Genomic DNA, 72089 nt, shown 5'->3' with positions numbered 1-72089 from the left:
TTCTGCTTCAATTTTGCACCACTTCCGGATCCAAAAAGAACATTTTCATTACTTTTTTGGCGACGCTTTTTTTGCTGGGCAGTGATAAGAGAGAAGTTCATCAATGTGGTATCACAATGGACTGAGTAGTCTAAGTGAGCCTAATACCTCGGGCTGCCACCTAACTTAACCTAACCTAACACTACAAATGATCTGAAAGTTGAAGCCCTGATTTGATCGAAATCCACGTCGCAGTGATAGAAAACTTACTGACCCTATCGCTAGAACGGCTGAACCACATATTAAAAAATGTGCTTGGACTTGAGCCCTTGAAGTACCAAAATTGCCAGAGCTCACCGATAAACAAAAAAGTTTGACTGGAAAGATCCTAGGAGTTGCTTCACTTGGACGAAAGTGGTAAATTAACGAATTTGGTTTTTTACGATGAGAAGCCATTCCAAATTGAGGAGTTTGTGAACGATAAAAATAATCGAATTTACTTGCCCAAGAGGTCAGCTGAAAATGTGCACCAGAACTCAAGCTGGTAATGCTGTGGGCCGCCGTAAAAGCTGATGGAAGCTCCCCACTCGTAATCAAACAAAATTCTGAATATTATCGGGAAAATCTCCCAAAGACATCATTGAGACTCTTGGCTGTCAAATATATCGATTTCAGAGTATTGACATACCAACAGCACTCAACATTATCTCCCTCAGCACGTGTCAACCAGGAATGGCTGAAAAGGGAGGTTCCTCGCCTAATTTCTACCGCACAATGCCACGAAAATCTCTGGATCTGGATTCGTTAAACTTTTGTGCCAGGGGCCTTTTGGAGAGGAAGGTTTGCCCCTAAAACTCATCTCACGGCGCTTTGCCGGGAATGCATTCAAATCTGAAACGATTTGGATGATATTTTGCACATAGAGTCAGTCTTTTAGAAGATTCGAGTAGGCAAGTTTGAGTAGGATCGATTGATAAATAAGGGGTTTATGGCCAAATTTGTGAAAATCGGGCGATACATATATAAGGCAGCTATAGCTAAATCTGAACCGATTTCGATGTTTTTTTGCACATATAGTAAGTGCTATAGAAAACTAGATTTGGCCAACTTGAAGTCAGATCGGTTGATAAATAAGGGACATATGGCCAAATTTGTGAAAATCGGGTGATACATATATATGGGAGCTATATCTAAATTTGAACCGATTTCGATGAAATTTGGCACACTTAACGGGTGGTCAATTGGATTATTTTTTGGCAAATTTGACGCCGATCGGTTAGTAAATAAACGCAATCTGACACCATTTATCGAAATCGGATGATACATATATATGGAAGCTATATCTACATCGGAACCGATTTCGATGAAATTTTGTACATACCGTTAGTACTATAGAGGACTGAATCTAGCCAACTTTGAGTAAGATCGGATAATAAATAAGGGTTTTATGGCCAAATTTGGGAAAATCGGGCTATACATATATATGGGAGCTATATCTCAACCTGGACCGATTTCGATGATTTGTTGCACATATAGTTAGTGCTATAGAAGATTACATTTATCCAACTTTGAGTAAGATCGGTTGATAATTAAGGGTTTTATGGTCAAATTTGGGAAAATCGGGTTATACATATACATGGGAGCTATATCTAAATTTGAACCGATTTTGATGAAATTTTGCAGACTTAAAGGGTGATGCAGGAGATTATTTTGTGCTTAATTTAACGACGATCGCACCCTCACAAAAAATCGCTTCTGTAACATATACTCCCAAACATATTTTGCTTCAAGCATATACATTTTTGGGTATTGCCCAAACATTTATATGTTTGATCTCTTCCAATATATAATATGTTTGAAAGCATATTGGTCTAAACAATATATGTTTGGGTAGTCTAAGTTCCAAACATTTTGTATTTTTGCATCCAAATTCAATAATGTTGTCTTCTAAAAAACAATATGCTATTATGTGAACATATAATATGTTTGGAAGCATTTTGCACCCAAAAATATTATATGCTTAAAAAAAATTCTCCCAAACAATATTGTGCTCAAAATTTTATATATTTATTTATATATTTACAATCATATTGAATTATGAAAATAAACAGGTAATATAGGTGCTAACATGATAGGATTTCGACCTGAATGCTCAAAATTTTGTTTCTGCCTAATTGTATATTCCCCCACATCTTTCTCACTTCCACGAGATTTTTTAGTTCTTAGCACCTTTTTCTGTAATACAAACATTGTAGAAGAATTTATTCAATTTTATAATTTTCATTTTATTTTAATTTTACCTTTTGCCGGACGGGGATTCGAACAGAGGACCACACAGTTTGTAAGGATCAAAGAAGGTTAGGTTAGGTTGTCAAAGAAGTAGCTGATCCATTGCCCAAAGAAAAATAAAATGTTAATTTTGTAATAACAAGCAACCACCAACTTAATTCAATATCGCTCCAAGCTACTAAACACATATATGTTTATAGGCTATTTCTAAATTAATATATGTTTGCATCCAAGCATATTATATTTACAAACATTTTATGTCCCAAACATAATATGTTCTAACATATTAACATATATGTCCCAAACATGTTATGCTAGTTTATGAACATTATATGCTTGCACTCAAAAATATTGTGTTTAAAAATTTGTGTTCCAAACATATAATGTTTATAGCCAAACATATGAAAAACAGTCTTTTTCATCCGTGCGGTTAGTAAAAAAGTGCAACGTGACCCCATTTAGCGAAATCGGATGATACATATATATATGGGAGCTATATCTAAATTTGATCCGATTTTTGATCCAAATTCAATAGCGTTCGTCTCTGTACCAAAAAACCGCCACATACCAAATTTCATCCAAATCGGTTAATAATTGCGACCGGAATCCTGCGAACAACAAATACATGGACGGACGGACGGACACCAAGCGCTAGATCGACTCAGGAAGTGATTCTGTGTCGATCGGTATATATTTTATGGGGTCTAAAATCAATATTTCTGGTAGGCACATTTTTTGGCAGATAAAAGTTATACTATGCGGTTTAGGCTATAAAAATTGGTAAAAAAAAATGTTAGTGGTGCCATATAGAGGAGGGTTTGAGTTCGACCAATCAACTTTTGACTTTTTAGGAAACTCGACTAATCGATTTGTAACGAAAAAAATCAACAAACGAAGATCAATAAGATTATATTCCGTTTTAATTCATAAGAACATTTTGTAATCTTAATCTGTCGACACCTGAATTTTTCGGTTTTCCATAGTAACCAAAATCGACTAATCTATTGACATTAACGCAAAAGTAGAAAAAGTGAAAATAAACCAGAATGTTGACAATCGCGACGACAAAGGTCAGTTTTCAATAAAAAGTTGAAAATAAACTTTTGAAGAGTTCAACTTATTTGTTTCAATTTGCAATTATATTTTACTAATTGCAAATTTAAATTTAAAAATTAAACCAACTTTTTCTTTCATTGTACAGTGAAAAACAAGCATGCTCGGCCCCATAGATTTTGTATTTAATTCCGGGCCAAAGAAGCGGAGTATTCCATTAAGGATATTTTTAAGACACAATTCTCTTTTAACTTTGTGTTTTGCGTACTTTAAGGACATAAAATGCTTGGCCTCACGACAATATTCTTTTCAATGTGGGTTCAGTTTTTCTAAGTGTAAAACCTCGAAAAATCATTTTTCGAATTTTGGCAAAAGTCCAAAAATCTTAATAGTCCTTTTAAATTTTGAATACATATCCTAAAGCGTTTTTTTGACAAAAAATAATATTATGCTCCTTATAACCATAAATTAGTTCATGAGTATGGTAGTTAATATCCCTCAAACATAAAGCAAAAACTAATTCCCACCTTCTTTAGATTTCAAAGAAGAAATTTAGTTTTAAAACTTTTTAAAGCCTAAGGATACTCTTTTGACCGTTTTCTTCGTATTTTACATTGGCTATTACAATTTATCATCTAAATTGAGTGCAATTTTGCAAAAAACCACAGCCATATTTTCTGTTCTCTGGCCTGGTAGATTTTTAAAAGGCCATCCTAGAACGAAATAAATTAATATGGGTGATAAGTGGCCAAGGCACCTGCCGTGTTTGAAATCTGAATAAACAAAAAAACTAAAACAAAAAATAAATATTGTGCCAACTAACTTCAATGATGCCGCGCTGCCATGAAACGAGCCAGAAAGAAAAATATTTTCATTGAGATTATTCACGGCTATTTCCTGGTTTTCATCCAAATTTGTGTTAATGGCACTTATTTATGGCAACTAAGCGAATTTATTCGAAAGCAAAAACAAAAACAACAAACAAAAATCCCAAGGCTGCTGGCTAGTCATCCACCCAGCTTTTCAGATAGCTTCAACATCCAAAAAGACATAGTTTAAGTCCTCACATATACACACACCCACATACAGACTCTCACTCACTACACTCTCTCATGCTCGGTCATATGCCATAGAGCATGAGACGATTTATCACACCCCACACTACACTGAGCTGGTATGCACGCGCCCCATTTCAGCTAACCATCCAGCTCAATCATCCAATCATCCATGTTCCCCTAATGGTCCCCCATGGAGTTTAAGTTTAAAGCGTGTCGTGTGTGTTTGTATGTTCGTATGTAAGAGAAACAAGATGTTCTTGTTCTTATTCTGAAGTGTCGTTGTTGTTTCTTTACTCTTCTTTTTACGCTCTTGTTTGCCGCATCTCCTTTATGAATGGACAATTGGATGGATGGATTTTAAGTTCGTTTTATTTTTTCGCAACAAAAACGTCCTTGCACAATGTAACTTCATTTTTTTCATGCTCTTTGCCAAAAAGTTTATCTTAACTGACAGTTGCTTTAAAATGAAATTTATTTTCTCTCATTTCTTATTACAGTTGACACAAGTAACTGTCTCGCTATTGTCTTTAATGAGAATAAATGGAATATGCACTGAAAAAAGCATGCCCGGTTCCAAAGATTTTGTCTTCACTTTAAAAATTTTGGTATTGATTCCGAGCCAAAGAAGCGAAGAATACAAGCAAAGCACCTTTACAAATTAAGCTAACGATATATAATTTTTTAATATAAATAATCGGATATTTATTTTATAATTATGCGCTAATAATGAATTCCAGTATCAACCAAATGGAAACACTGACTAAAGATTTTGTCTTTACTTTAACAATTTTGGTATTGATTCCGAGCCAAAGAAGCGGAGAATACAAGTAAAGATACTTTTAAGACACAATCCTCTTTTAAATCTGGGTTTTGTGTACTTGCTTCTAGGAAGTAAATTTTAATTTTTCGCTTTCTCAGCTTTTTTCTTCATATTCTATCAAAGTCCTTTAAAAACGAGTTAACGACAACTTTATTTTCCAAATTAAGACTGTACTTCCAGCAGAAATTATGCTATGTTTCAAGTAAAAAACGTCTTTAAAATAAAGTTTTGAAAAACATGTCCTATATTTGAACTATTTTTTGCTTTGTAATCAAGATGCAAAAAGACAACAAATTTAAAGACAATTTCATTAAATTTAAAGAACTTTTCTGAATTATTAAAGTCAAGTTGACCTTAGCCCAAAAATGTTTTCTTTCATGTTATGGTACCCATTTTTAAGTGAAATCACCTAATTATAAGGACCAAACGACTTCATTGAAAAGTTTATCGACTTTTGGACAAGGAAAAAACTTTATATTAGAGAAATGCGTCTTCTATTCTAAGCAAAATTTGCATTCGTATTTTAAAGACATGAAATCTTTGACCTCACGACAATAATTTTTTCAGTATGGTATTAGGAAAGGAATGCTTGTATCTCAATCCATCTCAAATGATATGGCCTCGAGAATCCTTAATACAGTCAACAGAAGTACCTATTTCTAAATTACTTTTAATAAAAATAGATGGAATACAGTATAAAGATCATCTGCTGATTCTCCTTGAACCTATAATTGAGAGAGAGAGAGATAAATCTATACATTTCTCCAATACCATAGGAATACCCGAATTCTTTGTACCATCATGATGGCCTTCACCGACAAAATCCTGAAACCCTCACTTTAGAATTGAAAATTGTCGTCTAAATTTTTAATTAATTTAAGAGGGAGTGTTGAAGGATATTATGTTTATTTATGTATACAAAAGTAGACTCGAACATAGCAGTAAGGCTCATAAAGGTTCCAAATAAAATCCATGAATTATGATTATGTAAGGAAGGCCGTTAAATGGACCATATACATTACGTTCACGTCGTAGGATTTTTCAAAGGGACAAAATGGAAGTGCCTCTACATTCATTGCGTTTCAATCAACGTTTCCAGAATTTTATCGAGCAAATCCCAAAAAAATGAGGAATGATGTTACTTCACACTCATTCCGATATAAGCGATCGACCTATTATTTTTGATCATTCCCCATCTGAATAGCCCTCTCAATCACTATAAGTTTGCAAATAATTAGATACATAAATTCTAGTTCCGCACTGAAAAAAGGCATGCGCGTTTCCAAAGATTTTGTTTTTACACTAACGATTTTGGTATTGATTCCGAGCCAAAGAAGCGAAGAATTGAAGTAAGGTTACATTTAAGAAACAATTTTCCTTTAAATTTGAGTTTTACGTAATTGATTCCAGGCAACAAATATCTAAACTCTGACTTCATGTATGCTTTGTTTCAAGTAAGAAACGTCTTTAAAATAAATTATTGAAAAGCATATGCCATTTTTTGAATGCTTTTTTGTTTTGCCGTCAAGATACAAAAAGTCAAAAATTGTAAAGAAGATTTCATTAATTGTGAAGAATTCTTCTGAATTATTAAAGCCAAGATGACCTTATACCTCATACACATTACACTACGAAAATCCACTTTAAGTAGATTTCAATTGTCATTTGCCTTATAAAAAAGGGATTTTAAATCTACTTTCAGAAGATTTCGAGGCTAATGTGAATAAGCTATTAGACAAACAAATTTTTTTTCATGTTCTGGTACCCAATTATATATCAATTCGCTTAACTATAAGGATCAAACGACTTCATTGCACAGTCTATCGACTTTTTAACAAGGAAAAACTTTATATCAGAGAAATGCGTCTTCTATGGTAAGCACTCGTATTTTAAGGACATGAAATCTTTGGTCTCACGAAAATATTTTTTCAGTGCTCTGCTTTGTTAATTTTTTTCGACTATAAGAAAGAGGTCACATACAGTGTTACCGTTGTGCGACTTTAGTCGCATTTTGCAACCTTTTTGATATTTTTTGTAATAAAAAGACTTCACAAATGCAAGCGACTTTTTTAACATTATGCGACTTTTTGTGCGACCTTTTTTGGAAAAGGAGACTTTTTTTGCCACTTTTTTCAAAATTTCCAACGGTAACACTGGTCACATATCATTGAGCACATAAAATCATACAGTACTCATTAAATGAATAGTGTTGCCTTTTATATTTCGAGACTGGGCAATTCTACTATTGCAATCTACCAACTAACAGCTCTATCGTAACGCTTGACATTTTTGAAATTATACGTGCTCAGGACGTTTTTTACATACGAGCGCTATTTCCGTTGTTTACAGCAACTTCAAAGATTCATCTCACCAAAAAAAAAAAAATTTAATAAAATAATGAACATTTTCGTGCAATTATTGTTTACAACCTTCCAAGCGATCAAGCTCCGTCATGGACCCGTCCTTATTGATAGTATGTTGAATTCAACCGAGATCATAGGTCACTCCTAGGCAAATTTCGTGAAGATCGTCCAAAATCAATTGTTGTTTCCGAAACCATTGATGCTGATGTGCCAATTGATATTGTACACGCAGAGAGGAATATGATAACCCCAAATCTTTTTGCAATATGTTATTTTTGGACAGTGAACATGGAACATTTTGGTCGCAAAAATTTTGTTTTCTCGGCAAGTACTTGTCCTGTTGAAATGTAAATGACCTCGGTAGATTCAGTTTGTCCGCGCTTTTTATACCCTCCACCATAGGATAGGGGTATATTAACTTTGTCATTCCGTTTGTAACACATCGAAATATTGCTCTAAGACCCCATAAAGTACATGTATATTCTGGGTCGTGGTGAAATTCTGAGTCGATCTGAGCATGCCCGTCAGTCCGTCTGTTGAAATCACGCCAACTTCCAAACGAAACAAGCTATCGACTTGAAACTTGGCACAAGTAGTTGTTATTGATGTAGGTAGGATTTGTCGGTATTGCAAATGGACCATATCGGTCCACTTTTACGTATAGCCCCCATATAAACGGACCCCCAAATTTGGCTTGAGGATTCTCTAAGAGAAGCAAATTTCATCCAATCCGGCTGAAATTTGGTACATGGTGTTAATATATGGTCTATAACAACCATGCAAAAATTGGTCGATATCGGTCCATAATTATATATAGCCCCCATATAAACCGATCCCCAGAATTGGCTTGCGGATCCTCTAAGAGAAGCAAATTTCATCCGATCCGGCTGAAATTTGGTACTTGGTGTTAGTATATGGTCTCTAATGACCGTGCAAAAATTGGTCCACATCGGTTCATAATTATATATAGCCCCCATATAAACCGATCACCAGATTTGACCTCCGGAGCATCTTGGAGGAGCAAAATTCATCCGATTCGGTTGAAATTTGGTACGTGATATTAGTATATGGTATCCAATAACCATGCAGGAATTGGTTCATATCAGTCCATAATTATATATAGTCCCCATATAAACCGATCCCCAGATTTGACCTCCGAAGCCCCTTGGAAGAGCAAAATTCATCCGATTCGGTTGAAATTTGATACGTGATATTAGTATACGGTACACAATAATCATGCAGGGATTGGTTCATATCAGTCCATAATTATATATAGCCCCCATATGAACCGATCCCCAGATTTGATCTCCGGTGCCTTTTGGAGAAGCAAAATTCATCCGATCTGGTTGAAATTTGGTACGTGCTGGTAGTATATGATATTTAACAACCATACCAAAAATGATCCATATAAGTCCATAATCATATATAGCCCCCATATGAACCGATCCCGAGAATTGGGTTTGGGGCCTTTTGGAGGAGCAAATTTCATCCGAGTCAGTTGAAATTTGGTACATTGTGCTAGTATATGGCTGTTAAAAACCATGCCTAACTAAGTCCATATCGGTGTATAGTTATATATAGCCCTCAAATAAATCGATACCCAATCACACAAGAATTGGTCCATATCAAGTTCATAATTGTATATAGCCCCCATATAAGCGACCCCCATATTTCAATTCTGGCTCTCTACGTATCGTGCAAAAAGTCCATATCGATTCGTAATTATTTGTAGACTTACCTGTACATACCTTTTTTGTCTAATATATACCACGTATGGTCTAACTCACAATTTAGAAAACGATGTTAAGAAGTTTTAAGATACCACAACCCAAGTAATTCGATTGTGGATGACAGTCTTTGGTAGAAGTTTCTACGCAATCCATGGTGGAGGATACATAAGATTTGGCCTGGCCGATCTTACGGCCGTATATACTTTTTTTACATTTCCTTTTAATATTGTACTGTTTTGTCCATAATCCCACACAGAAAAAAATTTCACGAAAAATTTTCCAATTAATATTTTAATTGAGTTTTAAAAAAATTCAATTAAAAGTTTAATTGAATCAACAAATTTTTTAACTGAAACAAAAATCAATCACAAATATTAATAGTATCGATTAATTTTTTAATTGGATCAACTAATTTTTTAATTGACCTTCAATTAATTTTTTAATTGATACTATCATTTCTGTGATTGAAGACATTTCAATTAAAAAATTAATTGGATCAATTAATTTCGTGATTGAATCAGAAAAAAATTTTTTTGTGTGCATCTATGAAGACTAGCTCACCGACCCTCGCAGACGACATGCAACCCCATACATAACTCCTCCTCCACCGTGTTTGACTGTAGGTGCAAAATTCATATGAAAAAGAGCGGCCATCAAAACGGGAAATGTTGTTGTTCTCATCCGAGAATAGCACTTCGTCCCAGAAGCTATACGGTCGACTCACATATTCTCTTGCGTAGAGTAGGCGCTTCTTTTGGTTCTTTAAAGAAATAAGCGGCATTCGTCTAGCAACTCGGGCTTAGAGCATTCTTCTGACCGTCATGGGATGAGTTTTCTTTTTAGTTTCCTATTGAACTTCAGCTGTTAATTGTGTTGGTGTGTTTTTTTTTTTTTGGGGTCCTTTTGAATTTCTCGGAACCCTCGTATGAAGCGGTCTATGTATAATTATTAAATGATATGAACTAATTGTTGTAAATATGGTAGTTAAAGGACATATAATGAAATCGTACAACGAATCTCAATCGGATCGATGAAATATGTTACTCCAAAAGTCAATTTTGCAGATCAGCTTATCAGCTCTTTATAATTTTTTGCTGACATAATAGTTTTTAAGTTTGTTTATACACGTTTTACATTAGATTATTTATTTATTTATATTTTAATTATAGTGATTTCCAGCTTTTATATAAAATAAGTGATATTAATCAATAAAACGCTGTTGAAAAAGTCCGAAAAAAACCCATTTGCATCTTTTTAAAAACTTGACCAGAAATAGCCCAATACAAAGAATTAATAAGATAAAGTATATCGTTCTTATATCCAAGTACGAGCCTCGTATCGGAACAGAAAACTCTTCTATCAGTGTAACCTAACCTATCATACTCTAGAATTCACTGGTGTTTTTGTTTTAGAAAATTTTCACATTTTTCTGCATTGCATTCTTCATCATAAATTTATTGATATGACAGTCGCACATACCATATCTGTTTACTAAAAGAGAAAATTTTGCAGATATTATCTTTAATTATAGCACATTTTTATGTGTAACATCACAAGACATATGCAAGAAATTCATTTTTTCGAAATTATAATCTTTTCGTCAAACATTTATCAAAAAGGCTTTTGTTACCTTCTCCGGCTTGCTAGTACAGCAACAATAAAAAGTGGCAATTATCGATGTTGTTTTTCAAGGAATCTGCAACCAGCAACTATCCAATCACAAAGAGAGTGGCTACGTTTAACAGCATTCCCCCGCATAAGCCTCATAAATCCCCTGGGTATAGAGAAGACAGGAATCAGCAATCAGCAATCAACGAACAACGTTCAACATCAACAAAGTCGAGTAAAAAGTTCCTCTTAAGAGGACTGATTGCGTTGCATTGTGAGCTGAGCTGAGCAGAGCAGAGCAGTGTAAGTGTTGTAAGTTGTATTTACAAGTAATCCCATCATAGTCTAAACGTCGCGACGAAACGAAAGAGCTCTGGGGCCAGCAATGGCAGGCTGCATACATGGGGAAACTGAAACTTTAAACGTAGTAGCTGTTGATGTTGTATGCCCATGGATGGTAATGGCATGACATGCCAAAATAAATGGCATGCCAGCCCGCCAGTCAGCCAAACTCTGTGTGTGTGTGTGCCATCCAAATAAAACCGACCGAAAAACAGAAAAAGAAAACCGTATAGAAATCTAAAAGGAGAGAAACCCAAGCGATTTGAACAAATCGAGAGAATTTGAAAATCCCTCATAGTCCCTTTCCCTCTCTCTCTCTCTCTTTCTGCCCTACTCCCTTTTCACCATGTCTTTTAATTTGAACGCAAATAATCGTCCTATGTTCCCATGTGCAGCATTCAAGTGTTCATGTTGTATCTTCACTTCGTTTCATTTTGATTTTGGAATAAATGGATTTCTGTTTTGGTGTAATCGGTCTCCTGCCTCCGGTGGCTACATCTCTGCCTCTTATGAGATGAAGTGCTCGTTTGCTATACTCGTTGTACGTGTTTATATGCTAAATTGTGCTCAATTTCAATTAAGGCTGCACAGTGTTGCGAACGTAGGTGGTTTTTTTATAGGATCAGAATTCCCATATATCGTTCCAATATACATTGGAAAAAACAATTTATCCTGTTTCAAAGAATTTATCTTGGTATTGATTATTATCAAAGTCTTTAATAAACGTGCTAAAAGCAACATAAATTTCCGAATTCAAACTCGACTTCAAGTATAAATTACGCCAAGATACTAAAAATCCAATTTAACTTTTGGTCAAGTCGTAGACAAAACAGTCCATTGTGATACCGTAAGTGGCGAACTTAACCAATAATCAATAAGTGCTGCCCTATTCTATATTTAGCTTAATCCGAATGGCGTTACTAAGTACAGTGAAACTGTTTAAAGTAGCTTTTAAACACTCAGATCTCCCCATCTTAAAACCAGTGATAATCCACCGCTAAAAAAACTCGTTTTATGCAAGCGGCTCCCTCTTAGACCATTCAATTCAGTATATGAAGTGAATGAATGATGTGAATCCACTGTAGGTCCAAGGGTTGAAACGACACCAAGCAAATATGGCCCCATTTAAACTTAAACCGCACACTAGATATGCTAGTGTTCTCGAGACGCCGGATATCACTCCTGATATCTGCTATAACGGGTCGCTGCCTGATAGGCGATTTTGCAAACACTATTGGCGCGAAGTATAATGACTATTGTAGGAGCTGTCATGATGCGGAGGAAAAGGAATCAATTAAACACCTCTTGCGTGAGTGTCCTGCATTTTGTGTAAGGCGTAAGCAAATTTTAGGGCATATAGGTTCAGATTACTGGCGGACCTGGAAAATGTTAACTTAAGCAGTCTGCTAATGTTTTTGAAACAATCTGGTTGGTACTTTTAGTTAATGTGGTATCACAATGGACTGAATAGTCTAAGTGAGCCTTAAACTTAATCGGGCTGCCACTTTAACCTAACTGTAGGTCCCTTGTGATCCCTCGATATAATTTTCTCAACTTCTTCATCCTGCGGTGGTCTCGCTCAAGAACTTCCATTTGCCCGTATTCCTTAAAGTTGCTTAAAACATCCAACAAGAGGCCCTGTTGTAGACGAGTATGTTCCTTAAGCTACACTCCCGCAGATCGGAGAGGCTAAGTATCTTGTTTCTTCTAACGGTATAAGGCTCCAGACACCGTCTGCAGACGACATCATCTTTAAGGCTTATTCTTACCATATATTTCCCAAGCGTGTTATGTTTACTTATAATGCCTATTAAATGTCGCAATTCCTGTCTGTTCATCACTATCAAAGTTTCGCAATTCCAACAGTTCTTTTCGTACCATATCAAATTGGTTTGCTCGCAAACTTCCGAAGAGACCCAACGTCCTCGCCATATAGTTCATCATATTTGACATGAATCCTCCAAAGATATGAAGACAGTGGAGGAAAAGCGTTCCCCGAGCGATCTACTTAGCCAGCATAAATGTTTCTTCATTTCACATTATTCCACAATGCATAGGTACCCAGCACATAGTTACATTATGTTGCTCTGACTACTGTAGACCTTATGTCCGTATTGTCCAAGGCTTTTATATCTAATTTACTGTACATGAAGAAACTGATATCGCTTCGGAATAACGGCCCCATCAATAGCGACTCAGCAGCTTTTCTGATCGTAGAAATTTCTGCTTGAGAGATACTGTTAGATTCCCGTATTCCTCGTCCAGTGCAATAAATGCCTCCGCCAGCCTTCATTCATTTTAGATCCTTCAGTATATATATTCTGAGTTCCGAAAGGTATCCTCTTTTCCTCACTCTCTTCCTTCCTAGATATAATATATCTCGGCTTATGGTGATATACATGCTCAGTCGCCATATGGTCCGTCTCTCTATGAAGCTCGGCTCGAAATTCCGTAGGACTGTAAACATTGCTCTCCAGTTTTTCCAAACTTCATATGGGAATACTCCCATCATACTCCCTCCAAATTGGCAGTGGCTGTGGTCCTCATAGCGCTTGTCATATCAATAAGTGCCGTTCACAGGTCTTATAACCGAAATATAAAAGCAATTAAAAAGGGAAGGTCGCATTCCCCGTTCCTTCCTTATGCGGTCTGGGGTATTTTCCATCCAGTTCAGATTAAAGAATTCTGATTTCCAGAGAATCAATTGCGTCACTTGAAATTCAGTAGCTTTATATCCAATAAACTTTCTTCTTCTGGTGAAGAGTGCCATCTCTGTTTTTCCAGAATGCACACCCAATCCACATCTTCTGGTCCAAAGCCTCACTTAACACAACTGAGATCATATTCATGAATATTTCCGATACCAATATTGCGATGTCTCGAGTACACCGGAGTACGCCACTACCTTGATGCCTTTACAGCCCAATTAAAACCTCGTTTACTATCAATAGCGATAGCAAGGACGATGTTAATCCGCCTTGTGGTATTGCCCTTGTAGTCTTAGCCTTCCTTATGGAGTTTGCCAGTTCAACCTCTATGTTCCTATGAAGTAATATGACATCGATCCACTTTCTAATAAAATCATCCACACCATTCTCCTCTAATGTCTGTACAACCCGATCAATTCTTGTATTATTAAATGAATTTTCCAGAACCAGAACCGCCGCCAGTATATAGTCACCGTATGTTACAGATTTCTCTATGTGATCCACTACAAAGTTCAGAGCACAGTTCACAGATTTCCCCTTTAAGTAAGGATGTTGACAAATGCTCAGTTGATTTCTTATATGGTCATTCACTATCCTTTCTGTAGTCTTTAACAAGAAGCATGATAGGCTTATGGGTCTGAAATCCTTCGATGTTCCATGCACTATATTCTCAGCTTTTAGAATAAAAATCACCTTAATATTCCGCCGGTCCTTTGGTATGTTTTCAAAAACGCAACGAGTTACTTGGCCCAATAATTCCGCATCATTTTCCTCTTCAGTTAGTTGATGTGTATAATACCTTGTAGATATAACCATTCATATATCAAAGACTGTCACAATAACATATATTGCCCTTCAACAACGTCAGGGTATGACCTACACAATTTGTTAATTCCCCGTTTTGGGGGTACCTGCACGTTACTTAAATCTGACCTGAGATGAAGGCAGTCAATTTTTTTAAGGTAGCCATCAAAAGATAAAGAGTTACCGTAACACAGGCTCTGTACTTATCATCCACCACCTTTCGTGACCGGAATTATTGAATTTGGTTCATAAGCATGTATTGCTCATGTTCATGAGAGTCCAGAGTTTTTTTTAGAGAATTGTGAGGAGATTTTTGTCCTGAGCCTAAAAATCTCAAACAATTAAGGCACTCTGGCTCTGGACTTATTCCGATTTCATCTTCAATGGGTTTGTCTAAAATTGCAATCGTAGTATGTTTTGGGCCTCATCGCTTAAGCCTTCCCCTCATTTGGAAATTCTTTCGCAAATAAAAATAGCTCGGTAGACTGTGTTCCCCAACATATCAGACTGCTCGCACGACGTCTTTCCTTGTTTTTGAAAATTCAATCGTGGTTGTGTGTTGCGTGTCTTGTTGGAATATTGCAACATTTGCCGTGTTGCCTTTGATTGCCTGCTACCCCCAGTCACCGCTATTTGGCCCCCTCTATCTGCCGTTCGATTGTTCTGTGTTTGGCCGGAATGACGATGAGGTTGTACAACCTACCGTGTATGCTGTCAAGAGTACCTACTTGCATGTAAATTCCCCCACACCTCTACCGCTAGCCCAGCCTTATTCACTTCGAATGTGCACCCCCAGCCCCACTAAAGAGCTGAAGTGTATGTGACCCCTCAAACCTCTACTCGACACTGTTGCAAAGACTACGGAGGGGCAAATTGTAGCCTGACTGGATGGTTGGATTTCGAATGTTCTCCAAAGTTCGTTCGTTTCGCTTTTTTGTCTTGCTTGCTTTTATTGTGTTTTGTTATTGGCTTATTAAACTGCAGATGGACGGGAACGATCTGTGGGCGGAACTCAAAAATAAAAGTCGAAATTGCCGCTAGAGGGGCCAAAAAGGAGTCATTGAAAAAGTTTTTATGCAGCCACTGCTGCTGCTGGTACTTTATCATCAGAGTCATTGATGGTTACTGGGAACGTCGTACACCAACCGAAGTCAGTGGCTGACTTGCATTGAGGTCGACCGTGCAAACTATGTCCGTCCTTCATCCATGGTGGTGTTACTGCACTCGACAAGAGTCCAACAAAAAGCTTGGAATGCCACGCCATAACCCAGCGCAAGCGGTCTCTTTGCCAATTGGTGTGCGTTCGCATTGAGATGGACGGACAAAGGAAGACCCGGCTGGCTGGATGGTTGTTGTTGGTCTTCATTTCCATTTTTCATGGCTGGGGTATTACTGCGTCTGCATCCGAGGGTGTGAGTGTGCATGCGTGTGTCATTTGCAATTATCTGTGGCGGGCAGAGCCTGAATGGATAATGCAACATTTCCTTATTAAAAACCAAAGAAACTACTACGGCATTTAAGGGATTAAAATTTTCGACTCATTGCCAATGAATGGGTGGCATGGAGAATACCATTCGCCGTCGATTCACTCATCCAACATCAAAGCCATCATCGCCTGTGTCATTGTCGCTGTCGCAGTTTGAATGTCATGATGTGCTGGCTAGAACAACTGACTGACTGGCAGACTGCCTGGCTGACAGGTTGACTTGTTGACTCTTTCCAAATGCACTCTTGAGACCACATCTCCATCCAAGTTGTGTGTATGTGTCTTCTTGATTACCTCGGTCCTTAGTGCTAAAGTACTTCCGTTTCATGCTTGCAACATCGAGACTGTGAAAAGGAACAGCACAACTTCATGCTGCTTGTTTTGAACGGAATAGCGGAAACGGAAATCCTTGAAATCCTTTTACATCCGCTAACGCCTTTTCGATGGAGGTAACTTTTCATTCAAAGTAGGCACATGGCATAAGGACGATGTTGGGAGATAGTTTTCATTGGAATATACATATATCGCTTCGAACGGCTTTATTGTGGTTTTAAAATGCCAAGACACCAATGACCTTCGTCTTTAAATTTTAATACTTTCTCTTATTTAGGATTTTCTTTTGGGAGCAAGTTTAGTAAACATACGACTATCAACGGAATGCTCCAAAACTACTTCACAGCTAGGGTTACCAGATTCAAAAGGCCTATTGTCTGGAATTTTGGAAAAAGTTGGCTGGATATAAAAAAAAATCTGGATTTCGAATTTCCAGATTTTCCATGTCATGGGCCCATTCCAGCCCATTCCAGTCCATCTGGCAACCCTATTCACAGTATTGCCAAAACTCGATAGAGAATTGCTGACCAAAGTAAGTGGCATAATTTTGGAACCACCAAGTGCTGTTAAACTCAAATGAACAAACGTCTCATTAATCCCTTTTCCACTTCTGAGGACGTGTTTAGATTTGCGTCTATATATTGTTATAAACAGTCTCTTGCTTTCTTCAGAAAAAGAGGCTTTGAGTCGGCGGAAAATACCCAGATATAATTGGGGAAATCATACTGACATTCCTCCAAATGAATTGGAGTGGGACGAGAGAGAAAAATGGGAAGACATCTAAGATTTCCGTAGTGAAACCAATAAAAATCGCCACCACGGCTACGATTTCAATGAAATTTTGCATAACCAAATCGCAAAGTTTCTGTCCTATGTCGAGGACATGGTCCCAAGAATCGTATTTTTGAGACCTTGAGAGATAAGTAGGCGTACAACGTATATTTACGTGGCTTCAAAGAAAGAAGTCGCAAGGTATCATAAAATCTCGGTGGGCAATTTTGATCATCTTTTCGAAACATAACACAATCCGGCAAATTATGGCGTAAAAAGCTTGTGTGGCAGTAGCGCCATCTTGATGAAAGTAAACGTTGTCCAGATCGATAGCATCCAACTACGACCATACAAATCATTAATCGTCCCAGCAAAAAAAGCGTCTCCAAAAAAGTAGTGAACATATTCTTTTTGCATCGGGAAGTGGTGCAAATTTGCGCAGAAGCGATGAATTTAACATGGGATTGTCATACGAGGAATGTGCATCATTTCAACAGCCGCTGCACTGAACTTCTTAATCTGTGATCCGTATTTATTGTTTAGGATGTCAACTAAAAAAATATATTTAGGGCGCTTGTCTGAAACGTTTGACCTGAAATATTTGTAAAAATTCACAATTTTTCTAGAATGGATTTATATTTTTTTTTCGACAAAATTTGAATAAATTGTACCTTTTTATTAATTCTTACTCCGTTTTTACCCTATTTGAAACAAAAAAAGTTAAAGTTACCCATATGAAAAAATCGAGTTAAAAAAAAATTGAATTAAACAAACTTCCTGCATAGTTAAAATGAAGACCATCTTTGGGAGGATATTTTTGGAAGTGCTTTTAGAAGAACTTCCACATTTTTTGTCTGGGCATATCTAGATAGCACAATCCCTTCACCAAAACTGTTGGAGCAGCCTTCGTTTGGAAAAAGTAATGTCGAAATATAAACCGCACCAAACAGTCACATATTGATGAGGATGGAGAAGCTTCTCAACAATAAATCCTCGGTTTTCCGAGCTCCGAATGCGACAATTTGACTTAATATGAAAATTGCATGGACAATATATGGCGTCGTGACAATTTGGCTTATATTTCCCAGTTCACCCCTGTGATATCGGGCTGGCAGTATAGCTAACCTAATTAAATTTTTGGCGATGAAGCTCCGTCAAGGCCCAGTATTTATCGATGGTATGATGAATTCAACTCCACGACGGATTTCTTGAAGGTCTTCCAAAATCCGGAAATCATTGATGCTGTGCGCAACTGACGATCTTGAAAGATCGCCAAGTGGATCTATCGGCAAATTGAGACAACCTTAGGCATTATTGTGACGAGAATACATTCAATTTTGCATGAGCATTTGACAGTCAAAGAAATTGTTCCCACATCATTTGTCAATCGCTCAAAAAAAGGCTGGTGTCGATTGGTTGAAAGAAATGCTCCAAAAATACGATCAAGGTGCTTGTCTATGACATCGTGACAAGAGATGAATCGTGGATTTAGGCGTATGAGCCAGAAAGTAAACAGCAGTTGACAGCATGGGTGTTTCAAGATGAGCCACATCAAACAAAACTTGCTCGACCACGAAGCAATCCCAAGCAATTGCTGTTTTTTTCTCGGAAAACCTGGACATGTCCCAATCGCACTACTAGAACAACACAGAATAGTAAATTCTGAGTGATAAACAACCATTTGTTTGCCAGTTGTCTTCTAAGAAATCATGAAAACCAACTGCTGAAGACGGATCACTCTTCACAACGACAATGCGAACTCTAACACATTGGCTCAAAGAACTGAATGTTTGAACACTCACAACATCGATTTGATGGGTAATCCGCCATATAGTTTTGACTTGACACCGAATGATTTCTTTTTATTCCCGTGCTTAATTAATAAAATGTGAGATTGATGTTTTTCGACACCTGAAGAAGCAGTTGATGCGTTCAGAATGCAAGTCGTGCGGATACCTCAGTCAGAGTGGCAAAAGTATTTCGGCAATTGGTTCAAACGCATGCAAACGTGTACAGACATTAAAGACCGGTACTATGTTGATTCTTGCGAAAAAAATTTATAGAAATTATTATTTCGCACATAGAAAGCCTTATGACCGGTACTCTGTTCCTTTTCAAGTTCAAGTTAGTATAAAATTCAGGAAAAATATTCAGTTAGGCTTTCGCTTTTCCAAATCCGAATTGCCGGGCCTCACGCTTGACACCTGCCATCAGATTTTGTACAGCCACCTTGTCCACCTTCTTCGCCGCAGAAAGCCAGTTTGCCTTGAACTGCTGCTCATCCTTAGCAGTTTTTTCGGTCTTCTTTAGGTTCCGCTTGACAATAGCCCAGTATTTCTCAATTGGGTGGAGCTCTGGCGTGTTGGGAGGGTTCTTGTCCTTGGGAACCACCTGCACGTTGTTAGCGGCGTACCACTCCATGGCCTTTTTACCGTAATGGCAAGATGCCAAATCCGGCCAAAACAGACGGAACAACCGTGTTTCTTCAGGAAAGGCAGCAGACGTTTATTCAAACACTCTTTCACGTAAATTTCTTGGTTGACAGTCCCGGAAGCTATGAAAATGCTGCTTTTCAAGCCACAGGTACAGATTGCTTGCCAAACCAGATATTTCTTTGCGAACTTTGACAGTTTTATGTGCTTGAAAATATCTGCTACCTTTCCCCTTCCTTTTGCCGTATAAAACTTCTGTCCCGGAAGCTTCTTGTAGTCGGCTTTGACGTAGGTTTCGTCGTACATTACCATGCAGTCAAACTTCGTCAGCATCGTCGTGTACAACCTCCGGGATCGCGCTTTGGCCGTCGTATTTTGTTTATCATCGCGATTTGGAGTCACTACCTTCTTGTAAGTCGATAGTCCGGCTCGTTTTTTGGCTCGATGCACGGTTATAGACGATACACCCAGCTTATTTGCGGCATCTCGGAGAGAGAGGTTAGGGTTTCGCTTGAAACTACCGGCAACTCTCTTCTTCCGGCTTCCGGTTTTCGATTTCCCCCCGATCCAGACTTCCTGGCTGTCGACAAACGTTCCCCAAACACTTTAATTACATTTGTAACGGTTGATTTGGCAACTTTTAGCGATTTTGCCAGCTTTGCGTGCGAGTAGCTCGGATTTTCGCGATGCGCGAGCAAAATTTTGATACGCTGCTCTTCTTGCTTGGACGGCATTTTGACAACTGAAGAGTGAATTCCAAAATCAAAATAGGACCAACATTCTACACACACCTTCAAAAAGAGGGGTGTTCAGGATTTTTAAAGAAAGAAATACGTCAAGTTTATATTGACCGTATCACCCTTTATATTCAACTGCATATTCAAAGTCTTGTTTTTATTATACTTCTTCGTTGACACAACTATTCTTGCTTGCATTCAAAATATTTTGCATTTTAAAGGACATAATATGTCCTTGTACTAATGAGGTATTTCACACTCCCTTAATCTTCTACCACCCACAAATTGCTTTTGCAAACAATCGTCATTGTGGAAACGTTTCGGATTTCGCATCGCTTTAATTGAACACTTTTCATGGCACTTACACAAAGTCAATAATTTATTTGTCATCCTTCAATAAACAAACAAAGAGAATGAGGGAGAGAGTGAGACCCAGGGATACAAAGAATTTCGTTGTAAGAGGGGAGTGGGAAGGAAGAGTGGACGAGTTAGAAGAAATCTTTTTCAAGTTGACCTTCACTATGTATGAATGTGTGAGCATGTGTGCGTGTGTATTCGATATAAGTGTAAGCACTTTTGTTTGAGATTTAAGGTCGTAACCTTTATCCACATCCACACTATCCTTTGCAACTAATCGCAAGAGTTCACTGCCATAACTCTAGCATCATCATCATCACCGTGCGTTGTGGACGATTACCACGAACAGCAATTGTCGAAAATCTAAAATCTCGATTGTTATGGTCGCACATTTAGCACCCAATTTAGGCGGGACAACCAATGTAACAGGGATATCCAAAGTAAGGCCACAATGATTGCGTATGGACAAGAGAAGACAGAAATATGTTCTTTCGCTCAGCTCTTGCCATTGTATCAAGGAGGAAAGGCCATAAACACCATCAACACCACCATCCATCTATGCATCCATCCATCCACCGACCAACCGACCAACCAACCAAACAGCCAAGCTTCTTAACATCAGCGCCAGGGTATGTACCATGATTTACGGATGCTAATGCTGAAATATGGCTCGTGTCGAGGTCTTGATTTTGTTTTTTTGCTGCTTTGTGTAGTTTCTTTTATTTTATTTATTCACTTTTTTTCTTAATTTGTTGTTTTTTTCATCTTTTGTTCAGATTTCTGAGATGATATGGAAAATATATTAGAGTGGGTCGATGAATCTCAACTCACTCAAAATGCTTGTCAATAGTGGCGACAAGTCATTAAAAGGGTTGCAGTCTTGACTGTCGAAAACCTTTCGGCAGGACAAATCGACGACGTGATCTCTAATCAACCTAGCCAAAAAGCATAGTGCAAATGTTCGTTTTGATTGGGTAAGCGGCGCAGAAGCGATGAATTTAACTTGGGCTTGTCATACGAAGGATGACCACCATTTCAACAGCCGTCGCACTGAATTTGCATCAGTTCATAAGGTGTGATCCGAATTCTGTGTCTTGGATGTGAACTAAAAAAAATTTTGTGATATTTTGCCAAATAAATAATTTGTATAATTTTTTATGATAGGCATCAAATATTTTCAACAATTCGCATTTTTTTTCTAGAATGGTTTTAGCATTTTTTCGACAACATTTTAATAATTTGTACCATTTTATTAATTCTTACTCTGTTTTTAACCGATTTGAGACAAAAAAGTTCAAATTACCCATTAAAATATGAAAGAAGCGAGTTATAAAACAAGTATATAAGGCCGTAAGTTCAGCCAGGCCGAACCTTATTTACCCTCCATCATGGATTGCGTAGAAATTTCTACCAAAGACTGTCATCAACAATTGAATTAATTGGGTTGTGGTATCTTAAAACTTCTTAATTTTCTAAATTGTGAGTTAGTCCATACTTGGTATATACTAGACAAAAAAGGTATGTATAGGTAAGCCTACAAATAATTACGAATCGATATGGACTTTTGCACGGTACGTAGAGAGCCAGAATTGAAATATGGGGATCGCTTATATGTGGGCTATATACAATTATGAACTTGATATAGCCCAATTTTTGTGTGATTGGGGATCTATTTATCTGAGGGCTATATATAACTATAGACAGATATGGACCTAGTTAGGCATGGTTGTGAACGGCCATATACTAGCACAATGTACCAAATTTCAACTGACTCGGATGAAATTTGTTCCTCCAAGAGGCTCCAAAACCAAACCTCGGGATCGGTTTATATGGGGGCTATATATGATTATGGACTTATATGGACCACCACGTACCAAATTTCAACCAGATCGGATGAATTTTGCTTCTCCAAAAGGCATCGGAGGTCAAATCTGGGGTTCGGTTTATATGGGAGCTATATATAATTATGAACTGATATGAACCAATTCCTGCATGGTTGTTGGATACCATATACTAACATCACGTACCAAATTTCAACCGAATCGGATGAATTTTGCTCTTCCAAGGGGCTCCGGAGGTCAAATCTGGGGATCGGTTTTTATGGGCGCTATATATAATTATGGACCGATGTGGACCAATTTTTGCATGGTAGTTAGAGACCATATACTAACACCATGTACCAAATTTCGGCCGGATCGGATGAAATTTGCTTCTCTTTGAGGCTCCGCAAGTCAAATCTGGGGATCGGTTTATATGGGGGCTATATATAATTATCGACCGATGTGGACCAATTTGTGCATGGTTATTAGAGACCGTATACCAACACCATGTACCAAATTTCAGGCGAATCGGATGAAATTTGCTTCTCTTAGAGGATCGGCAAGCCAAATTTGGGGTCCGTTTATATGGGGGCTATACGTAAAAGTGGACCGATATGGGCCATTTCCAATACCATCCGGCCTACATCAATAACAACTACTTGTGCCAAGTTTCAAGTCGATAGCTTATTTCGTTCCGAAGTTAGCGTTATTTCAACAGACGAACGGACGGACGGACATGCTCAGATCGACTTAGAATTTCACCACGACCCAGAATCCAAGAATGCGAAAATAGGCCCCATTTGCAAAGGAAGCACAATACCAAAACCGCAATTTTGAATTTGAAATATTGGGGTTTATTTTCATGCAATGCAAACGGCACCCAAAAATGAAATGAAGGTACTCAAAGAAAAAAAAAACATAAAAATTTGGTAATTTTTCATATAATTTTGGGGTCCTACTTCATTTAGGTTTTGCGGCTAATTATCATGGGGCCCATATTCATAGCGCCGTGGCACCGTCTTGTTGAAACAACATGGCCATAAACCACTTTTCCTAGATGCAAAGGTATTACCGTTGCAATGCTTCGGGCTGATCTTCACTCCAAAATTTACAATTCTGTTTATTTAAGTACTCATTGAGCCAAAACTGAGCTTCGTTGATGAACACAATAAGCGCGCTATTAATTTTATTAACAGATCTCGCATTTTGATAATAAAAGCGTTGTTCGTTTAAATAATAGACCAAACAGAAGATGGTTGACAGTAAAACAAAACACGAAACGTGCATCAGCTGTTTAAACCAGTGTTGCCAAAAATATAATAGCTAAAAATCTCCCTTTCTTATCAGGTGTGTAGTGTAAGTAAAGGGTGATTCTTTTGAGGTTAGGATTTTCATGCATTAGTATTTGACAGATCACGTGGGATTTCAGACATGGTGTCAAAGAGAAAGATGCTCAGTATGCTTTGACATTTCATCATGAATAGACTTACTAACGAGCAACGCTTGCAAATCATTGAATTTTATTACCAAAATCAGTGGCAGAAAATCCGCTTTTTTATCGACAAATTTTGTTCAGCGATGAGGCTCATTTCTGGTTGAATGGCTACGTAAATAAGCATTGCCGCATTTGGAGTGAAGAGCAACCAGAAGCCGTTCAAGAACTGCCCATGCATCCCGAAAAATGCACTGTTTGGTGTGGTTTGTACGCTGGTGGAATCATTGGACCGTATTTTTTCAAAGATGCTGTTGGACGCAACGTTACGGTGACGGTGAATGGCGATCGCTATCGTTCGATGCTAACAAACTTTTCGTTGCCAAAAATGGAAGAACTGAACTTGGTTGACATGTGGTTTCAACAAGATGGCGCTACATGCCACACAGCTCGCGATTCTATGGCCATTTTGAGGGAAACCTTCGGAGAACAATTCATCTCAAGAAATGGACCGGTAAGTTGGCCACCAAGATCATGCGATTTGACGCCTTTAGACTATTTTTTGTGGGGCTACGTCAAGTCTAAAGTCTACAGAAATAAGCCAGCAACTATTCCAGCTTTGGAAGACAACATTTCCGAAGAAATTCCGGCCGAAATGCTCGAAAAAGTTGCCCAAAATTGGACTTTCCGAATGGACCACCTAAGACGCAGCCGCGGTCAACATTTAAATGAAATTATCTTCAAAAAGTAAATGTCATGGACCAATCTAACGTTTCAAATAAAGAACCGATGAGATTTTGCAAATTTTATGCGTTTTTTTAAAAAAAAAAGTTATCAAGCTCTTAACAAATCACCCTTTACTTATCGACCACTCATGTACATTCGGTTTACGAGAATGTACTAAGTAAATTTTTTGAGTCCAGCTTGATTCTAGTTTTATACCAATGACATATGCTCTCGTCTTTGAAGCATCATATTTGTTGCCAAAAGCGAGCTTTTATAATAATCCAGTTTAATAACTGGATTATTGTGCATTTTAAGAAAAAATAAACCAGAATTTAATTTATTATCAAAATTGGTTCCTAAATGAGATTTATGGCCACGGGCAATATTTGATATTAACCAATGGCAATGCGAAAAAAACTTCACCTCATTAATCGCTTAGAGATTAAGATAAATTTGCTCTACATTATGGCTATATTGTCATTATAACCATCATCTCCACCCATTCTATTGTATTTCTATAAATGTGTATATGACTCTATATGGAACTTGTGTACAACAACAACAACAAGCACACTGTAACTGTATCGAAACAAAAAAATAAATAAAAACATGCTCGAAGTGAGGCGTAAACTCATTTGTATGATGATGATAGCAATGGATGAATGAACGCACGGCACAGATTGTAAACGAGAGTGGGTGTAATTCGATATGAGTTCCATGGCTAAGCAGAGATGGAAATTTGTAGTGTCCCATTTTCCACTCTGTGTCGTTGATGTATTCAAATTCTGGTTGAAGCATCTATGAAACTCTTGTTACATTTCATAGGGAATAGGTTTTTAGATACAGTGAAACCTTTCAGAAGTGGACACCCATGGTCGGCTAAATTTTTTCACATATGGGAAATGTCCAGCTATGGGAGGTTAATTTTAATGTGTTAATATAGCAATTGTCCACTTTTGAGGTATCCGGTTTTCATAATTTCCAAGATTGAGAGGTTTCACTGTAATTGCCATCTCCACCTGACTTTAGCTTTTTCTAACTTGTGTATCCAAGATAATGGCACACCCTTAACCCTATCACGATTGTTCTACGAAATTTTTGTTTTGAGATTTTTCGAACATTTGATATTTTCGTACTGAAAAATAGGCACACATATTATTTCGCACAAATAAGTTAACAACCCTGTGTTTGGGACCCTATCCACGGTGATAAATGCTTATACTCGTTTTTCGTAGAACCTTAAATATGTACGACATTACTTTGAAACCATTATTATAGAGGTAATTGTATAGTTTCCATCTCTGTATAGTAACATTATGGAATGTGTAAATGATATTCCAATACATGGCAAAAAGCAATAAACACACACACACTCATTCACACTAATAATCATACGTAACATAGCTCTGTGTTGCCCCTCTCATAAAACCAACTAAACTCTCTGCTATACTCTTATATGACGCACTCTCAATCATGGTGTGGTTTTTAGCATTTATCCTAAATCAGAGTGTGAATGGCCACGCTGACAGTTTTTACTATCCTCGTTTAGATCTTCTATGCACTAAAAATCACAGACGTTCGAAAAATCTTTTGCTGTAACCCGACTCCAATTGAATGTTTAGAAATGTAGAAAATTAATATCACAGAAAGAGAGAGAGAGATCATAGCGGGCGATAAGGAACAAAGGCAAAGGGATGAGCTTATAAAACAGAATATGGACAGTGAGGGACCAACATAGTGATAATGTCTTCTTTAATAACGACGACATTATGGAGACCCCCAATCAAACCCCTTTTCAGCTCAGTGACGATGGTAAATGTCATAAAACATTTTGAAATTTAATTTTCTTTTATGTATTTGGGATACCAGCTTAATAATGGGACTTTATAAAATTTATGATTGTAATTAGGGTAAATTTAAAAGAAATTACATTCGGAAAACATCTTCAAACTAACAAATCTTGCATTAATTGATTAGTTTACACAAACAGTGAACCCACCAGGAAGAAAAATTTTTGTCAAGTTTAGAAAATTTATCAATTTATCAAATTCAAGAATATTTGTTAGACATAATTTTTTTTTTTCACTTCATAAAGAATATTTTGGAGTTGGAAGGAAAAAAAATGCAAGAATGTCTTTAGCGCCATACAAAGTTCAAGATGGGTGCACTTTTAGTAAGATTTACAAATTTTAAGAAATTCAAAAATTATTTTGTTTATAATGTTTTCCTTTTTTATTTAATTTAATTAATGTAGGCAAAAATTATCAAAGTCATCGAAACTCTCTTGAAATATAACTTCCATGAATTAAACTAGAGTTAAATTACATTACGTACCTTAAGGTCTGTACTATGTTCACTTTTCGCGGTTACTTTATAAAAACAGTTCAATATAAAGCATATAAATTAACTCAATTGTTGCGCATTTTCTTGTTCCTCTAGATTTCGACAAGACTTTACAGGAATTTGTTTGTTTTCATTTATAATCTAGATTATTTCTGGAAAAGTAATCGCGAAAATAAAGTGATTTCCAATTCGAAAACCGAACATAGTACCTATCATTATAGGCTTCACCTTTTGTTGAGTACAAGCTTCCAAAACAAGGAATAAAGTACACTGAAAAAACAGTGAACCCACCAGGAAGAAAAAATTTTGATTAATTTTAGAAAATTTTGAATATTTTTTAACCTAACAGTACTACCTGGGCTGGAATCACGCCGATATCAAAAAAAAAATAAGTAAATATTTTTCGACAAATTCAAGAAAATTTATTAGACATAAATAATTTTATTGTTTTTGTTTTGTTTTTATTCAGTCTGTTTGTTTCAAAATGCATTGATCAGCTATGATGCGCGGATTCGAGACTGTTGTTGTATGAAGTACATTATTGTACTCTAGTACATGTAATGATATTATGGCTCATATATATGAGCCTATCATTACTCATTTTTTATGATGTTATGGAAGAGCAAAAATGTTGTGCAAAATGGTTGGGAAGACAGCTGTTTCGGATTTCCACATCCTCATCAGTTCCCTTTATTGGACGATCTACTCATTTCAATTATTAGACAATATTGGTAAAGCTTTCTTATATTGCAAAGAATGAGCTTCTTATATTGCAAAGAATGCCTTCCAATTAACACCACTCTAGTATATTTTTTATTTTTTTTTTTTTTCACTTGTAAAAGAAAAGTTTGTAGTTTGAAGGGAAAAATTGGAGTTGCAAAATTGCAAGAATGTCTTTAGTGACATACGAAGTTCATGATGAACGCTTTTGTAGTAAAATTGACAAATTTAACGAAATAATGAACTATTTTGTGAGAAATACGAATTTAGTAAATTTTTTATGCTCAATTTGTATATAATTTTTTCTTCAATCGAAAACATGTCCGTAGTTAAACAAACGCTAATTTTGAATTATTATAAAAAAAAATTGTTTGTAGTTAAATTTTCATGAAATTTGAATGAAATATGGTCGTTGATTTAAATGAATCTTTAAATGCATTAATAATACCCAAGATAGACTCACACTATCACACAATATTGGAGCCGTCTAGTTACCAGAGAAGTTATAGGAGATAGGATTGATAACAAGATGTAAACGTGATATTGATGGGAAAAGCCTTCTCTCCTTTTTTTATTTCCTATTTAATTCTTTGTAGGCCATATAGTACAAAAAGCGTATAAATTTATAAACTGAACCAGGGCTGTGGAGTCGGAGCCGGAGTCGGAGTCTGAAGATTTTGCTGGAGTCGGAGCCGGAGTCGTAGAAATTTTGGTCGACTCCGACTCCGGCGAAAATTTGAAAAACACTTCATATCTTTCTAACTAAAGAAATATTTCGTCAAATTAGATTCTATTAGAGTTTTCAATCGAACAGCGAAAAACGAAGTACTGGATTTCAGGCCATTCAAAGTGTTGTTATACGGATGAAATTTCACGGTGATGTAAACATTAGCTTTGACTAGAATATGGGCTGAATTGGTCAATTGCATTCTCCATTTTTAACATATTAAAATATCGATTTTTGACCCTTTTACATACTCTTGATAATGGTACAATTTTAAGGCAATATAACAGTAGAACCTAACGTTCTGAATTTTTGGCAGGCATGTCGAGTTCGAAGATAGGTCATACCGGACAATTTTGTGATATATTTAGCAACACATTTAAACCCAACTTCCAATTTTTTAAAGAAATTTTTTCCAGTCTAAAATTTTCATAAGATTTATTAGAAATTTTGAATTTAGAGTTATTTGAGATTCATAAACAAATGCGGAATTTTTCCATCGGCCCAGATTTTGAGATAGCCTACATAATTACTTGAGAAAGCTGTAATCTTAAATTAAACCACTGCCGGTCTTTTGGGAGAAAGTTTGTTTCATCGAACCCACTCGAAATTCTTTACATTAAATTAATGGCCTGTAATGTCCATAACTGATAGACCATTTATAAATCGATGTTTCACAATTTTATTTCTATAGAAACAATATTCGTAACTGTCCAGCTATTCCTGTCATATGTTGTATGGTAGTTGTTATTTAAAATTCCGCCCGTCCTAATTTTTGGGAGTTTATGTTAGGTTAGGTTAGGTTATGTGGCAGCCCGATGTATCAGGCTCACTTAGACTATTCAGTCCATTGTGATACCGCAGTGGTGAACTTCTCTCTTATCACTGAGTGCTGCCCGATTCCATGTGAAACTCAATGATAAGGGACCTCCTTTTTATAGCCGAGTCCGAACGGCGTTCCACATTCCTGTGAAACCACTTAGAGAAGCTTTGAAACCCTCAGAAATGTCACCAGCATTACTGAGGTGGGATAATCCACCGCTGAAAAACGTTTTGGTGTTCGGTCGTAGCAGGAATCGAACCCACGACCTTGTGTGTGCAAGGCGGGCATGCTAACCATTGCACCACGGTGGTGGAGTTTATGTTTGTTTTATATATCCGACACATTTTTTAACATCTAAACATTCTATCTGATTAGTCCGACATTTTGATTTTAATATTTTTCTTTTTTATGTAAATTTTGTTTTTTAAAAAAATACCAGGATTTTACTTCTAAAACTTCTGGAGGCCTAATTATTTTTTTAAATTTTGTGCGTTTGATGTGGTCTCCATATAGTCTTGTGTCGCATTTTGATTTATTGGCCTGAAATTAAAATGTAGAGTTCTTTACATCCCAAAAATGCTGAGGTTTATCGTCGAGTCATATGAAGACCATTGAAAAGGAAGATGTGAATTGGACTTTGATAGTGTTAAGGTTGAGTTACATACCTTGCGTTAATGCGTCCGTTGATTGAAGAGTTGAATTTTCTCTTTGAAAGCAACAGTTTTGTTAGAGTGCTTCAAACTGCAAAATATCAACCCTTCCATCAACGCACGGATTAACGCATGCTATGTAACTCAACCTTTAGTGTCAGAAACCAGAGATTAGCCCCATACTTGTAGGAAAGGCGCTTCGAACTTACTGGTTTGATGTAGACAATTTTTATTTTGCTATTTTCTCAAAAGTTCCGGCAAATTTCTGTGTCGTTCTGTGTGTTATTAATTAAATGTTTCATGAAGTGTTTTTGTTGTTTTAAAAGTTAAAACAATTGCTAAAAGAAGTTAATTAGGTTTTGTTACGAATGCAAAATGAAAAGAGAAACCGAAGAAAAAAAGTTGCAACTTCTCATCGAACATGTATGGGGCTAATCTCTGGTTCTCGAGAAAAAAGAATAACAACATGCCCAATTAACATCTTCCTCTTTAATGGTCTTTGATTTAAAATTAGAGTTCTTTTGGACATATAAACATACGTATGGCAAAATAGAATACTTATATCGGTCTATTTTTGGAACCTTAAAAATACAATTGGAATACTGTTAAAATGAGATTTAGGTACACCACCTGGAGTCGACTCCGGAGTCGAGGCTAATAAGAAATGCTGGAGTCGGAGCCGGAGTCGAGCAAACTTGACTCGACTCCACAGCCTTGAACTGAACTATATAAAATTTAAACAGAAGTTAAAATCTCGGTTTGTTTTTTGGGCGATAGTGGGACCTTCAACAAATAAATTTATGCAACAGCACAAAAATTTCCAAAATTTAATTTGGCGAATATACAAATTCTATTAAAAATTTGTATTTTTTTTTTCATTCTTTCTAAGTTTTTCTATATTGTTTGTTTTTTGACAAAAAATTTTTTTTGGTTTTTCTTAGGTCTGCTCTAAAACGAACTTTCAAGTTCTCTGAATTTGCAAATAAAAGACATTATCTCGTATTTACATCCGATGATTCTCGGGTGATTTTCAACCTCTTCTGAGACGAATTTTTTTATTGAAATATTTAGTCTTTTTGTCATATTTCTCTTAATGGTAAAAAGTGACAGCGAGGCATAGGAACACCACGACACTAACTAATGTTAAAATGATTTCAAAAATAATTGCAAAACTAAATTTAAATATTCCAGAAGTTTTTCTTGCTACGTTCACAGAAGATTGAACTTTGAACTAAAAACTTTAAACTTAAAGTAAGCAACACTATTTGTGATACCTCATAGTATGGAAGCGGGAGTTTATTTTAGACATAGACAAGTATATACGGCCGTAAGTTCGGCCAGGCCGAAGCTTATGTACCCTCCACCATGGATTGCGTAGAAACTTCTACTGAAGCCGATGGCACACCGTAATATATACCACATAGTCCATACGTGGTATATATTAAACTGAAAAAGGCCGATTAAATACGTATATAATTAAGTTTAAAGTTTCTATAGAAATAAAATTTTGACAAAATAAAATTTTGACAACATTTTCTATAAAAGTAAAATTTGGAAAAAAAATTTTATAGAAATAAAATTTGGAAAAAATTTTCTATAAAAATAAAATTTTGACAAAATTTTCTATAGAAATAAAATTTTGACAAAATTTTCTTTAGAAATAAAATTTTGAAAAAATTTTCTATAGAAATAAAATGTTGACAGAATTTTCTATAGAAATAAAATATTGACAAAATATTCTATAGAAATAACATTTTGGCAATAATTTCTATAAAAATAAAACTTTGGTAGATTATTTTTGGCTCGAGTGGCAACCATGAATATGAACCGATATGGACCAATTTTTGTGTGATTGGGGATCGGCTATATATATAACTATAGACCGATATGGACCAATTTTGACATGTATATTAGCGGCCTTATACTAACACCACGTTGCAAATTTCAACCGGATCGGATGAATTTTGCTCCTCCAAGATGCTCCGGAGGACAAATCTGGACCAATTTTTGCATGGTTGTTAGAGACCATATACTAACACCATACGAAATTTCAGCCGGGTCGGATGAAATTTGCTTCTCTTAGAGCAATCGCAAGCCAAATTTGGGGGCCCGTAACAACTACTTGTGCCAAGTTTCAAGTCGATAGCTTGTTTCGTTCGGAAGTTAGCGTGATTTCAACAGACGGACGGACGGAAGGACGGACATGCTCAGATCGACTCAGAATTTCACCACGATCCAGAATATATATACTTTATGGGGCCTTAGAGCAATATTTCGATGTGTTACAAACGGAATGACAAAGTTAATATACCACCATCCTATGGTGGAGGGTATAAAAATGTGTAATAATGAGTAAATGAGTGATTTGGAAGTTAATCGCTGTATCGATAACACCGCGTAAATTATATCGTACATACAATTTTGGCAATCATAAGCAGTGATGTGTGCCGCTTTGCTTTCCGAACAAGAAGCCGTAAGATCATTTCAAAGCAATGATGGATTATCTTGGAGCGCAATTCAAGGAAGTCTGTGCATTGTTTCGTAAGAGAAAACGAAACCTGGATCTCTGAGTACATACCGCCGACCAAAGAATAGTTCAAACATTGGACCGCAGCTAGCGAACGTGGTCCAACGAAGACAAAGACTATACCATCTGCCGAAAAGCTGAATGCCACCGTTTTCTAGAATTCCCAATATGTGATTAAGGGGATGTATTATGCTGAATTATTGGGACTATTCGAGGCTGAATTGAATTGTCCGGTAAAGAAATTCTCCTGATTTGACCGGTGATTACAAATATAATGCGCTTTACAGACTATCAGTAATTCCGGACGACAGTGGTCGTGCCGAACATATCCCATATATTGTGCACATTATAAGTTAAGTCCGAAGGCATAATCGATACTGCTGCATGTTTATGGGATCGATAACACATTTACCGATTATTTAGTCATCGCCAACAAGTCGTATCGACCCGACACACTGTAAGATTCTTTACAAACACCGATATTCCGTCCGGAATAACTGATAGTCTGTAAAGCGCATAAGTCCAATAAGTATGACACTATCTTCCCTTTTAGAAGTATAGCGAATTATGATATGAAGCGCCCTCTAGAGTTAGAAGTTTTGCTATGAAAAATTGCTATACTAAAGAGTTGATTGATCGTCTTCGTTCGTGTACATGTTGAAACAACTAAACAAATAATTGTCTTCGAAAAAGGTGATGATCTCTTTTTTGAAATGGGAATGACTGCGAAATATTGGAGTTGCATAAATATCAAATTGTCAAAAACTTACCTCTTGATAGAGCATCATTATTCGTATGAGTCAATTGGTTTTCTCTTGTCTTCCTATTTGCTACATATTTACAATTCCAATAAAGCAAAATGGAGTGTTTGCTTACGTAGTACATTATGTTTTGGTACAAGAGATGTGCACGTGAGTAATATTTTACTCACGCTCACGCACATTCGCGACGAAAAAATCTTACTCGCGCACACTCACGACGATATTGTTTGATAGGTCTCTCTCTCACTCACGAAAAGAAAATTTGAACTCACGCGCGAAAATGTCGTGACTCACCAAAAATATCATGACTCACGAATAATTTTATGATTAATTTACCTCATGAAAACATGCACCCAGAGAAGGAATATGATCAACTCAAACATGTTTCAAGAGCAAAATATTATTTTTGGACGGTGAACATGGAACATTTTTCTCGCAACCATGTTATTTTCTCGAAAATTATGTACTTGATTTCGGCAACCATGTACTTGTTTGACGAGAAAATAACATTTTTGCGGGAATAATGTTCCATGCTCACCGTTCAAAAATAATATTTTGCTCTTGAAATATGATTGAGCTGATCATATTCCTTCTCTGGGTGTGAGCACGATTAAAATCGAGAGCGTTATTAAATTCTTAATATCCTAGGTGTCAGTAAAATTGTGAATGAATTTAACTTTTGAGCATTTTATGTTGGTGAGCGAGATTATTTTCGTGAGCGTAATTGGTTACTCACGCAAATTCACGAAGATATTATTTTCGAGACTCACACTCACGCACGACCCTTTGGTTTGTTAATCATGCACACTCATGCCGTTACCATCAGCGCGACTCATGACTCACGACATTTTCGTGTCACGTGCACACTTCTAGTTTGTACATTATGGACTTTGGAAAATCATTAATGCTCACTAATGTTCGGTAAAATTTTCCTGATCGCTACTCCAGAAGTGTGAACTTTTTTAAGGTGGTTGTTGATTTTCTTAAATTGTTCTTCACTATTTAATTGTATCTTAACTTTTTACGATTGTTTACAATAACAATTAAAAAGGCTAATAAAAAATATCCCACGAATACGATGCGCCATTTATTTTAAACTGTAGCTACAACAACACCACTAGCAATAACAACAAAAACAAACACGGCAATAAAAGTCACCGCACATATGTATGTACGCACGAATACTTCATTAGGGTCGCGAAGTGAACCATTGTAGCCGAACAACAACAAACAAACGAACGAACGAACGAAAAAAAGCGAAAATAAAAATACATTACAAAGCTGACCGCACCGCCTTACTCCTCCTCCCCCATCCAATAAATTTAAAAAGTCCATGGACATTGCCGGCCTTCAATGATGAACACTCGGATGCCTTCACACAAAAATTAATTAAAAACAAAACTCGCTCACTCAATCACTTGTTCACTTGATGCTGTTGATGGTGTTCGGTTGTGTAGTCATTCATTCAGGCACTTCAAAGTTATTTTTCTTCACTTTTTCCACTTTTCCATGAGAAATTTTAATTAAATTTTCTTGATTTCCTAACACACACAGTTGGGTACTGTCGCAACTTCTTGGTGTGTGTGCGTGTGTTTGTTTGTAGTATCTCTGAATGTTCGTGTGTGGCATTAATGCGCACCCGGTAGCAAAGGAGTTTATAAAGTAAATGTCAATTTAATGATAGTGAGAGTGATGGGTGTTAGAGAACAGAGTTGCCATTGCCTCCATAAAGGGGGAGGTTGGAGAGTGAGATGACTTGCATTTTTACATAATGAGGAGACATTTGCCAATGGTGTAAACTAAAGCAATTAGGCCAATTAATGAAATAAGGATAAGGGTATTTTGTGGTAATTAATGGTTTTGGATTTTCTGTATACTTTAGAATCTGTGAAATGAGACCATCAAGTGTTAATATACTCAGAAATATAAGAATATGTTCACCTCGCACATATTTCATGTTACATTTTCACAGGGAACATGAAATATTTTTCCAGCGAAAAAGTGATCGTAGTATTATTCATAACATCTTAGTAACATGCACCGGTCGCATTCTCTGCATAGGGAACAATCTCATTTCATTGGCCATTCTAAGCATAGACCTTATAATACATAGATGAGCCATGGGTGCCAAACTATGTTTGGCAGTTCCGAAGATTAAGAATAAACGAGAAAAATAAGAGCACGCTTACAATCTCTTTCGTTTAACTTTTTGTAGTTTGCCAATTATACACAAAATTAGAACGTTTATTATGCAACAGAGGATTTATAAATAAATTAATATATAAACCGCGAAAATACGAAATTAAATTTTGAGCAGCATTGCTCTTTACGAACAACACAAAAGCAAATGCGCGAAAATTAGTGTTTGGGACTGACTCTTTAAGACAAAATCAGAAAGAGAGAAAGAGAATAGTGGATCATCTATGTATTATAAGGTCTATGATTCTAAGTACCAACATAGGTGTTGCCAGAGTTGCATTTTTTAATAACACTTTCTATTTATCCAGTGGATATAATACTGCCGATCATCACTTTGAATGAAAAATTACTTTAAAAAAATATCCACATAGTTTTTATTTTAATGAATCGCCAGCCGGGGGCTTCGTGGCATTTCCCAATACTTACCATAGCCAAAAATTTCATTTTCACCACCATTGGTATAGAAACAAAATAAATTTGATTTTTCATATTCATATATGGTTGTTGTTTTATTTCATTTATGTTTAATATTTTGATAACTTCATCGAAATGGATAACATTACTATGATTATGATTTTACAATATGACAGAGAGTACAATTGTTTTAATTAAACATCTAAATAGGGATGTAGGTGTGTGTGTGGGTATTTTACGATTGCTGAGGGTTAGTTTTCATAGTGATCGTCGAGTAATTTTTCTTTTGTTTTTGTTAAATGGTCTAAAAGATTTACTAAAGTGTTTGTTTTTTTTTTTCAATTTTTTAATTTGTATTTGTTTTTTGTTTTCGATTTCTTTTTCATATGATCCAGTTTAAATTCAAATTAATTGGATTTTAGTATTGTGCTTAAAAAGTTTTAAAACTAACGTTTATTTTATAGATATAATATAGCCTTGTGCTGGTTTATAATTAATAGTTATTATCAAGTGTTTTTATTATTACTATTAGGTGTAGTATTAAATATTGATTTTTTATATACGATATATAGTTTTTTATTACTAGACACATATATAAGGAATTGATGACTTATTACTACTATTACACAGTAAGGTGTCCTGAAGTTAGGTAAATTAAATATTGATCATAAATAGGAAAATTCTTAAAAACAAAATTCATATTTTTTTAATAGTCTAAAAATCATATGCTAAATTAAATACATAAATATCAAAGTATATTTTTTCTAGTTCAACTGAAATTTTATAATACAAAGAAGTTTTTATTTTCTAACAAAAAAGTTAATAATATATATTAATAAAAACCATATTTTACAAACATAGTTTGTTTTCGTTTTTTAGTTTAAAACAAATAAAAATTGCATCTTTCCGTAGTACGAATATCTTTTTTCCGTATTTCAAAAGTAAATATCATTTCTCTTGTGTAAGTGTGTGTGTTTTTTTTTTTTGGAGGGGGGAGGTCATCTTGAAGATGACCTTAACTAAATGACTACACTATCTGCACATAAATAATTGCATAATTTCTTCTCATTGATTTATTTTCATATTTACAAAGATATATTTATATATCATATTATGTTAGTATGATGATTTGTGTGTGTGTGTTGCAGTTAGCTATAGATTATTATATATTTTTATTGCAAATATTCCAAAAAAAATGAAATTCAATTTCATTTCAGTTATTTTCCATAGATATTTTGTTTGTCCCCAGTATTTTTTGTTTAAGGCCGGTATGCACCTCTAGCGAAATTTTCGGTAGCAAAAATTTATTTAAGTCTACAACAAAAAAACAGGGCTGTGTACATAAATTTTAAACCAGCTAATCGCTTTTAAAAATTGTTAATATATGTTCCAAATATTCATCAAATAAATTGTTTATTATTTACAGACCTTTTAAAACTTTTACGCACACAATGATTGTAATAAATTAAATGTTTGCTGCCAAAATATGCTTTTGACAACCCTGTTATTTTCATTAGAGGTGCGTACCAGCTTACAAAATTGAACGCTACCGAAAATTTCGTTAGCATAAATAGCAATGCATTTCTTATGGGAATGAAATTTTTCGCTAGAGGTGCATACCGGCCTTTAAAAAAATAGTTTCTCTTATGCTATGGCCCATGTTGTCGCCTTATTTCTTTACAAATAAACTCTTACAGTTAAGCTACACATACAAACAATAACAAAATTTAGCAAAGAAACTGAAAAAAAACGAAAATAATACCCCACCAGCAGTAATAAATGGGAATGGCAAAAAAGAACAACCTCAAAACGGGTGGAAACCACACCACGTCACGCACATCATGAAACGTCACGTCATTTCATGAGTATTTCAGTAATTCACTATAGCTGTGTATTATTTCGTGTTTTCATTTTGCTGCGTCTCCCTCTCCCAAACAGAGACCCTTTCCGTATACTCTTCAGTGTTTTTTTTTTTTTGTTTTTCGCTCACTACCTTCTCATTTATTATTATTGCAAGAAGAGGAATGCTTTAGGGAAAGGGCAGAAGAGTTTCGTCGCATGAAAACAAACACTTCATGTGTGTGACCAGTGTTGCCATACCCAAAATAAGTCATGAGAGTATAGTTTTACTTAAAGCTAAATGGGATTGTGTAGGCGGAGCTTTTAATTTACCAAAGCCTAGAGGGCTTACATCGAAATTGAGCAGGATTATTATACATGGCAAAGGAAATACCAAATTATATTCAATTTCACCTTAATTGTATTCCTCCTGCGGCTCTATATAACCATCCGTCTGTAGTAGTCTCATTTTTTGGGGAAATTATATGACAATATTTCCGGGGGTACAAAGTTCTCCACCTGTCTGGCAATACCTGTAAGAAAACACAAACAAAACCGAATCTTTAGTATCTGCACCACAAGTGGCTGTGACGACAGCTTTTTGGATATCAAATATTTTTGCTGAGGTTGGCTTGGTTGTCGTTTTTGCGGGCGGGGAGGGGGGGGTTTTGTTGTCTGTCATGCCTTTGATGGAAATGCCGAACATGTAGTTCGAAATATAGAAAAACATAGCCGAGTATAGAGTTTAGGTGGCGGTATGGTGGTGGCGCTGCTGCTGTAGCTACCATCCAATAATTCCATTCGCTTTTGTTGAATGTTTAATGTTCATAAAAAATATTTGACGATTTCTGATGTTTGTGAATTCATCCGCCACATAAGTAAGCCCAATGAAGCTTCTATCCATTTAGTGTGTGTGTGTGTGTGCGCTTGTATGGTGGCCGTGTGGATGGAAGTTGGGGATGTTGGTGATTTGATGCGATTATGATGGAGATGATGATGGCCCAAGCAAGATTAGTATAAAAAGATAACATTGTGTTTTTTCGGTATTTTTGTTATAGCAGTAATCACCATCGTCATCACAATAATCATCCAGCATCAGCCTCCACACTGGCAAAAAAATGGGTTTCGTACGAACTTTCCACAACAAGCTTTATGGGCTTTCTTGAATAAAATATTGAGGTTATGATTCCATATCAACGAATCCATATAATTCTTATAATTATCTATTAAAATGTAATTATTATATTTTTGCCCAATTAAATTAAATTCAATTTAATTTTTTATTTGTTTATTATAGTTAATATAAGCTTTAATTTAATTCTTTCAATTCGAAAAATCTAGTTACAAAAACAAGTATATACGGCCGTAAGTTCGGCCAGGCCGAATCCTATGTACCCTCCACCATGGATTGCATAGAAACTTGTACTATAGACTGTCATCCACAATCGAATTACTTGGGTTGAAGTAACACTTGCCGATGGCAAGGTATCTTAAAACTTCCTAACATCGTAATATATACCACATAGTCCATACGTGGTATATATTAAACTAAAAAGACCGATTAAATACGTATATAATTAAGTTTAAAGTTTCTATAGAAATAAAATTTTGACAAAATAAAATTTTGACAACATTTTCTATAGAAGTAAAATTTGAAAAAAATTTTCTATAGAAATAAAATTTGGATAAAATTTTCTATAGAAATAAAATTCTGACAAAATTTTCTATAGAAATAAAATTCTGACAAAATTTTCTATAGAAATAAAATTTTGACAAAATTTTCTATAGAAATAAAATTTTGACAATATTTTCTATAGAAATAATATTTTGACAATGTTTTCTATAAAAATAAAATTTTGGTAGATTATTTTTGGCTCGAGTTGTCATTGGGGATCGCCTATATATAACTATAGACCGATATGGACCAATTTTGGCCTTATACACTGAAAAAACAGTGAACCCACCAGGAAGAAAAATTTCGGTTTATTTTAGAAAATGTTGAATATTTTTAGAAAATTTTAACTAAACAGTATAACAAACGCTGGCATCACGCCGATGTCATAAAACTAAGTAAATATTTTTCGATAAATTCAAGAAAATTTATTAGACATAATTAAGTTTTTTCACTTGTTAAAGAAAATTGTGTAGTTTGAAGGAAAAAATTGGAGTTCAAAATTGCAAGAATGTCTTTAGTGACATACGAAGTTCATGATGAACGCATTTGTAGTAAAATTTACAAATTTAAAGAAATATTGAACTATTTGGTGGAAGACACGAATTTAGTTAATCTTTATCCTTCATTTGTGTATATTTTTTTCCTCGGTTTTAGTTAATTTAACTAACGTACACAAAAAATTATTAGAGTAGAGGAAACTTTCTCCAAACATAATAATTCCATGAACTAAACGAAAGTCAAATTGGCTTTAGTGAAATAGAGAGTTCACTTTTTTTTGAGTGTACTAACACCGCGTTGCAAATTTCAAGCGGATCGGATGAATTTTGCTCCAATAAGAGGCTTCGGAGATCAAATCTGGGAAACGGTTTATATGGGGGCTATATATAATTATGGACCGATATGGACCAATTCTTGCGTGTTTGTTGGAGACCACATTCTAACACCACGTACCCAACTTCTACCGGATCGGATGAATTTTGCTCCTCTAAGAGGCTCCGGAGGTCAAATCTGGGGATCGGTTTATATGGGGGCTATATATAATTATGGGCCGATGTGAACCAATTTTTGCACTGTCATTAGAGAACATATACTAACACCATGTACCAAATTTCAGCCGGATCGGATGAAATTTGGTTCTCTTAGAGGCTCCGCAAGCCAAATCGGGGGATTGGTTTATATTGGGGCTATATGTAATTATGGACCGATATGGACCAATTTTTGCATGGTTGTTAGAGACCATATACTAACACCATGTACCAAATTTCAGCCGGGTCGGAAGAAATTTGCTTCTCTTAGAGCAATCGCAAGCCAAATTTGGGGGTCCGTTTATATGGGGGCTATACGTAAAAGTGGACCGATATCGCCCATTTGCAATACCATCCGATCTACATCAATAACAACTACTTGTGCCAAGTTTCAAGTCGATAGCTTGTTTCGTTCGGAAGGTAGCGTGATTTCAACAGACGGACGGACGGACGGACATGCTCAGATCGACTCAGAATTTCACCACGACCCAGAATATATATACTTTATGGGGTCTTAGAGCAATATTTCGATGTGTTACAAACGGAATGGCAAAGTTAATATACCCCCCTTCCTATGGTGGAGGGTATAATAATAAACTTACAATTTTTTTCTTTGAAGATGACTGTTCTATTTGAAGTCAAAAAGTAAAAAGTGTTGGATAATTGGTTGGTTGGAAAAATTAGGCTTAAAGGTATTTTAATCCTAGCGAACTTTCCTTTGAGTATGCGAAAAATCTAACCCAAAGAGCAGGTATGACGCTTTCGTTATAAGGAATAAATTTTTTCAGTGTAACATATTTTTCACATCTCCATTACGAAGAGAGCACTAGCTGCTGCTGCTGCTGCTGCCGCTGCTGGCTAAGATGATGACGATATAAAGCCAATGTGCGTGTCCATTGTTGGCTTTAAAATCGTTATTGTAAACAAATCAATCCCATAAATATTTATGTTAATCAAATCTTCATCGAAGCAAACATTGCCTAAGAAGATGACAGTCCTAAATATACCTTCGGATCAGAGATGGGAATGCATAAATCGTATTGATATTGTGGGCATGTCTTTGGAAAGAAAGAATAGAATAACGTTACATTCTTATAGCCAAGTTTTGTTTTAAATAGTCCTCTAGTTGATATCTTTAAAATTAGATGTAATTGTTCATCATTTTAGCAAGTCCCTTTAATCATAAATTTTCTAAGAATATAAGCTTATGTTTATGTTGGAAGCCAATGTACAGTGAAACTTCTCAAAATTGGACACTATGAAAAGCGGACACCTCTCAAAAGTGGGCAACTTTCGTGACCATTGGTATCCACTTCTGAGAGGTCTCGATGTAATATGTTTGAAATGAAACTTAATAAACACCATTCCGCGTATACCGAAACCATTTTTTATTTGAACTATTTTTAAACGGGTAAAATGGGATTATGTTTTCAGCCTCACTTAGACTATTCAGTCCATTCTGGAATTATCCATAAAATTAATAATTTTGAATAGAAAATTGCCCTGAGACTTAATTTTCCTATTAAATATTACAAAATTAACATCATCTCCGTATTATTATTGTTGTCAATTTCTCTTTAGTACTGTACACCGAAAGAATTTTCTTCGTAAAAAGAACGAAAATTTTCGTTAAAAGTACGAAATTTGTCATTGTTTTACAACCAAAGAAACTTTTCATTAAACGTACGAAATATTTCGTACTTTTTACGAAGAAAAGTTCTTTCAAAATTTTCGTAGTTTGTAAGAAAAAAATTCGTACTTTTTATGAAGAATCTTCGTACTTTTTATGAAAAATCTTCGTACTTTTTATGAAACAATTTCGTTCTTTTTATGAAAATGTTTCGTACTTTTTATGAAAAATTTTCGTAGTTTTTATGAAAAATGTTCGTACTTTTTTCTGAAAAATGTTCGAACTTTTAGAAAAAAAATTTATAGTCGAAAGTGCATTTGGTTGTAGTTGCAAGTGTGAAAAATGATATCACTACTTTACATCTTAAGTTTTTGAAAAATTTTTAGTTTTATTGCTTCACTTTTATTCATACCGCGCTATCACCCAAATGAGAAGTAGCATAGACTTGCATAAAAAATAGAATAAAGGAATACACTCAAGCACATTATAAAAGACAATTTAATGCCGCGAACGGAAATTTTACAACTTCAATGAAACTTCTTCGGTATTTCAAAGAAAATGTTTCGTACTTTTTATGAAGAAATTTTAACGCAGTTTCGTTAAAAGTACGAACTTTTTACGAAGAAAAGTTAATGTAGAATGTTTCGTATATTCGTAAAATGTTCTTCATAAAATTTACGAAAATTAATGAAAATTTCGTTATTTTAATGAAGAATTCAGGAAGAATAGTTAATGAAGAATTCTTCGTAAAATTAGGAGCCACCGTGGTGCAATGGTTAGCATGCCCGCCTTGCATACACAAGGTCGTGGGATCGATTCCTGCTTCGACCGAACACTAAAAAGTTTTTCAGCGGTGGATTATCCCACCTCAGTAATGCTGGTGACATTTCTGAGGGTTTCAAAGCTTCTCTAAGTGGTTTCACTGCAATGTGGAACGCCGTTCGGACTCGGCTATAAAAAGGAGGTCCCTTATCATTGAGCTTAACATGGAATCGGGCAGCACTCAGTGATAAGAGAGAAGTTCACCAATGTGGTATCACAATGGACTGAATAGTCTAAGTGAGCCTGATACATCGGGCTGCCACATAACCTAACCTAACCTTCGTAAAATTAACGAAGAGAATTCTATCGGTGTATAGTGAGGTAAAAACCTCTCTATCTACTTTACGGCCAATGTTAGTTTACTTTTCCATCTCTGTATCTTTGGTTGAAAATTTACAGTTTATTGTTTTGTTACTACTCAATCCAAATATGGACAGCCGTTTTTTTTTCACAATCCCCAAAAGAGACAAAATATAAATCCTGAATGAATGTGAAGAGAATAATGATGAGTGCCGATTTCGGAAATTAATTCATGACTGATCTTTCTTGATTCCATAAAATATTCATTGAATTCATGTAGAGGAAGTTGATCTTGGATCAAAAAAGCATTTAGTAATTTTCCAATAATAGTCAGAAATAATAATTTGGGAATCTAATAAGTCGAAGTGGGTTTATTTCACCTAGGATGGTCTATATTTAAATAATAATTAACTGGACTTCATTGATTTTAATGAACTTTATTTAAAAAGTGTAATAATATTTTTGAGCAATTTATTATACCATAAACTAGTATAACATGGTTGGGACAAGTATGTTAGAACATATTATGTTTGGGACATTGCAACATTCCAATGAGTGGAATTAAAAAATCAACAGTTTTTCACGTTTCAGTTTAATTAAAACGTTCTTATGGGAAATGAGAAATTGACCGTTGGAATCCTAAACTTAAAAATATTTCCTCTGAAGATTTACTGAACTTTATTTAAAAAGTGTAATAATATTTATGAGCAATTTATTATATCCGGAGCGATGTTTGGAAGTCAAATTATTAGTGCATATCGGCTTATTATTTTACCCAACTGGAAACGAGTTAGAAAATAGACCATCTGTCAGTCATTGCACACACAAAAAAAAATTTCTGAATCAATCACGAAATTAATTGATCCAATTAATTTTTTAATTGAAATGTCTTCAATCACGGAAATGATAGTATCATTTACAAAATTAATTGAAGGTCAATTAAAAATTAATTGATCCTATTAAAAAAGTAATTGATATTATTAATTTTGTGATTGATTTTTGTTTCAATTAAAAAATTTTTTGAAACAATTAAATTTTTAATTGAATATTTTTTTAAACTCAATTAAAATTTTAATTGAAAAAATTTTCGTGAAATTTTTTTCTGTGTGGTTTCATTTCATCCATTTCAATTTTTATATAGATCCAATAGATTTAAACTGCCAGTTAACAGAAGGTACATTTTTGATATCGAGTCCAGTTAACGTGGACCGAACGGTTTTCAGTAGTTGACTACTTAACTGATATATGAATATATAGACAAGATGACAGACTTTTCCTCAGTACGCCTAATGAAAATGGGATTGGAATGAGATTTCGACCAACGAAAACATTTACAAAATCCAGAAAACGATTTTAAAATTTAACGAATATAAGTTTATTCATATCATTCACGAATATTTGGATATGAATAAACTGTGCAAAGGGTCCCGCAGCAACTCACTTATTACAAAACGGAACCACGGATTGAGGATGACGCCAAAATTGACTAATTTTTATTGAAAAAAAAATAGCTATTTGGTTTTAGATTAACTTTTTTATTTTTTACAAAATTTTCCACAACTCAATGGAATTTTCCTTATTGCACAAGTTTATGAAATAAACGTGGATATAAATAAACGTGGATAATTTACAGACCGTACAAATAAGTTCAATGTTAACAAAGTCAAGATGTACTCACGATTTCCAAATATAGAAATAATGAAATACTTTATAATTGAAGTAGTCATGATTTGCCGCCAATATCTTTGTCTTTACTTTTAGTTCATTTTGTCTTTTATGAAAAGGCATATTTTCGTAAATGTTAGTTAAAAATCATACCAGGTCAATACATTTCCCTTGTTTTTAACCACGCCTTTTGGAAATTTGAAAACGTGGAGTACAATTTAGAGCTAATTTTTTTCCATAAAGGTTTACTTTTTTCCGTGCATTTTGACTGCGCACGTTGAACTAGCTCCTAACGTTATGACAACCGTATTTGGGGTTAAGCATGGAAAAAATTTCATTGACTACCTTGCGAAGAGAGAACCATTAACTGGAATCACCGAACAACGGAGGCATTTGAAAAAGGAAAGTCCTTATCACACATTTCACTGTGCAACCTTTCGTAAAACGATGGCAAAATACATGAATCGCCCGTTGAACTACTTCCGATAGGAATTTCTATCTAAAACAAAGCTCAAAGCTTGTTATAGATTTAAGTAAATTCATTTAATTCACTAGATATTCGTGCATTAATCACTTTATCCCAATGTTTTGACACATTACATATGTTTTTGTTTTCTTCTATTTTGTACGTGGTAAAATCACAAAACGTTTTATCGACATCCAAACACACACACACACATACCCACAATGTTTATATGTTCCCCATATCTCCATACATGTCAACAAACCATCCAATGCTGCTGTACCACCTCCCCCTCCCACCAGTACATAGTTTTTAGTATACTTTACTGTTGATATCCAAATGAACTTCGTGTTTTGCATTTAACGAACTGTGAACTGTTTAATAATAAGAGCAACCACAGCAACAACAACAACACAAACTAAAGCCCAACATCATCATAATCAGCATCGGCAGTCAGTCAGCCTCAATAACAAGTGTGCAGTAATACGAAACGTTTTGGCAACAAAAACAAATTGCATGACACAAATGATAAACTCTCATCAGTGGGAGGTGGGGGGTGTGTAAATGGAGATGGATAGGGACTTGAATGGAATTATAACTTTTAAATATGCACACGAATGTTAGCAGTAAGTACTACGTCAATGGGAGATATGTAAGCATGAATGTGCCTGTGTGTGTATAAGCATCTCACAGCATGTTTATCATTTGTAGGGATATGCATTTACCCCAGATATGAGTGACTGAGAGGAGTTCGTACCAATGCAACAAAAGCAACAGTATTGCGTATTGCATATGGTGTTTGTCTGTGTGCTTGCTTGTACGTTGGTGTGGACGATATGTGTCTACAATGATGATATATTGCATTGAAGGTTGTTAAGTTCATACATCAGGATGAAAATGTTAACATGTCAGAAGGTTATTGCAGAGGGATTACAAAATACACTCATACATATCTCGTCTGGCAATTCAGTCCTCGGAGAAAATGCCGGCATTTTCATGAAAATATATGGATAGGCATGTTTATATGTAGATTGAAAATCGTACAATTACCACACATTGGCAAGCATTAACTAGGGTATACTGGATTAAGTTTTGTTGCAAATTTAATTTTCAAAAACTGCTTATTTTGCAATAAACTCTATCGAAAATCGAAAACTACCTAAGGCTCCTAATTCGAAATCTGTTAAATTGAATTCATTGCCATTTTTCCACAATATAAAATTTATTATTTTAGGCTAAGTACATATAGAACCATTCTCCTTATTAAGCTGAATATACACATAGAGAAGGAATATGATCACCTCAAACATGTTTCAGGAGAAAAATGAATGGAACATTTTTGCCGCAATAATTAATGTTGTCTTCTCGCCAAACATGAAATGACCTCCGAGATTAGATACATAATTTCCGCTAAAATAACATGGTTGCGACAAAAAACTTACATGTTCACCATAATACAATAAAATGTTTCTCTTGAAATATGTTTGAGGCGATCATATTCCTTCTCTGGGTATACCATCTAACTGTCTGAGGCTTTTCTTGTTTTCCTGAGGTTATGTTGGTCACTAGGGCTTTTAAACAACAAACACGATTTCGTCGCTCGAATTTCAAGTTTTATTTCAATCACGCACAGTCATGATATTAATTTTTTATTAATTTAAAAACAATTAAAGTTGTAAGGAAATTTAATTCCAATATCATACGTACTCTTCGTTACATCCTAATAACCACTCTAGTGCAAATGGTAGCAATAACGTCAATGATTATCTTTCGATTATTTTGCATTACCACATTTCCATTTGGCTGTGTCCGTATTGTGGCAGTTTTTATTGATTAAAAGCATTTTAAAAATAGACACAAACAACCTTATATTTCACCCACCACCTCTCGTCACACCATTTCGATGATATTTACACGGGATTGCATGGATTTGTGGTTACAAATGAAAGTAACAAATCAAAGAAGGCTATGGAGTTTTAGGGATAACTTCCATGAAATTTAAGAAGGACGACCAACTATTATTAGATCTTAAAGCTTCATTTATAAAATAAAAATTGAAATAGAAAATTTGTTGACTGGTGTAGCCTTTATTTCCATTCAAATAAAATGCCAGTTTACATATGGAGATTTTTGTTTCGTGTTTTGTTTTATAGCCATATTAAATATTAAAATATTTTCCATATCAATTGTTTGTTGGAATGTTCACATGGACAAGCAGTGAGTGTTTTCATGTCCGTATACATGTATGTAAGTAATGAAAAGATTGTTTAATTAAAATATATATTCATTAAATACAATTTGTCTGACATTCCCCAAATAAACAAAAACAAAAAACAACATTGTTTTTAATTTAAACATATCAACAATCTGTTTGAGTTTCCTATTAACTAAAGCCCATATAGATGTTGACGAGTGTGCCTTCAATCTGAAGCATATAAAGAATATAACACAGCCGGAAGCTTAACTAAATGCATGCTGTGTATTTCCTTATTGTTTTTTTTTAAATATGAATTTAATTTTTAATTTTTAATTTTTAAGAGAACTTAAAAATTAAATAAAATAATAAAATCTTTAAGCTTTTTATAAATTTAGCATTGATTTTATAATTTTCTCTTAGCGGAGGTTTATAATTTTGACCTTTTGTAATATATTCAATATTTGGTACCTTTTTCAAACTTCTTGAATTGCCTCTATAAATTAAAGTTCTTCTAATTGATTCTAGTGGTTTTTAAGATTTAGAGCAAATTTGGAAAAAGTACCTTTTGATTTGTAAAAGTACTTTTTCGAAGCTAATTTAGTACGATTTCGTCTATGCTAAGTGTAATGGTGGGTATTAAGTTCGAGTTTAGCCGCTAAAATCGCAAATAAAAGTAGAATAAAATTATAACTTTTTTGGTCAAATTTTTGTGTAACCTGATGGGAAATCATCCAAAGCATCAATGAAAAAGTTTATTTTCTTTAAAGTGAATCATTAAAGAAAAGTAACCGGAAAAATTGCAATTTTAGCGGCTAAAATTGAACGTAATACCCACCTTAACTTTGTTTTTGTTTTTTTTTTTTGTTTTGTTCAGACATTTTCTTTTCTGTGGAATGAAATTTTAGATAATCAAAGTTTTCTTTTGACGCTAAAATATTTTCTTTAAAAATTAGTAAAAAAAATTAGAGACAATCGTTGAATCGCTTATCATAAATTCGGATTTTCTCAAAAAAAAAAAAAATACTTCCGAAGAAAGGGGAATTTCGTTAGGTTAGGTTAGGTGGCAGCCCGATGTATCAGGCTCACGTAGACTATTCAGTCCATTGTGATACCACAGTGGTGAACTTCTCTCTTATCACTGAGTGCTGCCCGATTTCATGTTAAGCTCAATGACAAGGGACCTCCTTTTTATAGCCGAGTCCGAACGGCGTTCCACATTGCAGTGAAACCACTTAGAGAAGCTTTGAAACCCTCAGAAATGTCACCAGCATTACTGAGGATAAATAATAATCCACCGTTGAAAAACTTTTTGGTGTTCGGTCGTAGCAGGAATCGAACCCACGACCTTGTGTATGCAAGGCGGGCATGCTAACCATTGCACCACGGTTGCTCCCAAGGGGAATTTCGTTAGTTTAAAATTTCGTTCCAGAGCAAAGTATTTTTCTTTTGGGTGTAGGTTATCGCCGAAACTTGGTATTTTCAGATTTTTTATATCAGATCCTAAAGTTGCGAGTCCTCGAGCTCACACTGATAAAAAAAAATCCGTAATTAAATCAACGCTAATTTTAACTTATTTTTATTGGAAAGAATTATTTTCTTGTAGTGAAATTTTATTAGTTTTTGCGAAATTTTTCACAGCCCAATGATATTTTCCTTATGTCTCAAAGCTTTTATGAACTAAACTTGGATATAGAGTTCAATATGAACTAAATCAGAAGAAAATGTTCGTACGTTTCTTATGCCTCATTCACATTAGGCTAGAAATCTACTAAAAGTTAATTTGAAATCCCTTTTTTATAAGGAAAATTACAGTTCAAATCTAGTTAAAGTGGATTTTGAAAGTGTAATGTGTGTGAGGTATTAAAAATAGTAAGAATGAACTACTGTATGGTTAAAATGATCACGATTTGGCGCCATTGATTTTGTCCTTTAATTTTTCATTTTATTTTTCTTCTATGAGAGGGTGTAATTCCGTAAATTTTGGTAAAAAAAATACCCCAGGGCCTTAAATGTTCCTGGTTTTAACGACGCTTTGTAGAAATCTCAATATGTGGAGTAAGTGAACCAACTTCAATTTTCGCACGAGGTAGTTCATTTTTGCTTTTACTTTTTTGTGAGCATATACCCTCTATATATTAGAATAATTTAAAGACGACAACTTTCAATCAACCACCTATACTATCATCTTATATCGAAATCAATTATATTGAGAAAATCATTTTCTTAGTACTTACCATTTTGCGATCGTTCCCATTTTGCAGTTTTATCTTTGAATTTCAAGATAACCAACATTTATTTCACGTTTGCCGTTTCCGTTCCATAGCCTTAACTCTCTTAGAGACAGTATCGTTTTCCATGGCCGAAATTTGCACCAACCTCAATTTTGTTCAGCACACGAGAAGGTGTTCCAAATTCCCCTGTTCATTTTCACTTTTTATGTTAGGTTTTCAGCCACCGAAAATGGTGAGGGAGGGGTTCGGCAGCTCATTATGGAAATGTATTTGTTGACGCTAAATCAGCCGTTTGGAGTCATTCTTTTTTGCCATTCTTCTCTTTACTATTTATTTTTTTTTTTTGTTATTTATTATGATGATGATGGTGACGTTTTGTTTTGAATTTTTTTGCTTTTGTCTTAAGTTTGTTGTTTTTTATATTTATTATAATTTTTTTGCCTTGTTTCAGTTTTGCTGTGTGTGGTGTTTATTTGTTTATTTGCATATCGCATGATGTCAATATGTCTGCGATTTTGCAATTCTTTTGGAATTGAAATCAGTTGCTGTTTTTCTCCTTCGTTGCGGTTTTTTTTCTTGCAATGCCCTCTAATTGTTCTCTCTCTCTCTTTGTCTCATCAAGTGTAGTACATATTTTTCTCAAGAGACCAGAGCCAGTGCACTCAACACTGTATCTGTGACTATGCAATGTCGTGGTGTTCGCTATTTTTTGTTTCTTATTTGTGTGTACGATGATAAGGGGAATTTTCGAAGCGAAGGGAAGCTACTCTCGTGTACATTCAATCTACTAGACTAGGGCTTTTATTTAGATTGCGTTGGGCCATTTAAGGTGGGGTTTTTGAGCGAGAGAGGGGAGGGGGTTAAATTACAACATTCATTTTATTGCATTGCAATGCACTCAGTGCCACTGCATTGATTCAACTATGCCGAATGTTTTGCCATATTCATAACACCAGGCATTATGGATTATAATGCGCCTATAAATGAAAATAAATAAATGAAAACATTATATGCGAAATATTATTTTTTTATGACAGTTAGATATATTATTAGTATAATTTATATATTGTTATGAATACACTTTGCTTTACATTAAAAAAAATAAGTCAGCAGAGCTAAAATTTAAATTAATATAATTTATTGTATCCAATAGAAAATAATTAATCAATCTCAAGCTTGAGAAAGATCGAATAAAATCAAAATTTCTAAATAATTTATTTTATTTTATTAAATTTGATTTGATTTGACATTTTGTTTTAATTTGTTTTGTTATTGTTAGTTTATTCTTCAATCATTATTGTTGTTTTGATTTCAGCTTGATGAGTTGACTAAACTACAAGGGAAGCTTAACCAACAGAGGAAAACTATGTTTGTCAAATTTATTTGGGCAAAGCCCTGTAGACTGCAAAATTGTTGGATGGACGGCCGTTTCGAAAATACCACATTCCTCATCAGCTAAACGCACATTCCAACTTGCAGCTAAACTTTCAACCAATTATCACAATAAATTCGGGTACTTCACTCAATCCAAAGTAAATTAACCTTGAAATTTCTGAAAAAAAGTTTTGTGATAGTCGGCTTTTGCCTAAATAAATCATTGAACAAACATCCAAAATGAAATTTAAATACCAGGAGTCCTCTATTTTTTATTGAAGCTAATTTAATAACTCATACACTTCCAAAATTCACTTTAAATAGATTTCAACTGTCATTTGTCTTATGAAAAAGGATTTCAAATCTAAAAAGAATATCAAATATATAACAAACAAAAAATATTTTTGTCTTCATCACGAAATTAATTAATCTAATTAATTTTTAATTGAAATGTCTTCAATCACAAAAATGATGGTATCAATTACAAAATTAATTGAAAGTCAATTAAAAAAATTATTGATACAATTAAAAAATTAATTGATATTAATTTTTTGATTGATTTTTATTTCAATTAAAAAAATTGTGGAATAAATTAAATTTTTAATTGAATATTTTTCAAAACTCAACTAAGACGTTAATTGGAAAAATTTCCGTGAAATTTTTTTCTGTGAACGCAGTAAATTTATAATCAAAAAATTCATTGAGAAACTAGCTGACACAGAGTGTCACAAAATTCACACACAAAATTGTTTTTCTGGTTCAATCACGAAATTAATTGATCCAATTAATTTTTTTATTGAAATGTCTTCAATCACAGAAATGATAGTATCAATTAAAAAATTAATTGATACTATTAATTTTTGTGATTGATTTTTGTTTCAATTAAAAAAATTTGTCGAATCAATTAAATTTTTAATTGAATATTTTTTAAAACTCAATTAAAATTTTAATTGGAAAAATTTTCGTGAAATTTTATTCTGTGTAACCACTGAGAGGTTTAAATAATAATCTAAATAAAAATTTTATAAAAAAATTAATAAATTGAAGAATATAACAATATGAGATATAAATAAAAAATATATTTTTCTGTATAATATTATTGAATAAAAAAGAAAAACCAGCCGCAAAAACAAAACGTGGCATATTTACTTGGTTTTTAAAAAATTAAAACATATGTAAAATTTAATAAGATATTTTTTGGGGACTTTTTGAAGAAAAACGTTTACAAAAATTAGAGAACAAACTGAGTACTTTTTTAATCAAGTTTCTTAATATTCTCAGTCCGTATAAACAAATCGAATAATAATTATAATATAAAAGAAACATATCAACAATTTTAGATTATGGAATAAAAATTTTATAGTACATTAATATTTATTAAGATTTCTAGAAAATTCTGAATTTTTCATTTGCTTTTTTATATTGAAGACAATTTTACTGTTACTAGCAAGTATGCAGATTTTTTTTAAATTTATAATTTATACAAATTTAATTTATTAATTTATACAAATTTCGATTAACATTTTTTGGCTTTCTAGAAAAGAGAAATATTTTCCACACGAAGATTTAAAAAAATTAATTTAGAAAAATGTTTTTTTTGTTCACCTCTTGGGATTTGGGATCCCAATATACTTTGGGATCATATACATTTCATGGCATATTTCATCATACATTAATCAAATTACTTTCATTGAAATATGAAAAAGGTAGTGTCATTCAACTAAGAACAATAGAAATATTACGCTAACCTCCTCTATTCCCTCAAACAATCTTTATTTCCAGCACAGATGGAAAGCCTTAGACCGTAACTACACCATTAGGTTGCGGTTTAATATAAAACCCCAAAAGAGAGGCGTTTTTAATATCCATGAAAACTTAAAGAGCTCTACGTTTTGTTAGACAGTTTTTCCCCCACCCAGTCATTCACTTACCTTTTGTCGTTGTTGCGGTAATGTTGCTGGCTTATATGCTCTGCTGCTAATGACGACTGAAACTTCAAAATCCCGCAGCACTGCTTGTGGTCAATCGACTGGATGTGGGTGTTGAGACATTAATCACTGACGTCACAAGATTTTCAACCTTCGACACCAGTGACGAGGCCACTGGCATTGTTATGGACGTCATACCAGAGCTATTTGCTAAGCTACTCTTGGTCGTAGCAAAGAGAGCATTCACATGGTCTCGTTGTTCATCTGCCAACGCTGATGAATCCGAGAATCTATCTTCAGGTTCTTTTTTAATTTCCACAATCTCCGAGGATGTTGCTGCCACAGACTGAACTGTAGATGAGGGTTGTTGGTGTTGTTGTTGTTGTTGAAGGTTTTGTGTATGGGTGGGTGTTGTTGTTGGTGTTGTTGTGGCTGGTTCCAATGTTTCCTGTTTTATTTGCTTTAGTTTACTTCCTGCCCCATTGGTTTCCGCTAATGACGATGATGTTGATGTAACGACGGCCATCTCGTCTAATTGTTTTAGATTGGATTTGGCTGTAGCTTCAGCAGCAGCGGCCGCTGTTGCTCGTATATTCAAACTGGCGGCCACTTGATCAATGGAGGTATGCCTTTTGGTGGATAGCGGTGTGGCATTGGAGGTGCTGCGTGCGGAGGTAGTAAAGTTGGGACTTTGAGGCATTGTATTGAGTGGTGAGAGGGGTGTCGAAGATTGTTTCGATAGTAGGGACTTATCTGCATCGGCATTATTGAGTATTGAAACCAGAGGGGCAGCTATGGTTACCATGGGAATATTGTTGGCGGGCTGATGATTGCGAAATGCCAAGGCCGAAGGATTTGGTATACTGCGCACTGAAGCATTCTGTTGTCTAACCAGGGAATTTTGATTGATTTTCGCCTTTTCATAGAGCGAGGATGTGGCTGTTACAGTGGAGGCAGATGTTATGGCAATTTTCTCTCTGGCTGTTGCTGACTCGGAAAGCAAATGCAGGTTTTGCAAGTCATCCGAGTTAGGCTTTAGATCCAACGAATTCACTTTACTCTCCTGATGATTATTGTTGCTGATGTTTTGCTTGATTTTCGTCAAAGCCAACTCTAAGGATGAACGGGGCGTCGTTGGTGGAGATGTGGGAATGTTTACATTGGTCATGGGGCCAGCAACCTTTTTCTCTGGCATTGGTAAGCCATTTGTTGATTTCGTAGTAGATGATAAATCCAAAATATCCTGTCCCGAGTCCCTTGAAGGAAGGCGAAATTGTCGCAAGCTACTTGTGGTCTTTTCCGCAGGACCATTGCTGGTAACTTTGAGTGGATTCAATGGTACAAGGTTCTCTGCTTTCTTTTCAGATGTTTGGGGAAGAATAGGTCGGCAATTTACCATTCCCATAGAAGGCGACACTGTAGGCGAAAGAGTTTTTTGAGTAGTAACAGGGGGAGATTTCAGTGAGGCTGGAACCACAGTGTTCAATTTACCCAAGGGTGGTCCCATTACGGGCGATATTTTGCTTGACCCATAGCTTGAACTGTTGCTGGAAATGCTGGTGGTTGTTGGGGTTTTTGGTTTAGGCAACTCCTTCTCTGGCTTTTTATGACTCGGTCCACTGCTAAACATTGGTGGCTTACTTATGGGTCCAGAACTGGCTGTCTGAGATCTTCCACCAGTGCCTCCGGAAGAACCTACCGTGAACGAACATTTTGGATTGTACGACTCCGAAAGGGGAGAATACAGAGGTATCTCGTAGGTGGCTTTGGCTGTAGACGATGTAGGTGTAGCGGGTACTTCAACTTTGGTCACTTGCAGATTGCTGCCATAGGCACTCACCGTAATCTGATGAGGCTTTTCCAATTTGAGTTGCTTCGCTGGCGTTTTACCCTCATCCATGGAGGCTGAACGCTTTAGTAAATTCCCCATTTGCTTGCTAGCCGATGAGGCTATAGACGAGGGCGTAGAGTTAGGGAATTTGGCAGAGTTTGAAGCCATCAATTTGGGTAGATTAGGAACTGCGAATTGTGGTGGTTTCATCGGCATGGGTAACTGTTTGGCTGGGGGCATAGGCTTTGGAGCCAAGGGTTTCATACGTATAGGTTGCACGGTTTTGTTATCCTTCGCAGGTTTGGCAGGTGCAACCTCTGGCTTAGATTTGGCCACAGTTACCACATTGGGTGTGAAGGTTGAAAAAGTCAGAGGTGTGGTTTTAAAGAGACTAGGAGGTAAAGGAGGAGAATGTGGTAACTTGGACTCCTTTAAATTCGTGAGAGGTTTGCTGAGGGACAATGAAGAGGCTATGTCAGGTATGCTGATATCATCATCGTCCTCGAAATCCAAGCATGAAGTTTTTATGGTCAAAGGCTGTAATTTCTGAGAATCCTTGGGTTTCTTATCCAACGACGACTTAGACTTTTCCTTAGGCTTTTCAGAGTGCGAAATTTGTTTTTGGTCTTCAAATGCAACCTTAATCTTCATCGATTCAGGTGGTGACTTTGGAGGCTTGGCAAAGAAAAATCCTTCAGATGATTTTTCTGATGAATGAGGTGATTTCTTGCTCTCTAACTTGGAAGGTTTGATGCTCAATGGGGGTGTCAATTTAACCTTCATCTTTAGACTTTCATCGGCCGGTTGGGAGGAGATTTCGGCATGCATTTTCTTGCGCTTAGAATCACGCGGCTCCTTCGAATGTTTCTTCTTGCGTTTCTTGTGTGAGGTTTTCGTGACTTCTCCCATCACATGATGATACCCATTCGACGATGATGTGGTCGAAGAGGAACATGAAGATCGAGGCGAGGCATTTGGTGTGAATTTTTCTGAAACCTCTGTATCCATAGGAGTCTGAGGAGTAGTTGGAGTGGCATGTGCCTCAATGGGCTTTAAACCTATGTTCTTGACATAGGTTTCCAAGTCCACCTTGTCATTGCATACGGGCTTTGGCTCATCCAGTGAAAACTTCCTATGTTTATGGTGCTTGATCACCAGTGAGTCCAATCGAATATCTGCTGATTTGGGTTTTTCTATCAACTTGGTCTTCAAGCTATTCAATTCAATCTTGAGTTTTGGGACATTCCTCACCTTCTTACTGTTGCTCGTGGTATTTGTATCCTCCACTACAGTGGAGGAGCTTAGTGCAGCAGGTGGAGGATTTGGTGATTTCTTGCTAGCCGTCTTCAATTGGGACAAAGGTTTGGTATCCCATTCATCTTGCATTTGATTGTGGGGAATGCTTACCACAATATCACATTTCGATGATGATTTCTCCTCTTTCACCACAGCAGCAGGTTTAACCTTGACTTTAGCGTTGGTTGTTACCGTAGTTGAAGCTGCGGACAAGGCGGGAGCTGTTGTCGAAGCTGTTACCGCATAATGGCTATAGCGTATGTCATTACTTCGTAACGACTTAAAATCACTGGTGGTAGTGGTGGGCATAGTAAACTCTTCCCCTAGGGAGGATTTTTTTGAAACCGTTTTCTTTGATTCTGCTGGTCGCGATGAGATGGTCATTTTTACTGATGGTTGTGTACTAGAGATAGAGGAGGTTTGAATTTGCTTAGAGCTGGATGACTTGTGGCTTTTCACTTTAGTCGAAGTGGTATTGCTAGAGGTGGGAGGATTAGGAGCAATAAAGGGTGAGGATAGTTTGGTCACAGCATCTGCGGATATCTTGGCTTTTGATTTATCTGCCTTAGTAGATGGTGGTTCCACTCGTTTAGCCTTGGGTTGATCCTCAACTCTCTCCTTACTGTGGGTAGGCTGAATATTCTCCTCATTGTAAATCAAAATCCTATAGAATAACCTAAGAGGGGAATGCTGAAGAAAAGAAAGCGCAAATGGAAGATTGACAAATGAGTTATGGAGCTATCTAGCGTTGTAAGGATCCTACATTTGGATGGGATTCTTTCATTACTTACCCCTTTGTATTGATAACAATAGGCCACATCCATTAAAGAGAAATCACTGGGTAAAACTTCATCATCATAGATAACCTCAATATCCACCCTTCTATTACTGGGATCAATGTCGAATTTGGAGCAAAGGAAACGTTTCAAATGGGTGATCTTCAGACTGGCCGGACACTTGAGATATCTTACTGGCGGTACATCGGCCTCATCACATTGACTGGCCAAAAAGGGATGGAACTCCATGGACAAACTGATCGAATCTCTGGCTGTAATGAACTCTTCATCATATTCCAGATATGGGGAAAGGGGATCTGTACTCGCATTGGAGGACGAAGTGGAACCTGTTTGGTGGCCTTCATTTTTGGTATTATTTACAAATTGCACTATACGATCTCGTTCTCTTTGATATAAACCAGGTACCAATTTGTATATGATTGAACGTAGAACGCTATCGGGTCTTTAATGGAGGGAAAAAAGAAAAGCAAGACAACTACCTATTAAATTTCCTGATGCTAGAGGGCTTTCAGATAACAAGATTATTTGTACAACTTTTTTCAGGGCACTCCTAGTGATTTCTATAGTAGAAACATAAGGGTTACCATAGTTTAAAACTAAATCCCATTAGGTCCTACAAATAATCTTGTAATCTTCCAAAGCTAAATCTAGACCTACTTTAAATTGGATAGACTTAAAGCCTTGCCACCATTTCCCTTGCACTGGGGACAATATTCATCTTCCATCAAATGTTTGACTATACAACTACGACAATCTAAAATGAATGAACATTACGAAATAAAAATAAACAAGGGTCCATCTTGAACGAAGATATTTCTTAAAAAGAGGGTTTAGTCTTCTTACCAAACAAATGTGGGTACTTACATGTATGCATACAGGCATCAATCGTTGTCGGATTAATCAGGTAACCCTGACACAGTTGGCACTTGAATAAATCATTGAATGCATTGATTTTTGGTTTTGGTGGATAAAATCGATCCATTTTTCCTTCCGTGTTTCTTTCCTTTGTATTGGCATTAAAATTAATGGTGGAGGAGGAACCGTTTAACGTAGTTGCATTTAGAGTAGATTTGTTTATAGATTGCATTACAACTTGCATAACGTTGTGGTTGTATTTTATCCTAGAGCCTCTTTATGATTGCACAAGCCACGTTCAATTTGTTAATTTTTCTAAAATGAAATATAACACCAAAGGAAAATTAAAAACAATTCACCGGACACAGTAATAAGAGCTTGCGGTTTTAGTTGGAATAAGGCATAGGGATTAAAAATATTACAAAGATAGACAATTAAAGGTTTTGGGTTAGGTTAGGTACAGTGGCAGCGCGTTTTTTAGGCTCACTTAGACTAATCAGTCCATTTGGATACCACAGAATTGATCTTCTCTCTTATCAATGAATAGGTACTGCCCGATTCTATGTAAAGCTCGTTGACAAGGGAACTCCTTCTTATAGCTGAGTCCGAACGACGTTTAACATTACGGTGACGGTCACTTAGAGAAGCTCAGAAATGTAGACAAGCATTATTGAGAGGGCATAAACCACCGCTGAAAAAGTTGCTGGTGTTGGGTCGAAAGTGGGCCCAACGTAGAATCGGGTGGAAATTATTTATAGGAGAAAGGTTTGCCAACTGTCGTATTACAATAGGTCGAGCTACAAGCGTATGGGTACAGAGTGAAGCGGAAGACAGTACTAAGAGTGTCTACAATCGTTTTTGTTTTTTTTTTTTATTTTAGAGAAGAGTAGAAACACATAGAGGTCCTCTAGAGCATTGAAGAGAAGATGAGACAGCTGTAATAGTTTATTGAACTAAACGTAGAATAGGGCAGCACTCAGTGATAAAAGAGAAGTTCATCACTGTGGTATTACAACGGACTGAATAGTCCAAGTGAGCCTGAAATATCGGTCTGCCACAGTACCTACCCTAACCTACGTCGTCGTAAAAACGGACCTCCCTTAACTTAGAGCATGTTATGATTATTTTTGTAGAGCTAAAACTCTCAATAAACCAACTCATGTTTCACTAGCCAAAAATGTTCATGATTACTTTTCTTTACAATCTGAGTTTAGAGGAAGAAAACTTTGGGCCATTCCCTCAAACCGTATCTTTATTCTTTGTTTACACTCTTGATTTCCACCTGCAAACCATGAACTTTGTACCGGTCTTTGCCTAAATATGATATTCCGGAAAATTCTATGGTGACCCCACTTAGCCCCCCAGGTAGACCATATTTCTGTTTTCTCACACTATAACTTCAACTTAAAGGCAAGAAAGAAACTCCAGCAACAAAAACTAAAAAGACCTAACAAGACAAGCCCAATGACTTTCGGAGTAAGAAATTCCCGGACAATAACACTTTCAAACAGAAGAGTTAAAGAAGAAGCTCAAATAAATTAACAAAAGTCATAATTAAGTTGTAAACTGACGCAAACGAAGAAAAATGATGTCAAAAGTCATTATTTTACCATCAGCGCAAAGCAGAAGCCGGCAGCAAACAGCACCACCATGAAACCAGGCAAGCAACGACGACGACGAAACAGAAACAGCACTTCAACTTTACCACTTTAGCATGGCCAGAGGAGAGGGAGGGAGTATAGTAGTGGCTAGTAAAGTTGGAGTAGAACTGTGAAACTTTAACCGTTAACTCACGAATTGGTCTTTAGCAGAGTCATAAATGAAATGGGTTTGTGCATTTAATATTACGGTATATGGTGTGTGTGTGCGTGAGAGAGAGAGAGGGAGAGATGAAGTCTCACCGAACTTCCCACAAAACTCAAATCAAGCTAATTTATTTCATTAAAACTTTGCATTGGAAATTGAATTGGGTATGATGCACGTGGTGCGTTTCAATTTTCACCTTCAACCAAACCACACTTCTAACTTCAATAAAATGCAGTCAAGTCTAACCTCTTTTAAATTACTCAAAAAATAGATATTCCAAAGAATAATGTACTTCTCTGTTCATCACATGCTTGATTGTAGCTAGCAAACACGTGGAAAATTCCCCCACAATCCCACATTCCACAGAAAAGACCAATAAGAATACTCATGTGCGAAAGCATGAACATCGAAAATTGGTTGAGCATGCAACAACAGTTCAAATGTCATATGGGGAGTAATGAACTGTGAAACGTGATGTGAATGCCATGTAATCAAGTCAGCCTTGGATCCTGGCGCATTAACATAAGAATTTTGCAGCATGTTTAAGAACCACAGAGTAGAGGAGTTTGGTTTCAGGCCAAGACTCTTTCAAACTACCAAAATATTATTACCCGGCAATGACTATTTAATTGCCCTTCCATCTATTCAAACTTTAATCCAATCAATCCTTTTGGGTCGAAATATCTGGCATAAAGAATTGAGTACAAGAGTACGTAAGTCTTTGCTCTGCAGATTATTTGACCAACATATTTGAAGGCAATGAATTTAATAAGGCATTAAAGACATATGTAAATATGTTACCAAATATATCAGATATGAATAGCAGAGTATTGAAAGGAACTACTATTTACAGATTTAACATCAAATATTTGTCACTTAAAACAGGAAAATGACGTCAAAACATCTGTCGCTTAAAACGAACCTGCGTATTTTTATTTAGTTATTAAAATTTCTATAATAATTACAAATTATAATAAATGTATAACTAAAAAAGTAACCAGCCAGGCTATCGGCTTAGAAAGCTTCCTATTCTTCTCTATGGGAGAGCAACCACAACAACTCAGAACCTGCATGTCTTCATCTCTAGATGCCTACGTAACACTTCTTATGGCAAAATAAAATGTCACATTCGGAATTATGGAATAGAACATGAAAATGGAAGTAGATAGAACACAGATTAGCCAAACATTTCAGGAACAGCCCCAAGGACCCCCAGACGCTCACGACGGCCCTGAAACACATGGTGAAGATAAGTCTCCATGGAACTAAACGGATTGAATATGTCGTGGAAAAAGTTAGATTTTGTCACACAACAGAAGAGAATGGAATTTTCTTGTAAATGCCCTATATTCCCAGACGCTCACGACGGCCCTGAAACACATGGTGAAGATAAGTCTCCATGGAACTAAACGGATTGAATATGTCGTGGAAAAAGTTAGATTTTGTCACACAACAGAAGAGAATGGAATTTTCTTGTAAATGCCCTATATTCCCAAGTGGAATGAAATAAAGGAGAAAAAATCCGGTGAAACTCACATCTACTGGGTGAGGAGACTATTAACGTAGTGAATAAATAAAGAAGGCATGAAAGGATGGAACATCGTAAGGACTCCATATGAACATAATGCGTTCTCAAAAATATTTAATGTAGTATAAGTACAAGAATTAGAAGGGAGAGAAAGATCAAACTTAGCTTACAGTCGCAGGCTCAACTCAGCCCATTGGGATATCACAGATTAAGAACTTCCGTTCTTATCACCTAGAGATCACCTCAAACATGTTTAAAGAGGACGGAGAACATATATCATGTTTGTCACAACCATGTTACTTTCTTAGAAGTTATGCATTTGATTTTGGCAAACTTGCATATGTTAGACAAGTAAACAATGTTTTCCAAAAATTTTCCATTTCGCCATCGAACTACAACATTGTTCGCTTGAATCTATCATATTCTTTCTCTGCGTGATTAGTATAGTTCAGGTATAGTGACAGCCCGATATTTCAGTCCGTTGCGATGTCACAGTGGCGAACTTCTCTCTAATCACTGAGTGCTCCCCGATTTTATATGTTCAGCTCAATCACAAGGGACCTCCTTTATGTAGCCGGATTCGAACGGCGTTCCATATTTCGGTAGAACCACTCATAGAAGAAACGTTAACACACTCAGACTTTCACCAGCATTACTGGGAGGGGATCATCCACCGCTGAAAACTTTTTGGTGTTTGGTCCCATTACCCTTTATATGCAAGGAGGGTATACCAACCACTGCACCATAGCGGTTCAGCGTGATGAACAAGTGGTACCCGATTCGATGTTTAGCTCAACGAACTCTCTTCAAGGGCTAGATGTCAAACTTAAAAAACGACGAGAGATGCTCAATTTTCTTTTACTCTCTTCTAAAAGTATATATGATTGTAATTCGTTTGTTTACAGTCTTATTATTGTCTTAGTCTTCATTCTGTGACCATTCGTTTACAAATCAACCAGAGTGGATTCTTTCGACTTTTCGTTCTCCAATTATACCGCATGTAGTTAGGGTTTCCAGATGATGGTTTCCGAAGTCCGGGACTTTGCGCAGTACATTCCGGGACTTGTAAGGACAAGGAAAAACAGTCATATTTTATGACAGCGAACATTTTATATCAATCATCAATATTTTGATGTTTCATGAAAGTCGAAATATTTCTCCAAATATGCTATTGTAGTTTTTTAAATTCCGGGACAATATAGGCGAATCCCGTTCATCTAGCAAGCCCAGATATTTTGACAATACGAAAAGGTTCGCAATCTTGCAGTCCATTTCGATTTAACTCTTACAGCCATTCATCTGTCCGCCGTACCTAGGTTAGGTTAGGTTAGGTGGCAGCCCGATGTATCAGGCTCACTTAGACTATTCAGTCCATTGTGATACCACATTGGTGAACTTCTCTCTTATCACTGAGTGCTGCCCGATTCCATGTTAAGCTCAATGACAAGGGACCTCCTTTTTATAGCCGAGTCCGAACGGCGTTCCACATTGCAGTGAAACCACTTAGAGAAGCTTTGAAACCCTCAGAAATGTCACCAGCATTACTGAGGTGGGATAATCCACCGCTGAAGAACTTTTTGGTGTTCGGTCGAAGCAGGAATCGAACCCACGACCTTGTGTATGCAAGGCGGGCATGCTAACCATTGCACCACGGTGGCTCCCTCCGCCGTACCTATATTCATATGGAATTTATACCTTCCGAGCTCCCAAACAAATCCACTACGCCATCCCTTGATCCATTTTTGAAACAATTGTTCTCTTTGGTAAATACAACATTTGCTCATGACTGTTCATCTGACCGCAGTTTCCATTTGTCCATAACTGCTCATCTGGGGACTTGTTTTTATAGCACTCTGAATGTTTGTTCATGCATTATTATTGTACCTTCAAAATTTCAATACTCCGAGTTTTTCTTGATTTTTTTTATAGACGCCGCTGTAAAACAAACAAAAATTTGCCAATTATTGAAGCTCATAAAATCATCAATTTGGCTGCTGGGTGAGAAATAATTATTTTATGCTTCGTTGTGTTTTCTCACACAGGCTTTTTTTGTGGTCCTCCAAACACGTATTCCGGCAGTGATCGAAAATCTCTTACGAAGATATGACTTCAACAACCACAAATCGATCGATCATTTGGACCGAAAGAAACCTCACTAACAAGGGAGAAGAGTTAATGTATAGCTGAGCAAGTGAATTATGTTTACAGTGATTCTTGGTCTTTGCTGCGATCGGTCAAGCAAGCTCACAACGAAAGAACCGGCTTCGTTACAAGTGCGTGTTTGCAGTTGTTGTTATTGTCGACTTTGTCTTCATCTTCGTATTTTTGTGCACGCATTTTTCCGCCAAACATTGGAGTTCACACATTCATTGATACACTAGCTGTTACACGTTGTGGCGTTACGCTTTCGTTAAGACTACCAGACAATTGGTACACCGGCTTTTAGTGGTCGGTTTTGTGTTTTTCATCTTGGCCTCTGTCTTCATCATCGTTTTACCACGCTCGATACGCATTCAAGTCTATTGAATTGCGAGTAAACAACATTAGGCACACCGACACACTCACACAATAAATCTCAGCGTGGAAGAGAAACACGCAGAGGCCAGAGCACAAGCACACACATAGACCGCGAATCAGTCAAAACAGTGGCAAACAAAAATTCACTTTGTTGAAATGCCGACCCTAATGAGTGAGCCCGAACGAACGAATGTATCCAACAAAACAAGTGTATCACACCGATAAAAAACCATGCCAGCAAATGTGTTTGTATTCCCATACACACATTGGATGATTGAGTATCTGAATATTCAAGTGAATTTTTAGTTTTGTTTTTATCGTAACATTCTTCTCATTGAGGTGCTCCGTGTGTTACCCTCTTTTCGGGTGGGGAGGGAAGGGGGATTGTTATGTTTACTGTTACACATTTCAACGATGTTACGTTTTTGATTTACATCATTAGCATCCCGCATCCTTGTTAATTTTTGTTTTTGGCACACACAACTGAATTACCTATACAGACCCCATTAACCACCCAACAAATGTGTATCCACTGGGAGAGTTTTGTAATCAATTTACTCTTCTCTTGCCATCACAAAAAAAAAACAGAAAAACAACAAACAGACACTTTACATGGGGATGTTGTTAGAGAATTGTCTCTGTCATCTCTCTGTCATGAAATGAATGGGACTACTGTGTTCTTGTTATTGTTGTTGCATCCACCGAACTACCGAATTCACACGGAGATGGATAATTTGTAATGATTGTCCGGCACAGCAACCAGTTCGGGAGCCACCAGAAAATTCAACTGAGTTGAACATAACTTTGAGTTTGCCAAAAAGCGATTTATGTATAGCTAGGCAAGAAGCCAACCAGCTATTCATCCATCCATCCACACATTTATTCGTTGAATATGAAGACGAAAAAAACAGAATTTTACAGTCTCAGCCATTTTTGTTCATTCGTTTCATTTCTTCCATCTATCTATCCATACACCCAACGATCCATCCATCCATCTATCCATATAACAAACTACCAACCGAACCACCTAACATTCGTTTCGCTGTTCGTTAGTAAATTTGCTGTGTATCTATTATGGATTTTGTTGTCTTCCTTTTTTTTGTATCTATCGCTCTGTATGTTTACTACGTTATTTTATTGCTCATTCTTCTTCTTCTTCTTGGACGACGACAACGACGAATGTAATGCCAAAAAAGCTAAACAATAACGCGCGCGATTTGTCTTTTACTCCTAAAAAACTAACTAAGTATGAATACTTGGGGTTTTCGATAAAGAGAGTATTTAAGAAGAGGAAGAGCGAGAGAGCCAGAGAGTAGGTGTTGTTTGGCTAAGATTTGTTGCGATGTGAAACTTTCATCTCTTTAAAAGGTTCGACGCACATTGTACTAGATATGGAGTAACATGGGTGACCAGATATCGCCAACATAGAAAATGCCACTTGTAATGGGCAAGATTTCAAGAACCTTGTATGGCGCACTGAAAAAATTATTGCCAAAGTAAAAGATGTCGTGTCTTAAGAATGCGAATTCCTCCTTAAGTGTTTTTACTTGATCCAAAATGAATAGTTTTCGTTGTAGGTTTTTTGCCTTTAGAGTTAGGTGATTGGACCACAGAATGGATACTTTTACCAAAAAGAAATATTTGTTGAACTAAGGCCAACTTGGCTGAAAGTATTTTTTAATATTACGTAATTGTCCCTAATTTGTATGTTTGTTTGTAAGATGACTACAGCTAAAAAATTCAATAAAAAAATATTTATTTGCATTGTTGCCGAACCATATATGCGGCTTCTTTAAAATAAAGACCTCATTTAGGCCGCTGTCTAGCTGAAAGTGTAATTCTTTGCCTTACTTCAAATACATACGACTGTGATGGATATTTCAATGATTAGTCTCCTAAATTTATTGGAGCTATATCTAAAACTGAACCGATTTCTTCTAAAATAGGGTTCTAGTCTGACACAAAACACATATTTGTGCCAAATTTTAAGTCGATTGGACTAAAATTGTGACTTAGACATTGATTACAAAAATGTGTTCACAGACAGACAGACGGACGGACATAGCTAGATCGACTCAGGGTCCGGCCCTGAGTAACATTTCCAAACACACTATGTATCTATCTCGTCTCCTTCTTACTTACTACCCTGTTCTACAGTGTGGCGCAGGATATAAAAACTACGAATTACGACTTTTTTCTTGTTATCGCGTACATTATATCTAAATTTAATCTGAATTTATATATAAATTGCGCCATAAAAGTATCCTTAGAATAATCCGCCGTTTCTTCAGCTCGGAATCATCATTATCAAAGTTACTGAAGGAAAGACAAAATCTCTGCCCTGGATAAGGTTTTCTTCAGAGCATATAAATATTAGGTTCAACTCTTTGTTATGAAAATCCAGCTTTCTCGAGATTTGCAAATCACCTTCCCATACAAAAGGGAGATTTAAAATTAAAAAAAAAATTTCGAGCATAATATAAAATGTACTAACATTCATGAACTTAAAAAATCACTTTTGATTTAGAAATTCTTGTTTGTAGGTATTTGTCTCCACTTCCAATAAACCATTTTTTATTCGTGGTCATACCGGCTTTTTTACACTGGCCTTAATGTAAACAAATGGATACGCACAAGAGTCTGGTAACCCTAAAAATAGATGTTGAAGTTTAAATTCCAATACGATAGCAAGATTCGGTACCCCCATACCATAGAGAGCTCCCAAGAGCTGTGAAGAGATTCGGAGAGAATGAGAATAAGAATCGCTTACCACGACGAATGTCACGTGTCCCTGTATAATAAAATTTTCTTCATCAAAACAAATTTCACTCTCTCTCTCTCTCTCTGGGTAGCCATACTCTCTCACTATAAGACAACAGAAAAACAAACCAAAGAAAATAGCCACACAACCACCCCAAAACATCCCACAACCACAACACTATAGGCATACGTATAACGTATCCGATGAACACACACGCGTACATACATTACCGGGGCGAAATAGACAATTTTAGAGAAATTTTTATAAGGCGAAAAACACAGTGTACTCTTTTTCATGTTTATTGTGTTTGTTGTTGGTGTTTGTTTTTTGTTTATTTCTGAATAGAAACAAAGTGAAATTTTTACGACACTGTCGTCCGTCTTCTTTGCTTGAGCTTAAAACTCTCCCTTCATTGCTTTGATTGCCACCGATTTTGTTGTTGTTGTTATTTTTCTTTTCATTTGAACAAAATAAACCACAAACAAAAATAAACGAATACATAAAGAGGAAATGAGAAAAACAGGAAGGAAGTAAAAAGGGCGATTTTTAAAGAAGAAGAAACTTAAGTTTTCCTCATAGCACAACCACTATATTTTTGAATGACTGTAAAAATTTCCATATTTTCGTTTTTTTCGTTTCTTTTGCTTTATAACGAAGCCGGCATAACCTATGCTTCATCTTTTTCTTCAATACTAACTTTTATTATTATTTTGTTTTTTTGCTTTGCAGGGAATGATTTATTGATTTTTAACAAAATTCCATTATTATATTGCTGGTTTTACCGCTGCTACTGCTGCTGTCATTTGTTTGTGTTTTTTGCTTTGCTGAAAATTTACGTTGATTTCTCCAACGTTTTTGTTTTTTTTTTTTCACTTGTATTGGCACTTCTCTTTTTTCACTTCATTTTTTTTACGATAAAATTGTGTAAGCACGCAAAAAATCGATTTGCCGTTTTTTTCTTTTTGTATTTGTTTTTCTTCTTTTAGAAAAAAAAATAAAATCACAATTGCATGACGATGAAAATACAGCAGCAACAACAATAACACAATTGAGTGAGATTACTTCTTCTTCTGTTTGTGTCAAGTGGGGAACGCGAAACGGCGAACCTTGTTTAAATTTCCACCGACCGTCTAACCGAACTTTAGCAGCACTATCCACAGACTAACGGGCGCAATTGGGATTTTTCGCCAGCTAAGCACAGCGAACTGTGTTTGCCTCATTTCCTATTAGACTGTGCTGGCTACTCTTTGCCGTAAATGAGTTTCTGCTCGTAGCTTTTCAATTGTATTCAGTCAGAGTGCAAGTGTGTGAGTATGTCATTTTGTTTCTTTCATTTGCTCATGCATTTGTATTTCTCGTCAATAATACTCTCCCACTCGCTCTCGTGGCCAAATGTACTCGAAGAGAGCAAACACAAGGCACACACACTCATACACACCTCGAATTGGTTCAATGAAAAGTGATGCCTCCCGCCATATCTTATACAGCAAAGCCTACCCCTTTTGTATTCGTACTCACCACTGATTGGCTGTTCCACTCCGGGCATTGCACATTCGGCTAGCTGACGAAGTCAAACGATTGAACACGAATTTATTGTTGTGTCTTGTTGTTGCTGTGGTTGGTTGTGTATATGCGTGTGACAGGGTGTGAGCTGTTGATTCGTTTGTCGCCGCCTGTGCTACACACACGATGCGTGCCATGGATTTTATGTGAGAGGTGTGGTGTGTTGTCCTTCATTAAAATGAGTTCGCCGTTCCTGTTTAAACAGCCCCTTTTTTGGTCGCTGCATAGGCAATCACTGAGAGTTCACTTCGCCCTCCCGGTTCGTGGAGACATTGTGCGCGCGCATATTGCCTCTCACAAAAATCTCTTGGTTTTGCTTCATGAAAATCGTACTTACTTACTTTTGTGTGTGTATACCAATCATTTTAAAATTCATCGGACGCCTGATTTCTTTGCCCATCGACTTGAACTGACTGAATTTGAATTTGTTTTTATTTTATTTCTGAATTTGCATTTTGTATAACGCAAATCACTTTGTCTGTCCGTTTGTATAAACAATTGTGTTCATTTAAATAGCATTGAATCAGCAATGCTATTTAGACGATGTTTGTATGTTTATACATTTTTTGACAATTCTTGTGTATGTATATCTAAATGACGTCATTTTCTACTGAGCTTCTTTCCAATACAATATTTCTGGCTCAATTAGGCCAGTTTTTCAGTGTGTTGGTATTATTTATCGTGTCGATAAAACAGTTGATCCCATATAAAAAATGTACTAGGAGGATGAGAAACTGACCATTAGACTATTCAATCCACTGTGGGAAACTTCTCCTTTCTATTTTACAGAGAGGGAACAAATTAACGCTGACCAATGTTTTAGCGTTTGGCCGAATCTAGGATTGAAACTACGACCATTTGCATATAGGGCAGTGGTTAGACTAGTGTTGTAGTCGGATACTTCAATAATTCAATAGAGGTACGACTTTATTTAAATCCATGCTAAATATTAGCAAAATTATGGGGATTTGGTGGAGAATTTCCATAAATTTGCGGATGTTTTTCCCTCTTATTCCACGGCTTACAAACACTGTTGCCACTCGAACCACAAAAATAATCTATAACAAAATTTGGAAAAAATGTTATCAAAAATATTTTGTCAAACTTTTATTTCTTGCTATATTTGTTTATTTGTCAAAATTGTATTTCTATAGAAAATGTTATCAAAATTTTATTTCTATAGAAAATTTTGTCAAAATTTTATTTCTATAGGAAATGTTGTCAAAATTTTATTGCTATAGAAAATTTTGTCAAAATTTTATTTCTATAGAAAATTTTGTCAAAATTTTATTTCTATAGAAAATTTTGTCAAAATTTTATTTCTATAGAAAATTTTGTCAAAATTTTTTTTTCTATAGAAAGTTTTTTCAAAATTTTATTTCTATAGAAACTTTTTTCAAAATTTTATTTCTATAGAAAATTTTGTAAAAATTTTATTTCTATAGAAAATTTTGTAAAAATTTTATTTCTATAGAAAATTTTGTAAAAATTTTATTTCTATAGGAAATTTTGTCAAAATTTTTTTTCTATAGAAAGTGTTGTCAAAATTTTATTTCTATAGAAAATGTTGTAAAAATTTTATTTCTATAGAAAATGTTGTCAAAATTTTATTTCTATATAAAATTTTGTCAAAATTTTATTTCTATAGAAAATTTTGTCAAAATTTTATTTCTATAGAAAATTTTGTCAAAATTTTATTTCTATAAAAAATTTTGTCAAAATTTTATTTCTATAGAGATGTTGTGAAGTGCCTCTCAACTGGAGAGGACTATTTTCCAAAATCTACCAAAACATGAATAATTCTACCAATCTACCAAACAGTAAAAAATTTACCAATTTTTGTGGCAACCGTGCTTACAAAAGAGCATACACAGGATTTTATTTTGAAAGGCCAAGCGCTAATTTATAATTTTACTTAGCTCTGCTAAGACATTTGTCTGCAATTGTAAATCATTTAATGACGACTCGGGCCTAAAATTTTGGCCTCTAACCAGACTTCATCTCTGATATGGACTATATATCCCACTAATACACATTGTAAAAAAGCTTGTCCGGTTCCAAATATTTTGTCGTTACACTAATGATTTTGATACTCAATTTAGGTAAGGACAATATTTAAAACACAATTTTCTTTTAAATTTAAGTTTTTCGTATGTGATTCTAGGAAACAAACTTTAATTTATTCTTTCCATCATGTGCTTTTAGAGTCCTTTAAAATCAATATAACGGCAATATAAATTTCCTAATTCGGACCCGACTATAAGTAGAAGTTATGCTTTGTTTCAATTAAAAAAATAATTAAAACAAAATGTTTTAAAAAAACTACAAAAAATAGTCAAAATGCAAATTTAAAGACGTTTTCATAAATTTTGAAGATTTTGAAGATTTATTTTCTTTCATTTTAGGATACCCAATTTTAAGTTGAATCTCTTAACTATAAGGGCAAAACGAAAAGTTTATCGACAAGGATAAAAACTTTATATGAGATAAATGCGTATTCGGAGTCGTATTTTAAGGACACGAAATATGTAGCCTCACGACAATATTTTTATCAGTGCAGAAATTATGACGTTGGTTTACCTAGCACAAAAAGCGCGGTATTTGATTATTTAGAAGTAAATTTTCGTTCATAAATATCTCGAACTAGCTGGTATTTCACAAATGCTATATCTATTTTTTAATTATTACTGATGTTTTACAGCAGAGTCTAATGCTTCATATTTTCCAGAAATTGGGAATGTTTGTAAGGAATTTGAATTTATATTGGCGATTTTTGGTGACGAAAGCATCATAATTTGGGGACAAGAGCTAGAAAAATACTAGCAACACTGAGCTGCTTAACAGTTTGAAAGTCTTGGGAATGTTAACAGCTGTTTAATTGTTATTTATTTTTAAGATTTTTTTAACAATATAAAATTAGAAATTATTTTTCATGTTAGCCTGATCTGAAACATGCGATTAACGTCCAAACACCGAAAGAAAAAGCGTTCGTCACATTGACGATTGAGTTTCATCAATGCGTTTTCGTCTATGCGATGAAAAGTTTCGTCCATGGGAGTATTTCGGTAGTCCACGTGACGAAATCAATCATCAAAGACAATTTTTGTTCTTTTCATAGTTTGTCACATTGATGATCTAGTTTCGTCTATGAGACGAAATTATTTTCTTCCCGATTCAGCGAAAGTTAACCAAAATTAACATTTGATTTAAATTAATTTCGTTTATATGAAGTCCCAATATATGAATTATACATATTAATAGAAGTTGGACAAAAGTTTTAAGTGTTTTATTTTCATGATGTATCAAGGATGCTGGTTTACGTCAATGCGATGAAAGAATCTTCAAATTGATGAAACACACTTTTCTCTGAAATGTGTATCAAAAAATCTCAATGCTAACTAAAACATAAAACGATATACGGTGTATATAGTATATAGATGTTTGTAATTTACATTTTTCCATTAGTACTAAAGTGAACCACCTAAAAGTCGAATCACTAGTCAATGTGACGAAACAGTGTTCAATGTGATGATAAAATTCATACGTTCTGTAGATGTGTGTTTATTTCTCTACCTAAAAAAACACACACACAACCAAATGCGCTTGCTACGTTTTGTTTTTAAAATAACTGTACACAGCTTTTATTAATGAGAGCTAAGTTATTTTTGTTGGGTATTTCATGCTCTCTCCACATTTAACTTAACTCAAACGAGTATTTGAGCAAACATTTGTTCACATGTTTGTTTTTAAATTGGCTTCCAAGACATATGAGAACAATAAAAGTCGTCAAATTGACGAAAATAGTAATCAAATAGACGAAAAGTTTCATCTACTCCGTTGACATGTATTCAAATACTAATGCAATAACACATCCATACGTAGTTGTGTGGTAGAAATATTGTTTTTTTTTTCTGTGCGGTAAGAACATTTCAAATGGTTCCTATCAGTTGTTGAGTTTAGTCCAAAGTGTAAAGGTG

At 35.5% G+C, this 72089-nt stretch overlaps 2 protein-coding genes across 3 annotated transcripts; both read right to left on the bottom strand.

Moving 5' to 3' along the window:
- Positions 1-14157: 14157 nt before the first annotated feature.
- LOC142240168 (uncharacterized) lies at positions 14158-14766 on the bottom strand. The gene has a single exon (XM_075311871.1). It carries the CDS (start codon positions 14764-14766, stop codon positions 14158-14160), a length of 609 nt encoding a protein of 202 aa, XP_075167986.1.
- A 21305-nt stretch (positions 14767-36071) lies between these two features.
- Su(z)2 (Suppressor of zeste 2) lies at positions 36072-67692 on the bottom strand. Of its 2 annotated transcripts, XM_075309457.1 has the most exons (8): positions 67247-67692; positions 57947-58252; positions 57740-57836; positions 57077-57524; positions 53162-56975; positions 49860-50833; positions 41151-41606; positions 38411-39071 (listed from the first exon to the last, which is right to left on the bottom strand). In XM_075309457.1, the coding sequence occupies exons 2-5, from the start codon at positions 58179-58181 to the stop codon at positions 53226-53228; spliced, it is 4530 nt and encodes a 1509-aa protein (XP_075165572.1). In that variant the 5' UTR covers positions 58182-58252; positions 67247-67692; the 3' UTR covers positions 38411-39071; positions 41151-41606; positions 49860-50833; positions 53162-53225. The 2 variants fall into 2 exon arrangements, with proteins under 2 accessions (XP_075165571.1, XP_075165572.1); XM_075309456.1 differs by lacking the exons at positions 38411-39071; positions 41151-41606 and adding an exon at positions 36072-38381.
- Between the last annotated feature and the right edge of the window lie 4397 nt (positions 67693-72089).

This window comes from Haematobia irritans, chromosome 5 (assembly GCF_050003625.1).
Source record: "Haematobia irritans isolate KBUSLIRL chromosome 5, ASM5000362v1, whole genome shotgun sequence".
Taxonomy (NCBI): Eukaryota; Metazoa; Arthropoda; class Insecta; order Diptera; family Muscidae; genus Haematobia; species Haematobia irritans.
The sequence above is the reverse complement of the archived record's forward strand: the minus strand, read 5'-3'. Positions and strand labels throughout refer to the sequence as shown.

What these genes read in the sequence shown, in the direction of transcription:
- LOC142240168 (XM_075311871.1), bottom strand. Translation starts at nt 14,766, where the DNA reads ATGGTTATATCTACAAGGTATTATACACATCAACTAACTGAAGAGGAA.